At 45.1% G+C, this 72,089-nt stretch overlaps 2 protein-coding genes and 3 pseudogenes across 6 annotated transcripts; 4 read left to right on the top strand and 1 right to left on the bottom strand.

Moving 5' to 3' along the window:
- LOC136495802 (U-box domain-containing protein 8-like) overlaps nt 1-9,938 on the top strand; it is a 12,535-nt pseudogene extending 2,597 nt beyond the window's left edge.
- Nucleotides 9,939-24,012: 14,074 nt separating this feature from the next.
- LOC136495801 (uncharacterized) lies at nt 24,013-25,120 on the top strand (annotated as a pseudogene).
- Nucleotides 25,121-28,193: 3,073 nt separating this feature from the next.
- Nucleotides 28,194-39,591, top strand: LOC136498143 (uncharacterized). 5 transcript variants are annotated; one of them, XM_066494093.1, is made up of 10 exons: nt 28,194-28,418; nt 28,843-28,903; nt 29,541-32,597; nt 37,003-37,126; nt 37,437-37,519; nt 37,693-37,931; nt 38,066-38,152; nt 38,268-38,367; nt 38,885-39,080; nt 39,166-39,591. In XM_066494093.1, exons 3-10 carry the CDS (start codon nt 29,595-29,597, stop codon nt 39,435-39,437), a joined length of 4,104 nt encoding a protein of 1,367 aa, XP_066350190.1. In that variant the 5' UTR covers nt 28,194-28,418; nt 28,843-28,903; nt 29,541-29,594; the 3' UTR covers nt 39,438-39,591. The 5 variants fall into 5 exon arrangements, with proteins under 5 accessions (XP_066350190.1, XP_066350189.1, XP_066350188.1 ...); XM_066494092.1 differs by having other exon boundaries at nt 28,843-28,908; XM_066494091.1 differs by lacking the exon at nt 28,843-28,903 and having other exon boundaries at nt 28,195-28,418.
- A 1,033-nt stretch (nt 39,592-40,624) lies between these two features.
- On the bottom strand, nt 40,625-42,506 carry LOC136495800 (aspartic proteinase nepenthesin-1-like; annotated as a pseudogene).
- A 5,933-nt stretch (nt 42,507-48,439) lies between these two features.
- On the top strand, nt 48,440-53,544 carry LOC136496374 (protein PSK SIMULATOR 1-like). Its single transcript, XM_066492035.1, has 13 exons — nt 48,440-49,311; nt 49,533-49,840; nt 50,165-50,490; nt 50,582-50,674; nt 50,764-50,854; nt 50,942-51,035; nt 51,563-51,660; nt 51,746-51,815; nt 51,891-51,994; nt 52,313-52,429; nt 52,502-52,578; nt 52,675-52,716; nt 52,820-53,544. Exons 1-13 carry the CDS (start codon nt 49,290-49,292, stop codon nt 52,989-52,991), a joined length of 1,614 nt encoding a protein of 537 aa, XP_066348132.1. The 5' UTR covers nt 48,440-49,289; the 3' UTR covers nt 52,992-53,544.
- Nucleotides 53,545-72,089: the final 18,545 nt, after the last annotated feature.

Below are 72,089 nucleotides of genomic sequence, written 5' to 3'. Positions count from 1 at the left end.
GGGTTCTTTAACCCTTGTTGCAGGTGAGCCTCATGGGCAGGTCTGCCTTGGACCGTGCTACATGACGGTTGTTCAAATCGAAGATGTCGAGTAAATATGTGGCCCTTGGGCAGGGCACTTTAATTACGTGTTTTGTTTCATGTTACTTAGGCTACTCCACTACTATGGTTTGTAATAATAATCGTACTTAGTTTGTGAAACAACTATTTTATAACTAAGTTATTGTAAGACTTCCGCTATTTTACTCTAATGTATATTAATGAATAAACCGTTGTAATACTGCAATGACTCTGTGATGGATCCTGCTCGGAAGAAATCGTGGATGATTTGGGTTTCCCGAGGACACTCGACAAGCTTCTTACGTTACCGGGAACATATGCATAGCCGTCAGAAGTCATTAAACAATGACAGGTGCATGTGAGCCCTATAATTTAGGAGGTTCTGCCATAGACTGGTATCAAAGCGACCATTACCAATTTTTTATAGTATTGTTTTATAAAAACTTCAAAACGATTTGGGGCAAATAAATTTAATCTGTTAATTTGGTCCAAATTGCTTCTGACTTATCTTAATTCATTCTCGCCATTCCTTATTTGATTAAAAAGGTTTTGTATGGTGGAGTAGTAATCTTATTATGCCCTATATAATAAGAACTATTGTTTATATACTTTAGGAGCTTTGATGTTTAAGTTTCGTAAGGACGACTCATGCATCATGATTAATCCACTTGTTATTTACTTTCCCTCTCAGTTTGGGTTGAGTAGTATAAGTTCCATTCTTACTACTCTTTAGACTTTTCTCAGATTGTCTTACTGTTATTAAATCTTGCTTTCTACAGTATGGCTCATACCAAGGTAACGTCCCATAAGTCCGTTGGATCCAAAGGAGTCCCTCGTCACCAACTTGCCCCTAGAAGTGATGGTGCTAGCAGTAGCAGCTTTAGGCCTGGTCCCCAGGCTGAGGTACAGAGGCTTTTAGCAGAATTAGCATAGGCTACAAGAGATAGGGCTTTGGATGCCATCTAGGTGGGCAAGTTATAGGATCAATTGAGGTGTCTCACCACCGCTCATAAGAACTGTGAGCGTATGTTAGTTCGTATGGTGGAAGGAAGAAATGAAGTTTGGCATAGAGAAGATGTAGCTAGAGCCCGAGCTCATGAGTTAGAATTCTATGTAGAAGACTTAGAAGAATATTATACCAATCTACATGAAGAAGTCCATAGGTTGAACAACCTCCTGAATCCAAATCATGAGCCTCAAGCTGATGCAATGGACCCAGGTGTCATCATAGCAGATGATGATGAACCTGAAGAGGAAGAAGAAGAGGATCCAGAAGAAGTAGTGGTGGTCAATGAAGGTGATGATGAAGGCAGAAATGTTTCTGGAATGGATATCGATCCCGAGGTTTGATATGATCAAGGAGAAGAGTAGAGTTGTAATATAGTGAGTTCTAGTCAAGCTGGGTAGTCTTGCTTAAGTGCAGACTTGTGTATAAATAAGTAAACCCAATGTATTGTGTTTATAGTAAACTCTTTTTATATTTCAATAAATGCTTGTGAGTAAAGTTTGGTTTGTCATGAACAGATGCCTCGTACTCGGGCTTCAGATATTCCTGGTTCTTCGCAAGACGAGGGTGGTGTTCCTAATCCACCACCAGTTCCACCAACTTTGGCTGATGCTATCGCGGCACTAGTCCATGTGACCGTAGATAATGCTCGGTTGCTTCGGGAGTTAGCTCAAAGCAATTAGAATATGATGCAAGGGAATCATGGTCGTAATCATCAAAGGCAAGAAGCTACATATGTTGACTTCATGGATACACGACCACCAGTATTTTCTAAGGCTGATGAACCACTTGAAGCTGATGATTGGCTTTGTACAATAGAGCAGAAGTTCGACCTCATTCCATACACTGAGTTCCAGAAGCCTGTTTTTGCTGCCCAATAGCTTAGAGGTGCAGCAGGTGCTTGGTGGGCGAACCTTGTGGCCATGCAACCAGCCGGTACTCGGTTAACTTGGGCTAAGTTCTGCACTGCTTTCTATGCCCATTATATTCCAGATGGAGTTATGGCCATGAAGCTTGATGAGTTTCTTGCTTTGAAGCAAGGTGATCAAACAGTCATGCAGTATGTGGGCAAGTTTAATCACCTTTCACAATATGCACATGAGCATGTTAACACAGATGCCAAGAAGAAGAAGTGGTTCATGCGTGGCCTTAATACCAAACTTCAGACCATGATGACTACCTGCACAAATGTCACGTATCATGAGGCAGTTAACATCGCTATTGCTTCAGAGGAAAAATATCGGCATCATAAGGAAATTAATAAGAAAAAGAGCGTGCCATCTGGGTCTTTTGGTGGCAATCAAAAGAGACAGAAGATAATTTATCATCTGGTGAATCACTACTGTCCTCCTTATCGCCCGCCGCAGCTCCAAGCTGGGTAGCGACCAAATGTCCGTCCTACCATAACTTACCCGAACTCATAACAGACAAATGTTCCTAGTGTTCGTGCTCCAACACCCCAAGGCCACAATTACCCATGTTTCAATTATGGGAAGTTAGGTCATTTCTCTAGGGAATGTTCGTATCCTAAGCAGTACAATCCAAATTTTTAGAAAGCTCCCAGAAATCAACAATAGGGTCAAGCTCAGGATAAGAACAACAACCAAAATGCTCAGAAGGGTAGAAATGAAAAGAAGACGGGGCGGGTTTTCTATACTCAAGCTGTGGAGATTCTAGAAGGGGAACCAGTGATGCTGGGTATGTTTCCTGTCGCCGATCATCCAACAGTTATGCTTTTTGATTCTGGTGCATCTCATACATTCATCAATAGAACCTTTGTCATAAAGCATGAAATTCCAATTGGGGAATGAAGGAGAATTTTTATATACAGTCGTCCGAGGGACGTTTGTGTACTAAGGAAATGGTGAACCAAGTACCCATAAACCTAGATGGGCACATTTTTTCCACTACCATGATTATTTTAAAAGATCGGGATATAGATGTGATCCTGAGTATGAACTGGATGTATCAGCATAAGGCTGTTGTAGATACTTTGAATGGGACAATAAGGTTGAGTTTGCCAAACAGTAATTCTCAACTTCTTATCTAACTTCCAATCTTAAAGAGATTAGTGGAAACAGTTTGTGCAACTTCTGTCAAAGAGATTAGAGATATCCCTGTAGTCTGTGAATTTCCAGATGTTTTTCCTAAAGATTTACTCGGTCTACCACCTAATAGAGATGTTTAGTTTGGAATAGATCTTAAGCCTGGAACAGCTCTGATCTCTAGGAGAGCTTATAGGATGCCTCCCAAGGAATTAGCTGAGTTGAAGACTCAATTGCAAGAGTTGATTGATAAAGGTTTTATCCAACCTAGTTCATCATCTTGGGGATGTCCTATAATTTTTGTGAAAAAGAAAGATGAGACCCTGAGATTGTGTATTGACTATCGACCATTGAATGAAGTGATAATTAAAAATAAATATCCCTTACCTTGGATAGATTTACTTTTTGATCAACTGGCTAGAGCCAAGGTTTTCTCTAAGATTGATTTGAGGTTAGGTTATCATCAAATCAGAATTAAGCCTGAAGATATTCCTAAAATGTCATTTACCACCAGATATGGATTATATGAATACCTGGTAATGTCTTTTGGTTTGACGAATGCCCCAGCTCACTTCATGTATCTGAAAGGGTCAATCAAGTACTTGAAGATATATTAAGGTGTTGTGTCCTTAACTATTCCAATAAGTGGGATGAATGTTTGCCTTTGGCTGAGTTCTCATACAACAATAGTTATCAAGAGAGCATTAAGATGGCTCCGTTTAAAGCACTCTATGGTCGTAGATGCAGAACATCGCTAAATTGGTCTGAACCTGGGAAAAGATAGTTCTTTGGAGTTGACCTTGTGAAAGAAACAGAAGAGAAGGTTAGGTAGATACAAAATAATTTGAAGATAGCTCAGTCCTGACAAAAGAGTTATGCAGATAAACGACGTCGACCATTGGTGTTTAACAAGGGAGATTATGTACATCTGAAGGTATCACCAATAAAGGGAGTCAACCATTTCGGTGTTAAAGACAAGTTGGCATCTCGTTATATTGGACCATTTTAAATATTGGAGAGGTGTGGAAAGGTGACATATTGCTTGAAGTTACCAGAACATCTCTCAGCTGTACACGATGTGTTTCATGTCTCCCAGTTAAAGAAATGTCTTCAAGTGCCTGATCAAAATATTGATATTGAAGGAGTGGAACTTGAACCTGATTTGACCTATTCAGAATATCCTATCCGAGTTCTGGATTAGAAAGACCATGTCACACGAAGGAGGACAATCAAGTTCTACAAGATAGAATGGAATCAACAATTAGAAGAAGAAGCTACGTGGGAATCCGAAGATTTCTTGCTAGAACAGTTTCCAGAATTTCTTGCGTCGATATAGAATAATGTTAGTTGTGTTTTGTCTTTACGAACCATGTTTTGTGAAGGGACCTTAGCTGTTTTATGGTCAGGTTTTGAATGTATTTGCTTGACACATTTCCTTTTTCATTACTTTATCCTAGGACTTTTAAATCTTAGGACGAGATTTCTTTTAGGGGGAAAGGTTGTAACACCTCTGGTGTTTTAAACACTAAAATATGCCATGTCATCATATGCATTGCACATCATTTTTGAGTTAGTGAAAACTTTGATATGCATTCACTAAAACAAGTTTACTTTTATGATTATATGTGTTGACTTGTATGGATGAATCAAGTTCATAACTCTAGTATTAAATTTGAATTCCAAAACCCTAATTTCCAGTATTAAAATTCTACCCTGGAAAACCTAATTCAAAATCTAAGCACATTTTGGGGTTGAGCCTAAAAGGAAAAGTGTAGAGCTTGTCAATGTGTACAAAGTTGGTTTTTAGAGTTTTCAAATTTATATAAAATTTGAAGTAATTTGAAAGGGGATAAATTCTTTAAGTGTCCCCCTTTTGATTTCAAACTTGCATTTTCAAATCTAGACAGAATTTGGGTATGGTTATTAAAACAAAGTTGTAGAACTTTGAATTTGGAACAACTTTTATTTTTGAAGATTTTTGAGTTTCCATACAAATTTGAGAGTAATTTGAGAAATGAAGCGAATGGCAATTCGATAAATACCTTGAACAGTGCAAGCAGGTAGACACTCACCGTCAGCGAGTTTCCACCGGCTTCTATGCGCGCCCGCAGACGCCACCTCCGACTTTGACGTGTCCGTGCTGCCATGGCATGTCAAGCGCACCGCTCACCGCCGCTCTTCGCTCACCGGTTAAGTCTGGAGCGCCCTCCAGTCGCTCTTCCTCCTTTCCTCTGTTTTTCCCGTCAGCGCCGCCTTGCTCCGTTGAGCTCGTGCCGGAGCCGTCTCACCCTCCCAGTCTCAGCCGAGCATGTCACCATGATCGCCATCACCTAGCACCTCCAGATCACCCACTTGCCCAGCTTCTTTCCCTTTGGTTTGCTCGGCGTAACCCCGTCTTCTCCAACCCCGGTAAGGCTCCGTCGAGATCAGTTCCACCATGGACAGGGTGTTCGGGTGGGATTCTTGCTTTAGCTTTTGATGTTTCTTGATCTTCATTCTCTTATGATGCTCATGAGCTTGATCGTTGATCGTTTGGTCAGCTACTTTACTCAGAACGGAGCTTCACCGTGAGTACACGCCACCGCCATCGTCTCCAACGTCGACGACTTAGCTCCGACTCGTCGCAGCCGTCATTCTCAAGCGCATTAGCTTTGGGGTGAGCCACTGATCATGCATGTGCGGTCTTCTTAACCTCTACTATGCCGTAGCCACGGGACCACGGGATGCCAGCGGGTTTTGCTTCGCCGTACCGCTATGCGCGTCACTACCTACGTTGTGGTGTGTCGTTAGTTCAATTGAGTGCTTGGTTAAGTCCGTTAGGAGGTGCTGAGTACGTCGATGACCTTAGTTTCGCCAGTGAGGTACTAAATCGCTGGGTGCATGTCGCTGTGCTCTGCTGAGCCGCCATCGTCGCCAGCAAGGTCGCTCTAGTGACCTAGAGTTTCAACCTGTGCCACCGGTGTGTGCGCAATGTCAAGGAGATCATGTTGGTCCGAGTCCCGCTGCCGGAGACCTCGCCGCTGGCGAGAACGCGCCAGTCAGAGGCTCGCCATCGCGCTGCTCTCACTGATGGGTGGGACCTCGATGTCAGTGACCGTTTATTTGAAAATGAATTTATCTATTTTGTAGAAATGATTAAATAGTGCTGTGATTTGTTTATTTTGTGTAGAATTAAATAGAGCTCCAAAAATTATGAAAATTTTTGTGTGACCTCTCTGAGATGTAAAATTTTTAGGAAAAATATTAAATGTTACTTTTCAGTACATTTTGAATGCGATAAAAATTGCTCAAATTAATTAAGAAATGGGTTTTCATGATTTTTCTAGGCTTGTATAATTATCCAAAATTTATGAAAATTGTTTTTACACTTAGTTATCATGTGATGAGCCTTCACAAAAATTTTGAGCTCAATTGAAAAAAGTTGATTTATTTCATAATTTTGAATTAATTGTTAATTAATAAAAACAAATATTAACTCTTAATGACTTAGGTTTTGTTTGAATATGTGATTGAGTGATGACCTTGGGTCCTAAGCATAAAATGATCCTTGACATTTAAAGTAAGTGTTTGAGTTTATAAAAAGGTTTAGTTAGTTTTTGGCTTGTGACTATACCGCGAAGGAAAGTTGTATTCAAGTTATTAACTTTTGCATGCATCGTTAAGCATCATGTTTTATATTTCGCATTATTTTAAACATGGCATTATTGCTATGTTCTAGTGAACGAAAGTGAGAACGTGGTAGTCAACCAAGTTGTTGAGGAAGTTAATCCACCTGTTAAGGTCGGGTTTGATATCTGTGGAACATCTCTGGAACCTGACTTTTTCGACAATCAAGGCAAGTCCCGGATGCATTTAAACCTACCTTGTGTTTTACAAATTTATATCGTTTTTATTATTAAATGCTGCATTAAGTGATTAGGAGTTGAGTGGAAACCTAATTGGTGCATTACCAACCTTGCTTTTCCATATCAACCTTGTTACCAGTTTTAATTCGGGAATGTCAACTTATGCTTAGCCATGCTTAGACCGATAGAAGTCGGGTGATTACCTGTCACCTGTGAGATATAAATGGATTTTTGGATATGATTGGGTATTTATGTTATCATGAGATATAATCATGTAGAGTAATAATTCTAGACCGGGCGGACTCGGTGTATGAGAGCCACAAGACATGGATGTCTTGTGAGCAGGTTCTTTCCGCCTGTGTCGGTTAAGAACCGTCCGTTGTTGAATTGCATGAGGTGAGACTTTGTAGTACTGGCCACATACTCCGGTAAGCCTAGACTCGGCTATTCTATTATGAGAATGGCTACTCACGCACTGGGAGTGGAGAGATAGCGAGAGTAGCATGTACCCACGTGGCAATGGGCTAGACTGGTGGAGTACTATGCTCTTGGGTGGCGCGGACCCATTCTTGTTTTAGAGAATTTGAGGGTAGGTTGGTATATGTAGGTCAGGAACCTGCATATGTCGTGTGGTTGAGAATCCCCAGCTGGATTATAATCGGTTCGAATCGTCGTTGCTCCTCGGTTATGGAGACTCAACTCACTGTTCATCATCGTAGTTAACAAATAAAACTTGAGTAAGATTTGAGAAAGAGTCTGATATGAAGTTCATGATCTCAATATGGATCATGGTAGATTCATATATGATCTTTATGAAGGCTTGTATGTTGAAAGAAAGAATCTTGTTAGAGAGCTTTTACGCAAAAGAACTTTGATTCTTCCTAAAGCCTTACCTTGAATCTCCGAGCCTACATTCCTGAGTTTTCTCCGTTTATATGTCGGTTTAGTCTTGTTGAGTACTTTTGTACTCAGGGTTCTTTAACCCTTGTTGTAGGTGAGCCTCATGGGCAGGTCTGCCTTAGACCGTGCTGCATGACGGTTGTTCAAATCGAAGATGTCGAGTAAATGTGTGGCCTTTGGGAAGGGCACTTTAATTGCGTGTTTTGTTTCATGTTACTTAGGCTACTCCACTACTATGGTTTGTAATAATAATCGTACTTAGTTTATGAAACAACTGTTTTGTAACTAAGTTATTGTAAGACTTCCGCTATTTTACTCTGATGTATATTAGTGAATAAACCGTTGTAATACTGCAATGACTTTGTGATGGATCATGTTCGAAAGAAATCGTGGATGATTCGGGTTTTCCGAGGACACCCGACAGGCTTCTTAAGTTACCGAGAACATATGCATAGTCGTCAGAAGTCATTGAACAATGACAAATGCATGTGGGCCCTATAATTTAGGAGGTTCTGCCACACTTGGCCAGCCTCAGCAGTGGCGGGCCTTGCGGCCATCCCGGTGCTGACGGGGCTCCTCCGCCGCAGCAGCATCGGGAGTGCCGCGAGGCCGCCACGGCGCTCTTCGAGCTCTGCAAGCTGCCAGAGAACCGCCGCAGCGCGGTGCGTGAGGGCACAACGCCCGCGGAATTCGCCGCCAACGGCTCCGCGCATGCCATCGTGCGGGAGGCGGAGAGGGTGGCGAGGATAGAAAACAGAAAAAAAGAGAAAGGGAGAGAGAGGAAGAAGAAAGCGGCAGGGGTAAGAATGTCATTTCACCGTTGTTATCTCTACTCAACCAGCTGCAACCGGTCCGTGGTGTCCTATGGCCTAATTTCACCGAACCAGAGTGTCTTCTAGTAAAATGCTCCAAAGTAGCTGTCCACCAATAAAGGAACATCACTTTGGATGTCCAACAAACAATTATCTCAAACAGAAAAAGTAAACGGTACCAAGCAAATAGGCTAGAGCACAAAAGATCGAAACGGAAAAAAATTAAGCAGAACACAATCAGGCGAGCACAAAAGATCAAAAAGGAAAAAAAAATTAAGCAAAACATAAACAGGCCTGTTCGGCTTACCCAACCGGCTTGTTTTTCAGCCGAGGTATTTTTCTCTCATAACAATTCAGCCAGAACAGTGTTTTCAGCCAGCAGTCAAGTTTTATCAAGCCGAACAGGGCCACAGGCTGAAGAACAAAAAAAAAACTGATATCAGACCCAAATTAAACGCAAAAAGTGAGCATGTACCAGTAGTACAAAACAAACAGGATGAAGCACAAAAAAAACTGAAAAACAAACAGGATGAAGCAAAAGAAAAATGTCGAAGTCAGGTTTCGATCGTGGGACCTGTGCTTATGAGCACACCACGCTTCCGCTGCCCCACTCGATGTACGTTTAGAGATGCGAAAGTAATTTATAAATCATATTGAGTGTGAGAGGTACAGACAGGATTCGTAGAGCGGGTATCCTCTGCACCGGCACGGACGAGCTCTGCACTCCACAGCCTGGGCACGGTCAGTCCACCACGGACCCGAACATGAAACACGAACGAGTCGCAGTAGCCTACATGCGCTGCGCACACAGCCGCATAAGCGACCAGGAGATCCAGCCTCCAACGAACTACGGCATTGTAGGCGTCTTGCTCGGTCTCCAGGAGATGGTCACCCTCGTATCTGGAACAGGTGGCATTACCTCCCTTCTCTCCCTTGTTGGCATTCCATCGAGCGGTTGGTAGGTGGCGGCGAGGAACATGAGTACGTCGTCGGCAAGCATCCGGAGTGGGACGTGGAAGAAGCTTGGCTGCACGAGGGCGACGTCCTCCATCTCGGGTCGGCGCCTGCACGGGATCGGCGACTGGGGCTGGCTGGAGGAGATGTTGGGCTGGTACCTACGAGCCAACGACGGCGACACGCACTGCGCCATCGTGGCCGCGTTCATCAATGTCGTCGTCGCCATAGCCGACCCGGCTCGCGGCGGCAACCGGATCTGCGCGGCGGCGGCGGCGGCACGCGCGCTCGCAGTCAGCTCTGCGCGGTGGTGGTGAGAGAAGGAGCGGTCTCCTGCTCCTCGTCGGAGCTCTCGGAGTCGGGGAAGAACCACCACCGACGCCACCAGCCCCGGCGCTGGCGCGCAGGCAGGGCCTTGTACAAGGTCTTCCACAGCTCGTGGTGCGCTCGGCCACGAGCAGCCTCAGCTCGGAGCTAACGCACTCCATCCTCGCGAGGACCTTGCCGTCGGTCAGCTTGTCCAAGACGGCTCTCTTGAGGTCGTCGGGCAGGGACGCGAAGCCGCTCAACGGCAGGCCGTTCCTGTGGCATAGCTCGTCGAGGAGGCCCCAGCACACGCCCTAGGCTCCACGCCACCGAGGCTGCGGGGGAGGAGCGGCCTCACGGTGTCGAGATCCAGCCACTCCAGGTACACGTTCTCCGGCGTGTCGTCGCCGTCGGTGGTGGTGAGAGAAGGAGCGGTGGGAGACAGACGGGAGGTGAGTCCACCCCGCGCGTGAGGCTTCAGCGAGCCAGGCCGAAAAGAAACGAGCAACCCCTCCTTCGTCTTTCTAGGGCCTGGGCCAAGCTGCTTCAGATCTCGTGCGGGGCGGACTCCGAGGTTAGACCAGGGGCACCAACAAACACGAGAGTTGCAGTCCGAGAGCGCAGCCGGGCGGGCCGTTGGGCCAGTCAGCGGTGCAGGTACAGTGCGTTCATATATCATACGTGCAGTCGTGCACCGCGGACGCACAGGTTACGTTGAGAGCACGACGAGCCTACATCCTACGAGTGGTAGTGGCACGTACGTGCACCATGTCAGCTCCTGTTTGGCCGTTTGGGCAACCGCGCCCACCCAGCGTCCCCAACCACGTACTGACGGACGCGCGGCCCCGCCGTGGCGCCGTCGACACGAGGCGCGCAGGGTGGCAAGCCAGCTCAACGCGTGGCGCGCGCTTGATGTGCCGACGCGCGCGCCTGAACGGGACCGGTAGTTGCAAGGAAACGAGCGAGGTCACCCGCGCGGCCGCGCCCCACGCGAACAGCGGGCGGGCAACGCCTGCTTGCCAGCCTCATGGCTCCGGGGCCTCCGGCCGCTGTTCCCGCTCCGGCCGTGCCTGCGTGTCTCACTCTCACGTCGTGGGAGAACGAGCGTGGCATGGTCGTACCAGGGGCATCGCTCGCGGCACACAGCGACTGCTGGTCACCGCGCGCACCCCGGCGAGCGCGCGACGCCTCCGCCCTCCTGCTGTGCCGTCTCGGCGCGGGAGCTGGACGTGGACACGTCGCGCGTGTCGGCCACCCCGGGGGACACGGCTCGCACTCGGAGGCCGCTCGTTTCACCGAGAACGGAAAGGGAATCGTGGAGCCTGGTGGAGCTAGCGGGGAAGATGGCCAGATGTGGGAGCGCGCGAGAGTGCGCGGGCGCCTTTTCCGGGATACTCTTTCTACTTTCGTCAGTGGTTGGTGCGAGGCTGCGAGCAGTGCTCCGGCGTCTACGCACGCCGCTGGCAGTGCCCCAGCATTTCCATCTCCCAATGGCAGTACGAGGGGTAGGAATATCTATTGGAATATCTATTGCCCTGATTAGATCATATATATATATATATATATATATATATATATATATATATATATATATATATATATATATATATATATATAGTATTAGGGCACTCCCAATGCAGACTCTACAATGGTTTCTATGTCTATTTATTACCCTTCTATTTATTGATTTTTGCTGATGTGGCAATGTATTTATTGAAGAAAGAGAGGGGAGAAACAAGAAACGACGTCTAACATAGACGCTGAGTCTACGCTTCGACCGATGCCGAAGAAACCAGCCCCCGTGCGCATTGTGGAGTTGTCCATCGTTTCCATGGATCCGGTGCGCCTTCCCTTTCCCTCCCATCGCCGCCACCCTCGCTCCCGCGCGCGCGCTCTGAGCTCTCTCCCGCGCGCGCTCTTCCCTTTCCCGCGCGCTGCACCGCCCTCTCCCGCGCGCCGTCCCGCGAGCTCCCGCGCGCCTTCTGCTCTCTCCCGCGCCGGCTGCAGATCGAGGTCCCCAGGCCCAAATCAAGGTACGCCCCCAAGCTCCATGACCATCCCCAACTGATCTCCTCCCGACAACAATCTTTAACCCAAATCTCTGCATAGCTCCCTTCGATTCATATCGAGGTCCATCCATAGCTCCCTTTGATTCCATCTCGTCCCCCATCCACTGTGACCCAAAAATATCCCCAAATCTCACAGATGAATCGATTAACAAAGACTGATTCTCGGCAAGGCAGAGGTGTCCGTAGAACCCATTCTCCATCCGTCCGTGCTGTTGGGACCTGTGCTCCAGTCGCCGGAGCTGCTGCAACCCGTGCTCAAGCTGGAGTCACCGATGTTCCTCAAGATGATGGTGTTCCTAGAGGAGCTTGAAAGGTCCTAGTATGGCTAGAGAGGGAGTGAATAGCCTATTTAAAAATCTATAAATCAACTAGAGCAATTTGATTAGTATGACAAAAGGCGAAATGCAAACTTGCTCTAGCTCTACAAGGGTTGCAAGCCACCTATCCAACAATTCTAGTTGCAATGATTACTAGACACACAACTTGCTATGATACTACTCACTAAGAGCTCTCAATCTTGCTACACTAAAGAGCTCCACTAGATGAACTTAAATAACAAATCAAGCTCTCAATTCTAGTTACACTAAAGAGCTTGCCACAACTAGTTTGCAAGAATATAAAAGAGTGAGTAAGATGATTATACCAACGTGTAGAGGGATAAACCAATCACAAGATGAAGATTAAGCCAATCATCGGGAGAATGCAAATGACAAGAGACAACCGATTTTTCTCCCGAGGTTCACGTGCTTGCCAACACACTAGTCCCCGTTGTGTCGACCAACACTTGGTGGTTTAGCGGCTAAGAGGTGTTTCACAAACCTCGTCCACACGATTGGACACCGCAAGAACCTACCCACAAGTGAGGTAACTCAATGACACGAGCAATTTACTAGAGTTACCTTTTGGTACTCCGTCGGGTAAGGTACAACTCTCCTCACAATCACCGGAGACGGCCACGAACAATCACCAACTCATGCCGATCCTCCACCGCTGCACCAAGCCGTCTAGGTGGTGGCAACCACCAAGAGTAACAAGCGAAATCCGCAGTGCAACACGAATACCAAGTGCCTCTAGATGCAATCACTCAAGCAATGCACTTGGATTCTCTTCTAATCTCACAAAGATGATGAATCAATGATGGAGATGAGTGGGAGGGCTTTGGCTAAGCTCACAAGGTTGCTATGTCAATGAAAATGTGCAAGAGAGTGAGCTTAAGCCGACCATGGGGCTTAAATAGAAGCCCCCACGAAATAGAGTCGTTGGCTCCTCACTGCACTGAACACGGGTCGACTAGATGCTCCGGTCATATTGACCGGACGCTGGACCTCAGCGTCCGGTCATGCGATGTGCGCCACGTGTCATCGGCTTCAACCGCCGATCGCCCGATTTCAACGGTCAAGTAATGACCGGACGCGTCAGTTAGAAAGTGACCGGACGCTGGATCTCAGCGTCCGGTCATTTCCAGTAAGGTTCCAAACACGACATTTCACGACCGGACACGTCCGGTCGTGCCTGACCGGACTCACCCAGCATCCGGTCACACAACGTCTCCTCTGTGTGTCTCACGTCAGCGTACGTCAGCACTGACCGGACGCACCCTACCAGCGTCCGGTCACTAAGTGACCCAGCGTCCGGTCATAAGACCGAAACGTGCACCCTCTGCTGCCACTGACCAGACGCACCGGTCCAACCGAGGCCAGCGTTCGGTCACTTACAGTGACCTCTAACTTTTCTGTCTAGGGCACCGGTGGCACCGTCGGACTGTCCGCACTCTACGGGCGGACACTCCGCCGGTGAAGTATCTTACCCTTGCTCAAATGTGCCAACCACCAAGTGTATCACCTTGTGCACATGTGTTAGCATATTTTCACAAATATTTTCAAGGGTGTTAGCACTCCACTAGATCCTAAATGCATATGCAATGAGTTAGAGCATCTAGTGGCACTTTGATAACCGCATTTCAATACGAGTTTCACCCCTCTTAATAGTACGACTATCTAACCTAAATGTGATCACACTCGCTAAGTGTCTTGATCACCGAAACAAAATGGCTCCTACTATTTATACCTTTGCCTTGAGCCTTTTGTTTTTCTCTTTCTTCTTTTCCAAGTTCAAGCATTTGATCATCACCATGCCATCATCATCGTCATGATCTTCTCCATTGCTTCATCACTTAGAGTAGTGCTACCTATCTCATAATCACTTTGATAAACTAGGTTAGCACTTAGGGTTTCATCAATTAACCAAAACCAAACTAGAGCTTTCAATCTCCCCCTTTTTGGTAATTAATGACAACCATTTTACAAAGATATGAATTGAGATTTAATTGAATTCACGTTGCTTGCCCAAGCATATCTACCATGTGTAAAAGAATATGGACAAGTTTCATGAACTCCAAATAGTAGTAATTGCTCCCCCTACATATGTGCTAAGAGTTTGGATTATAGCTTGCACATATGCTTAGATATGAAATATAGGAGTCAATTTCTACCAAATGATGCTAAGGTATAAGAGATGGATCTTTGAAGCGTGATACCAATCGGAGTGCACCAATATACCATCCTTAGCACCATTAGTAACTAGATATACACAAAAACTAGAATACCCCATGAGATCAACATTAAAAGTAAGGGTCTAGTTTTCATAATGTGAGCATGAGTCTAGTTACTTAGCCTATGCATGCTAGTTTTTCATTTTATCACTCAAACCTATAGCTAGCATACACCATACAAGCATGGATATTGAAATTTAAAACTTGTGCTATGCAAGCAAACATATGAAATGCACATCAAAATGCAATATACAAGTTTATAAGCTTGCTGCCCCTACGTGTGTGCTCAGAATTTTAATTGATCCCTTTCCTTTATCATATCTCTCCCCCTATGTCAAATACTCCCCTATCGCTCATATCTTTGTTTCTCTCCCCCTTTGTCAACAATTAGCACAAAAGGTGAGCTCAAATTATAGATAGGTTGGGGTAAAATCATGTGAAATGAGGATCATTTCCCCAATTTGGTTCAATCTAGATTACTTGCAAAAGATATTTAACTCGGTTTGATCTAAGGATAAGCTTCTTCACACCTCCAAGTAAGGGTTATCTTGTACCATGTTGAGTTAAACACTTATAGCTCATTTTCTAAATCAAACACTAGGTTTGCAAGCCCACAAATATGTCATATGCTACCACTAGATCATTTCAATCATACAAGCAATAGTGGTACCATACAAGCATCAAATTCATTTGATTTTCATGAATGAGCCTATTCAAATGTGAAACATGTCTAGATGCACTAATCATGTCCTTAGCAAGGATGTATGCCATGCCAATCAACTTTTACCTTGGATTGCTCAAAGGAGAGGCATGTCATATAATGGGGGGTGCATCAACACATATTGGAGAAGTCAAGTATGTTCAATTCATTCCTTAGCTTGCAAAACCTCTTCTCATCAAGTGGCTTGGTGAAGATATCGGCAAGTTGATCTTCGGTGCCCACACTCTCTATGCAAATATCCCCTTTTTGTTGATCTCTTATGAAGTGATGATAGACATCTATATGCTTTGTCCTTGAGTGTTGAACCGGGTTGTTGGTGAGCTTTATGGCACTTTCATTGTCACATAGCAATGGCACTTGCTTGAACTTGATTCCAAAGTCACTTAAAGTAGCCTTCATCCAAAGTAATTGAGCACAACAACTACCGGCCGAAATGTACTCCGCTTCAGCGGTTGAAAGTGCTACACTATTTTGCTTCTTTGATGATCAAGACACAAGTGATCTTCCCAATAGTAGACATATGCCCGATGTGCTCTTTCTCTCAACTTTGCATCCCGCATAATCGGAGTCCGAATATCCAATCAACTCAAATCTTGCTCCTTTGGGATACCATAATCCAATATTTTGTGTATGCTTCAAGTACCTTAATATTCTCTTTATTGCCTTCAAATGACTTTCTCTTGGTGAGGCTTGAAATCTAGCACACATGCATACACTAAACATCACATCCGGCCTTAATGTGGTCACATAGAGTAGACTTCCAATCATAGACCGATATATCTTTTGATCCACCATGTTGCCACTAGCATCACTATCCAAGCTTCCACTTGTCCCTATTGGTGTACTAATAGCTTTACTATCATCCATTTCAAACTTCTTGAGTATGTCCTTGATATACTTGCCTTGACTCATAAATGTGCCATTCTTCATTTGCTTGATTTGAAGACCAAGGAAGTAACTAAGCTCTCCAATCATAGACATCTCAAACTCACTTGCCATCATCTTGCCAAACTCCTCACAAAATTCTTGATTTGTTTATCCAAAGATGATATCATCAACATAGATTTGCATTATAAACAAGTCATTTCCAAGCTTCTTGGTGAAGAGAGTGGTGTCAACCTTTCCTATCTTGAATCCCTTAGAGAGTAGGAAATCTCTCAATCTCTCATACCATGCTCTAGGTGCTTGTTTCAATCCATACAAAGCCTTTCTCAACTTGTAAACATGGTTGGGTTTCTTTTCATCTTCAAAATCGGGAGGTTGCTCAACATACACAAGCTCATTGATGTACCCATTGAGAAATACACTTTTCACATCCATTTGGTACAACTTGATGTTGTGGGCACAAGCATAGGCTAACAAGATCCTAATTGCTTCCAATCTTGCAACCGGGGCATATGTTTCTCTAAAATCAAGACCTTCAACTTGAGTATAACCTTGAGCCACTAATCTTGCTTTGTTCTTTATTACTATCCCATCTTGATCTTGCTTATTCCGAAAGACCCACTTGGTTCCAATCATATTATGATCCTTAGGCCTCTCAACTAACTCCCACACTTGGTTTCTTGTGAAGTTGTTTAGCTCTTCATGCATAGCATTGACCCAATCAACATCCTTCAAAGCTTCATATATCTTCTTAGATTCAATGGATGACACAAATGAGAAATGCTCACAAAATGAAGCCAATCTTGATCTTGTTTGCACACCTCTTGAAATATCACCAATGATAGTGTCCAATGGATGATCTCTTGCAACATTGGTTGGTTGAAGCACTTGCACTTGATTGCTAGCATTTGATTGATCACTTGGTTGAGATGATGAACTAGCCATTTGTTGATCTTCCACATTGTCATCACTAGTGCTTGCTTGGATTTGATCATGAGAACCACTAGCTTGCATATTTGAGTTAGAGAGCACTTGATTCTTATCATCTTCAATATCAATCACCTCTCTAGGCCTTAACTCACCAATATCCATGTTCTTCATTGCATTGACCAATTGAGTGTCTCTTACATCATCTAGATTCTCATCTTCCTCTTGGGAACCATTTGTTTCATCAAACTCCACATCATGAACCTCCTCAAGAGTACCACTAGCCAAATTCCAAACTCTATAAGCTTTGCTAGTAGCAGAGTAACCAAGCAAGAAACTTTCATCACATTTCTTTTCAAACTTGCTTAATCTAGTGCCTTTCTTCAATATGTAGCATTTACAACCAAAGACCCAAAAGTATGCTATGTTGGGCTTTCTTCTATTCAATAGCTCATAAGGTGTCTTTTCCATCATGGGGTGACAATAGAGTCGGTTGCTATAGTAGCAAGCCGTGTTGATTGCTTCGGCCTAAAATGAATGACTCACATTGTACTCACTCAACATTGATCTTGCCATATCAATCAAGGTTCTATTCTTTCTTTCAACTAGCCTATTTGATTGAGGAGTATACTTGGCTAAGAATTGATGTCTAATTCCAAATTCATCACACAACTCATCAATTCTAGTATTTTTGAACTCACTTCCATTGTTACTTCTAACTTTCTTGATTGTTGTTTCAAACTCATTGTGAATACCCTTGATAAATGATTTAAACGTTGCAAACACATCACTCTTGTCAACAAGAAAGAATATCCATGTGTATCTAGTGAAATCATCCACAATCACAAATCCATATTTATTTCCTCCAATGCTAGTGTATGTGGTTGGTCCAAACAAGTCCATATGCATCAACTCAAATGCCTTGGATGTGCTCATCATGCTTTTCTTAGGATGTGTGTTACCAACTTGCTTTCTGGCTTGACATGCACTACATAACTTATCCTTTTCAAATGTGACATTTTTCAAGCCTCTAACTAAGTCATGCTTAATCAACTTATTCAATTGTTTCATTCCAACATGACCAAGCCTTCTATGCCATAACCAACCCATGCTAGACTTAGTGATTAAACATGTGGTCAATTGAGCTTCTCTAGCATTGAAATCAACTAAGTATAGATTCTCATATCTAAATCCTTTGAATATCAAGTTAGAGCCATCTACACTTATAATCTCTATATTATCCACACCAAATATGCACTTGAAACCAAGATCACACAATTGAGCTACCAACAATAGGTTGAAGTTCAAGTTCTCTACTAGTAGCACATTGGAAATGCTCAAATCATTGGATATTGCAATCTTACCAAGCCCTTTGACCTTGCCTTTGCCATTGTCACCAAATGTGATACTATCAATCCCATTGCTCTTATTTTCATTGATTGAATTGAACATTCTTGGGTCACCGGTCATGTGTTGTGTGCACCCAGTATCAAGCACCCAATGCCTTCCTCCAGCTTTATAATTCACCTACAAAAGAAGATCAATTCCTTTTAGGTACTCAAACTTGCTTGGGTCCTTTAAGGTTAGTTACCAAGGACTTTGGTACCCAAATAGCCTTTTTCTTTGGGCCCACAATTGGTGTACCAATGAACTTAGCCTTCACACCATTGGCACCCTTATAAAGCATGTAACAAGAATCAAATTTGATTGAGGATACATTAGGTAGCTTGTTCTTATTAGTCTTGCAATTTTGCTCTATATGCCCAACTTGCTTGCATCTATTGCAAAACCAACCATTGCCCTTCACAAAGCTAGCTTTGGGAGTGACAAAGGCCGCCTTGCCTTTCTTAGGGGTATAGCCTAATCCCTCTTTGTTGAGAGAAAACCTTTGGCTACCCAAGCACTTTAGCAAGCGGGCTTCTCCACCATAGGTATTGCCTAAGGCACGAGTGAGCTCATTCACCTCCTTCTTAAGGGTCTTATTTTCCACTATTAGTGAGGTTTCACAAGTGAGACCATCACTCAAAGGTGAAGTAGAAGTGATATTGCTACAATAAGTATTAGTGGGAGCAACAAAAATAGATTCATTAATAAGATCACATGTTAGTCCCACATCACATGATATGATCATTTGCTCCTTTTTTGCTTCCTCCACTTTGACTTGCTCAATGAGAGAGGAGTGAGCCTTTTCAAGCTTAGAGTGAGCTTTGTCAAGCTTCTCATGGGCTTCCATTAGCCTCTCATGAGTAGCATTGAGCTCATCAAAGGATTGCTCAAGAAATTTTACTTTCTTGCGCAATTCTTTGCACTCCTTTCTCTTCATCTCATTGCAAGCGTGTACTTTCTCACACATGTCCAAGAGCTCCTCCTTGGTGTACTCCTCATCCTCATCCTCATCATCATTATCATTCCTATAAGAGTCACTTTCACATTCATCATCATCACTCTCATCATATTTTACCTTGGTAGGCTTTGCCATGAGAGATGTCGATGGAGTGTCGAAGATGGAGAGCTTCTTGTTGATGGCGATGCTTGCTAATGCTCTCTTAATAGATTTCTTATCATCATCACTAGAGCTATCACCATCTGAGGAACCATCACTATCCCAAGTGACTACATAGCCTCCACCCTTCTTCTTTTGGAAGGTCATTCTCTTCTCCTTCTTCTCCTTCTTTTCATTCTTATCTTTCTTATGCTTCTTCTTCTTATCTTCATCATTATCACTATTGTAGGGACAATTTGCTACAACATGATCAGGGCTCTTGCAATTGTAGCATCTTCTAACATACTCTTTGCTCTTGGTGTGATCTCTTTTCTTTCTTGCATCATAGCCCTTCTTCTTCATGAATTTTCCCATCTTGCGGACAAAGAGGGCCATAGCTTCATCATCAATATCACTAAGATCATCATCATCGCTTGATTCTTTCTTGGACTTGCCCTTGTTCTTAGATGATGATGAGCTAGCCTTGAATGCTATACTCTTCTTCTTGTCTTCTTCTTCCTTCTTGTCATCCTTATCATCCCCCTCCCTTTCCACACGATATGTCTCTTAGGTCATAACATCACCTAGTACTTGGTTGGGGGTAATCTCCTTAAATCCTCCTCTTATGATGAGCAATCTCAACATCTCAAATCTAGGAGGTAGGCACATCAAGAACCGATGAGAGACATCATCATCCTTGATCTTCTCTCCCAATGCCTTCAAATCATTGACAATCACTTGCAAACGATGGAACATCTCCGGAATGCTCTCATCTTCCTTCATCTTGAAGCTTGTCAATTTATCCTTGAGGATATATAACTTGGCACTCTTCACCGCCGGTGTGTCATCATATGTTTCCTCTAATCTCTTCCACACCTCATTTGCTCTTTCACAATCCTTGATTTGCTCAAACACCTTGGAATCAATGACATTGTATATGGTGTTGAGAGCCATTGTATTGCATTGCTTGTTGATCTTATCTTGGTTGGTTGGATCATTGGGATCAATGATAGCATAGTCATTCTCGGTCACTTCTCATACTTGATCATTGATTAAACCAAGATACATCCTCATCTTTCTCTTCCAATAATTATAGCATGTGCCATCAAAGAACGGTAGTTTACCCCCCACATGGTTGAACATAACTTGAGCCATAATTTGACACTGAGGTTGTTAAGCCTTTAATCAAACGGTGACCACGGCTCTAATACCACTTGAAAGGTCCTAGTATGGCTAGAGGGGGATGAATAGCCTATTTAAAAATCTACAAATCAACTAGAGCAATTTGATTAGTATGACAAAAGGCAAAATACAAACTTGCTCTAGCTCTACAAGGGTTACAAGCCACCTATTCAACAATTCTAGTTGCAATAATTACTAGACACACAACTTGCTATGATACTACTCACTAAGAGCTCTCAATCTTGCTACACTAAAGAGCTCCACTAGATGAACTTAAATAACAAATCAAGCTCTCAATTCTAGTTACACTAAAGAGCTTGCCACAACTAGTTTGCAAGAATATAAAAGAGTGAGTAAGATGATTATACCGACGTATAGAGGGATGAACCAATCACAAGATGAAGATTAAGCCGATCACCGGGAGAATGCAAATGACAAGAGACAACCGATTTTTCTCTTGAGATTCATGTGCTTACCAACACGCTAGTCCCCATTGTGTCGACCAACACTTGGTGGTTCGGCGGCTAAGAGGTGTTTCACAAACCTCGTTCACACGATTAGACACCGCAAGAACCTACCCACAAGTGAGGTAACTCAATGACATGAGCAATTTACTAGAGTTACCTTTTGGCACTCCACCGGGGAAGGTACAACTCCCCTCACAATCATCGGAGATGGCCACGAACAATCACCAACTCGTGCCAATCCTCCACCGCTGCACCGAGCCGTCTAGGTGGTGGCAACCACTAAGAGTAACAAGCGAAATCTGCAGCGCAACACGAATACCAAGTGCCTCTAGATGCAATCACTCAAGCAATGCACTTGGATTCTCTTCCAATCTCACAAAGATGATAAATCAATAATGGAGATGAGTGAGAGGGCTTTGGCTAAGCTCACAAGGTTGCTATATCAATGAAAATGTGCAAGAGAGTGAGCTTGAGCCGGCCATGGGGCTTAAATAGAAGCCCCCACGAAATAGAGCCGTTGGGCTCCTCACTGCAACGAACACGGGTCGACCGGACGCTCTGGTCATATTGACTGGACGTTGGACCTCAGCGTCCGGTCGTGCGATGTGCGCCACGTGTCATCGGCTTCAACCGCCGATCGCCTGATTTCAACGGTCAAGTAATGACCGGACGCGTCAGTTAGAAAGTGATCGGACGCTGGATCTCAGCGTCCGGTCGTTTCCAGTAAGGTTCCAAACATGACATTTCACGATCGGACGCGTTCGGTCATGCCTGACCGGACTCACCCAGCGTCCGGTCACACAACGTCTCCTCTGTGCGTCTCACATCAGCGTACGTCAGCACTGACCGAACGCACCCTGCCAGCGTCCGATCATAAGACCGAAACATGCACCCTCTGCTGCCACTGACCGAACGCACCGGTCCAACCGAGGTCAGCATCCGGTCACTTACAGTGACCTCCAACTTTTCTATCTAGGGCACCGGTGGCACTGTCAGACTGTCCACACTCTACGGGCGGACACTCCGCCGGTGAAGTATCTTACCCTTGCTCAAATGTGCCAACCACCAAGTGTATCACCTTGTGCACATGTGTTAGCATATTTTCACAAATATTTTCAAGGGTGTTAGCACTCCACTAGATCCTAAATGCATATGCAATGAGTTAGAGCATCTAGTGGCACTTTGATAACCGCATTTCAATACGAGATTCACCCCTCTTAATAGTACGGCTATCTAACCTAAATGTGATTACACTCGCTAAGTGTCTTGATCACCGAAACAAAATAGCTCCTACTATTTATACCTTTGCCTTGAGCATTTTGTTTTTCTCTTTCTTCTTTTCCAAGTTCAAGCATTTGATCATCACCATGCCATCATCATCGTCATGATCTTCTCCATTGCTTCATCACTTAGAGTAGTGCTACCTATCTCATAATCACTTTGATAAACTAGTTTAGCACTTAGGGTTTCATCAATTAACCAAAACCAAACTAGAGCTTTCAGAGCTGCTGCAACACGTGCTCAAGCTAGAGCCACCGGTGTTCCTCAAGATGTTGGTGTTCCTAAAAATTGTGCTCCTCAAATTGGTGCTTTTCCCGTTGGTGCATGGTGGTCAACGTCATCTACTAGTGAAGGGTAAGTCATCAGAGAAGTGTTTTGTGGATATAGATTGTTTACCTGCATATGCAGTGCAAAGTGTTTCATTTTCAGTCACTAGTGATGTATGGCATATTGTGCTATTTTGGTGAAGATATGATTAATTAGAGCATGGGAATTCATATGTTTGTAGGTTATACCCACCAGGAGGGTTCACAAATTATCTGCAGTCAAACCCATTTGCTAACCATCCTAGTGGAAATAATATTCCAGAAAATTTTCACTTTGTTGGTGCTGCAATGGGTCAGTCTTCAATGTCACCAATTGATTTGGGTGCTAGAAGAACTCCTTCTCCAGCACAAGAAACTGATGATCTAGTGGATGATGTAGATGTAGAAGAAACTGAAACAATTAACGTCGATGAGGATTTTAGAACCGACAGGCGTTTGAACTAGTCGGTTGATGAAGATAAACGATTGGTACGTTCCCTTTCTCACTTTTCAACTTGAGAGCTATGTCCATGTATGCCCATTGAGATTATTCTATAATTGTAGGCTAGTGCTTGGTTGCGTAATTCAAAGGATCCAGTCGACGAAAATAGCAAAAAGGTAGAGCGGTATTGGGCAGATGTTACTGAAGAATACAACAAGAACATAGAAAATAGCTGTAAGAGGAACCGGAACCAACTGAAAATACGTTGGGATCGTGTTAAGATACCATTAACTGAGTTCCATGGCTGTTGGGTAAATGCTGATAGAGTGTGGCAAAGTGGGATGAGCGACAACCAGTTGACTAACAAAGCATGCGAGTATTATGCCGGTTCACATGATGGTAAGGCCTTCACTCTAGTGCATATGTGGAAGGTAGTACGTGGTGAACAGAAGTGGTCAGCATATCTGAATAGGTTGAAGAAGGAAAAGGCCTTCACTCTAGTGCATATGCGGAAGGTAGTACATGGTGATCAGTGCTTTTTGCATGCAAGTGTGAAACTCCTTTCACTATTATTTTCATGCAAGTGTGCACTGTTTCCACTAGTTTTTGCGCATGCAAGTGTGGACTGTTTCCACTATCTTTGTGAATATATACAGCACACCCATGGCACTTTCAGTCACTGCTTCTATTTTTCTCGTTCCCCTTTCCTGTACTGCTGCTCTTTCTTTTCTGCTACTCTCTTTCTGCCATTGCTGCCCACTGATCTATAATCCATGGATGGAGATGGTAGCATCGACCCTAGTGATCTATACTCCATGGATGATTATCTTCAAGAGCAAGAAATTATAGATGATTTAGGTGATCATTTAGTATCTGAATTGCAGTCCATTGCTGATGTTTTACAATGTGGAAGAACTCAGCGTGGTCCTAGGTGATATGTGGACAGACCTCATGAACAAGCCAGCCAACAACTAATGGATGACTACTTCTCGCCTAATCCAGTCTACAATGAGACACATTTTTGTAGAAGATTTAGGATGAGGAGACCCCTCTTTTCTGAAGATTGTTGAGGCCTTAAGTGTGTGGTCTGAGTATTTCACCTTACGATCGGGTGCTCCGAAGATGGGAGAAAGTACTGGTGTGGAGTGCTTGAAAATGTTTATTAAGGGTGTCATTGAAGTATACGGTGAAGTATACTTGAGACGACCCACAATACAAGATGTAGAACGATTGTTGGAGATTGGTGAGCGTCGTGGTTTTCCTGGCATGATAGGGGGCATTGACTGTGTGCATTGGCATTGGGAAAAATGTCCCTATGCATGGAAGGGACAATATACTCGTGGTGATCATGGTGTACCAACAATCATTCTAGAGGCTGTTGCTTCACATGACCAATGGATATGGCATGCTTTCTTTGGAGTGGCAGGATCCAACAATGACATCAATGTGCTGAATCAATCTACTTTGTTCGTCGATCAGTTAAGAGGAGAAGCTCCCCAGGTGCAGTACTTTGTGAATGGAAGGCAATATACCAAAGCTTATTATCTTGCAGATGGCATATACCCAGAGTGGGTTGTTTTTGTTAAGTCCATACGTGCACCACAATCAGCTGAGCACAAGCTATTTTCAGAACATCAAGAGGGGGCAAGAAAAGATGTTGAATGTGCATTTGGGATTTTGCAATCTCATTTTTGTATTTTGCGTCGGCCGGCATGTCTATATGAACAAGGGGACCTTGAGGATATCATGTTAGCTTGTATAATCCTTCACAACATGATAATTGAGGATGAGAAGGATATAGAGGATGTTTCTCTTGACTTGAACGAGGAAGCAACCACATCGACTGTTCAAGCATCTACAATCTCTGACATAACCCAATGATGGAAGAAGTACTACAAAGAAATGCCGATATTTGTGATCGTGAAGCTCACAGGCAACTTCAATCTGATTTGATTGATCACATCTGGCAAAAGTTTGGGAATTGAACTAATTAGGTAGAAATGTTAATTTATATACTAGCCTGCTACATGAATACATTCCTATCACTATGTTACTATGGTTCTGTTAATGTACTGTCCATCTCTTTTTCTTACAACAAAGTTAATTTACTAGCTCATCTTATTTTACAGGTTGATGATCAGGACTTGAGAATGTTGATGGCTTCTATCTGGAGGATGCTGGACATGTTTTCTGCAGGCAGGAAGACTTCTGAAGCCACGGCTGGAGATTATCTAAATATATATTATTATCTAACTATTTTGGCTTTGCTATCTATATTTCTATTCTTATTGTAATGGACGACGGTATCTATGTCATGCCTGTTTAGGTGCATGCCACTAGTATTTATATTTCTATTCCTATTGTAATGGACGGCAATATCTATTGTTGCTGCAGTGTTGCTACTGGTCGTGCTACAGACAGGTGTTTCTAGCACTTGTGCTCCTTCAATAGTGAGTTGCAGAGCATACTATGGCTCACGTTGCCACAAATGATCTTCTTTGTTTGTGGGGGCATGTAGATGCTCATTAAATTTTTTTCTCCATGAAAACTATTTGTATAAACTTGCATTGGGAAGGATGGTTTCTAGTGATGAAGTCTTGAAGCTATGGAAACCATGATAGAGTCTAGCATTGGGAGTGCCCTTAAAGTTTAGTTGATTTAATTTAAAGACTAATTTTTAGACACTTTTGGCTCATTTGTGTAGACTAATGAACTAATGATTTTTTTTAAAAGTTGACTAAACTTTAGACAACATTTTAGACACAATGTTCAAATTTAGACCAGTATCCAAACACCAAATAGGGTTGTTTACATCTCGAGTCATGTATTGCTGCATTTTCTTAAAAAAACAGCAATATGAACTTACAACATGTGAGAAAATTAGGGGTGAAACTCATTGGGAGTAGGGGACACAGATGCACCCTCTAAAAATATAAAAATAGTGGTTTACCTAATTTTTCACCATATATATATGCATCGATAATATAAGAGCACCCTCTCTAATTTGCTCTAGTTTCGTCCGATTTTTTTTTTAGAAAAGTTTGTGGGATCGGTGCTAGTTGGATTACGGTAAGAAACTGAGATATCCTGCTAGAAGAGTTCTTAAATGTTCCTATATGAATTGATACAAGGAAAAGCAAATCCCCAACAAACTGCTTTTGACTGTTGTTGTGCTAGGCCGAAAAAGAAAAGAAAAAAGACTTGCAAAAGTTTTGAGGGGGCAACGAACTAAATAGATGTCAGTGTTTCACTAAGCTAAGAAGAATGATACATTGTCTCGAGTAGTTTTCACGGTCCAATGATGTAATAGTCTGAAAAGCTAGGGATTACTAGCTAATATAGAATAGTTTGCATAAATTTTATGTGACCCATTAGGCATCCAAGAATATATGAGCACGCATGATTCGTTCCTTCACATACAATGTCTGACGTTTATAGAATCTTTTTGCATAAATATCATGAGACCCATTAGTCATCCTAGAATATACAAGCACATGTAATTCGTTCCTTCACATGTATCAATGGCGGAGCCTCCTAGAGGCAAAAGCCGCAAAACTGGGCTCTGAAGTTCTACTACTCATAAATTGTTTTCTTCCGCGAGCAACATACCAACTTTTGTCTCTTGAAATTAGCCTCCGTCGGTCTTATTAGTCTCTTATTACCTCTAGGTGCTTGCATTAGCAGCTGCTATGTGCGAAGCTTTAGCTAGTGACCACTTTTATACGATGTTAGTGTAACACTGAATTGCCTCCCCTCTAATTTTTACCTCACCCTCCGCTGCTGCATATAATGGTCTAATGTCTAGTGTAAAGAGTCCGTGTAAGATAGACGTTTACCGTATTTTCTTAACGTTAACTACACATATTCTCAAACTACTACCCTGAAGTCAAATCCATGCACATTTAAAACAGAGTAGCCAATTTGATACATATTTTTATCAATACGTCCTTGGAACCAAGACAAGCTTGTTGTCCTTATTGGCAAATCTCGATATCAAGCTATTGGATAGCTATGTTAGTGACAGGAATCGAACTCAAATTGAGAGACACAACAAATAGTGGAGGGCAAATACACAATAAAGAGGACAAATATACAATAAAGGGTAGCATAATATATTGTTTTCAGCATTAGGCTCATAAAATTCTTGCACTATAGCTTCTTTAATGTGTGATTTGTCACATCAAAGCCTTAACTTTTAGTACTAATGTTGTAATAGATAATTTAATACCTATCTTTAATTTAAGTGTGATCTTGATTACACGTTACTCCCTCGGTCCCTGAAAGAATGAATTCCTAGTAACTTTAGGACAGATTAGCAACGAAGATAAAAGACCATGCTACCTCCTCATTAAGCTGCTGAACCTTAATAGCACTCTACTTACCAAGAAGTCTAATTAAATACTAGTGTCCTTTGGAATATTCAATAGCAGCGTAGGAGAGAGAGGTTATGTTAAATACAACGCAGACTACGAGAGAGATTAATGTGAATATGTGAACCGTTTATCTCTAGAAATCGATTTTTTTGAGACAATTTTTTAGGCTAGAAAATGATTCTTTCAAGAACATAGGAGTAAGCTTTACGGCTTTATCAGATTTTATGACAGTTTAATTAAAGTGAAATCTGGTCAACTCACACCAAAAACACCAAAAACCCACGCTCTCTAACCTTACACAAAGTCGAAGACCAAAAGGCCCCGCCCCCAAATACCCAACTGAGCAGCTGCCAGCTAGCCAGCCACACGTAAGCGTACCCCCCACGAGCGTCGTCCGCCGTCACGTCAAGCCGCCACGCCGCGCACGCCCCGGCCCCCGGGCCCCAGAGGTCAGAGAGACTCGTCCGAGAGTTGCATGGGATGACGGGTCCGACGGACACGCAGATCCGTTTGCCGCCACCAGCCTGCGCTGACTGCGCTGCCGCCTCTGTCCGCGAGGCGAGGGGCGGTAAAAGGTGGGGGTGGTGGTGTGGTGTGGGAGGCAGGCAGGCAGGCAGACATTGCTGCGCGCGCCCCGGAGCAGAGCGAGTGCTTGCCATTACTGTTCGGTGCGGGGAGGTAGAGGGATAAGGAAGAAGGGGCTGGAAAGGGATAAGGGAGGGACTGAGGGTGATGCTGGCTTCGCCTCCTATGGGGAGGGGATAAGGAAAGGCCGATGACAATGCCGCCGTTTCGCCCTCTTCGCGGTTAGTATCTCGTCGATCCCTGAACAATGCGATTCGCTCGTCGATCCCTGAACAATGCGATTCGCCGTGTCCCATTTTGTTTTTGTTTTTCTCGGTGGATGCCTGCCGGGGTGGGCTTTTTGATTGGGGAAATGCTGCTGCTGCGGTCTAATCGATCAGTTCGTCGGATGGTGGATTGATCCGTTGGCGCTGCAGACAGCGGGGTGCTCGAAGGTTGCCGTTCTCTCTCTTTCTTTTTTTAAGAGAAGGAATGCTGTATAGAGTTCTTGCTGCATGTTGAAGTGGGTCCTTAGTGGATGTTCTGGACTCCACTGAGAGTGTTTTTGCCGTTTGAAACACATTTTCAGTTTTTCACCATCCCTGTTCATTTCCCCTGTCACCCAGATGGCATTGCTTTCATTAATAGAATGCACCTCTGTTCCAGGTCATGGTGATTTCATTTCAGATAAAAATCACTGCTCCGCATTCAACGGATTTTATGTTCAGTAAGGTCATCTCAGAGTCTGCCACTTCGTTCGGTGTTTGGTAGCTTCGACGCTGTTGTATTCAGTGTTTTATTTTGATAAATATCCTTGCGAGCAGACCGATGCAGCATTGCGGCTGCTACCTGCTATCCTGTGATTTCAGTTCCTGCAGTTTAGTAGTGCTTATGCATATTTCTTTTTTCATCATGCTTCCATAAGTTGGTAGATTTGGTACTGGTTCCTATTTCCGGAACCACAGCTCTTTCGGTTGCTCAGGCTTTTGTTTCCTGCAATTATTTTAGCAAACTTATTCCCTGCATTTGTCGACTGAAAGTTGGATACCATATGCTACTCATGTTGGCACAGAGCGATGGAATGCTGCATTACACAGTGATAGTGGCTCAATATGTTTTGGAGTATACATGCTTTGATTGAGCGCATTAATGTCTGCTTTAGCCGTGTTGCAATTGTTTCGAATTGAATCTTGCAAATTTCTGTGGTATTTCCGGATATCCTGACAGCCTTGTGAACTGATGTATGCTCAAATGTGTATTCTATCCAATGCAAATCTTATTGCTTTTCTAGATTTGGTTGTACCATGCTTGGTCACATCTTGCTTCTACTGTGCTTTAATTCATGTTTTTTTACTGCCTTGCAGAATAGCTAGTACGCGTTCAAAGCAACCGGTTGGCTGTTGATCAATAAGAGCAAGATGGATGGGAAAGGCTTGTTCGTGGAGATAGGGATGAAGGAGGAGGACATTGCCACAATGCTGTTTGGGAAGAAAGTTGCCGAGCTGGCAGAAGATGCATTTGATGGTTCCAAGGAAGAAAGACAGATCTTTGAGGGTGTCTTCTGTCTAAAAAACATTGATGGATTAAATGATCATCATCATGAAGGCACTGGACATACTGTGGATGCAGGCAAAGTGGTGACAAGGTCTAGCAAACCATCGAGCTCTGCCCACAATTACAAGACAGCACACTGTCGCATAGTAGAATCCTTCACTGCTGGCAACTTATCAAGCTATCGTGTCTCCTGTCTTGGTGCCGATGAGCAGGCTCACCCAGCAATGCATTCTCCTGATGCTGTCCATTTTGAGCTTGCGGTACAGTGCACTCCTCCCCCTGATCGGGTGTACACTCGTAGGGTGGTAAATCGCAGGAGCGAGAGGGCAACAATTTGCAGTGCAATGGATTTGGAGAGCATCGACATTTCCAATTTCAGTCGTCGGAGGGATGGTCGTGGCCATGGAGAGCTTTGGAACCATCTTCGTCTGCATGCACAGCTTCTGATGGTGGATGCCGGGTGGAAGATTGAAGGCAAGGAAAGAGGCAACAAGAGTACGGTTAAGGTTGATCATGTTTATGTGGCACCAGACAATGCGATGACACGCCTGTTTTCTCTTCCCAGAGCATGGAAATACTTTGGCCAGTGGTTGCTTCTGACAACACCCTGTGTCAATGGAAATGAGTCAATTGACTACGGAAAGGAGTGGTCGAACATACATGAATTTGTGTATGATTTGAAGAACACACTGCTATGCTTACAGTATGATGTCCAACGTACGAAGCCAGCACTATCTTTCCTCTCCCAGTGGCAGCTCCTTGATCCTTTCATGGCTGTTGTTTGCATTGATAAGAAGGTTGGAGCTCTTAAACATGGAGTGGCACTGAAAGCTGTTAACAGCACTACGACTTTCCTCGATCGCAGTGAGTGTAAGCTGTTGAATGCCAAGATTTCAAGTAGGTCACTTGGGGTCAACCCCACAAGTAAATATACGAATCCACATCTCAGCTCCTGCAAAAAAAGTCTTCTGCGGCTTCTCTCTGAATCTGATTATCAGCCTGGTAAGGAAGGGAATCCTATGCCTAATGAAGAAGCTTCTCTATTTTGTACAAACAAGACTAGCGAAGATGAAGCTGATCGACGGTCATTGTGTATGTCAGAAATGAATGAAAGAGGCATAAGAAGCACAGCTCATCGCATAGTTATGGGTCTTCATGATGCAACAGCTTTTCTTGGCTCAAGTCAAACTTGTTCCGGCAGGAAAAGGAAATTTCCGTGCATCAAGTCTAAAGAGGATCATCAAGCTGAAGACAAGTCTAAAGAGGATTCATCTTCATTAAGTCATCTGGTTGAAAATGTTCAAAAAAATGATGTTAGCTCTCATGGCTATGAAACCACAGAAATTGATGAGATGTACCTAGGAGAGAATTTACTGTTTGCCCCCGAGATTGATGATATGCTACTTGGAACTACAGATGATATCAACAATGAACAGCATGATGATGCAGCTGTCTCTGAGCCCCAATCGGCAGATAATGATGGGAGTGGACCTTCTGGTGCATCATCACTACCACCAGAGAAAGATGCATACATGGGAGCTAAAAAGGATTGTATTAACAATGGCTATCATGATCCTCCAGTTGTCTCTGAGTTCCAAATGGCCAATAAGGATGCAGAATGTGAACCTTCTGGCACATTCTCGCTACTATCAGAAAAGGGTAAATATTTGGAAGCTCATAAAACGAGCTTGGAAGATCCAGCAAAAACAGGACAATTATCATCTGAAGCTAGTGGCAGCACTTTGATGATCTCAGAGCCACAAGTATTGTTTGAGTCCCCACAAGATGGGACTCTGTCTTTCGTGAACAATAATATGAACAACCAAGAGATGTTGAGCTTCCTGAATGCTTCCCCTGACACCATGGATACCGAAATGCAGCTGGACTCTAATTCATTGGTTTATGAGGCAAGCTTGATCCAGGGTTTCTTGTACCTTGACAATGAGGGTTCTCCAATTTGTTGGACAGTAATGAACCCTGAACCTCCTAGGCGCTTGATATGTGCTACTGCTCCGGAACCAAACTCGAAGCTGTCGAAACAGTATGTTGAAATGAGGTTGGAGAATGATGCATCAACGTCTGAACAGAAGAAGGGGAAAAAATGGCCCGATAAGGCTGCAGATATCCAAGACAGTGTCAGATATCCTTTGAATCTAGTGCTTGCGAACAAAAATAACAAGGACCAAGGTGAGCAAAGCAGTGAACCTTCGGAACAACTCATGTCCAAAGAACCACACAAAAGGGACATCAAAAGGCAAAAGAGAACATGGTCTCGCACATGCAAGTTTGATGATGATGACCTTCTGATGACAGCTGTAATATATAAGCTGACAGCACGTTACAGGAACTCTTTTCACCGGAAGCTCAGAAATAAACTTGGTTTCAAGCGTCTTCCAAGATATCGCTGGGAGAATGAAGATAAAGGTGACAGGAAGAAGTTTCCTGGAAGAGCAAGGACGGTGCTGAACAAGTTACTTGAAATGGGCATTGTTGCTAGAGTGAACATTCTTCAATGTCGAGGTCCAGGAGGCAAAAATGTGTTAAAGGATGGGAACATAACTACGAGTGGCATTCGATGCCGATGCTGTGGCACCACATTCACAATGTCCAAGTTTAAGTGTCATGCTGGTCTCAGGCAAGAAGTCCCATCTCTGAATCTTTTCTTGGGTACAGGCAAATCATACAGTCTTTGTCAGCTTCAAGCATGGTCTATAGAGCAGAAGGTGAGGAAAGAGCGTGCAAAAGATACAATGTCCCTTCAAGCAGATCAAAACGATGATACCTGTGGATCATGTGGCGATGGTGGTGAACTGATATGCTGTGACAATTGTCCTGCTAGTTACCATCAAGCCTGCTTGCCTTGTCAGGTTTGTTATCCTGAGGTCATTAGATTTATCTGGACATTTTGTTTGGGCAAATAAACTAATTAGCTAATGACTCTTCTCTGCCTATTCATTACTACTAATGAGTAGGCTGAAAAGAACTATGTTTATTCTTGACCATGCCTGCTGTTGAAATGATGCTTCACAAATTGCTATTCTGCTGTTGTAATTTAACAAACAAAAGGGTGTCATGTCAGTATGTCACAACTCATACTTGTTTGACCCATGTTTGCTTACCATGCTTTAAGTAAAATCATGGAAAAAATTCACTTTTGTTCTACCATGACTCTGAATTACATTTTTTTCTCAAACTACGTAGGAGAGCTACGTGTCATTTCATTAAGGTAGAAATAAAAATACACGAGTCTGATTAGACCCTATGAAAGGTTCTAATGGCTAAAGGGGGTGAATAGCCTATTAAAAATTTCTACAACAACACTTAGCAAACCGGTTAGACAAATATGAGGCGAAGCGAGTGTTGTGCTAGCCTACTAAAAATACAAGTCACCTACCACAATTCTAGTTTATATAGTCTCTATCAACACAATGGCTATGTCACTACACTAAGTTAGTGTGTTCTCAAAGGCTAACTAAAGAGCCACACTAACCAAACTAACAAGCTCTCACGACTAGCTACACTAAAGAGCTTGACAACTAGTTTGCGGTAATGTAAAGAGAGAGCAAGATGGTTATACCACCAAGTCGAGGAATGAACCAATCAATCACAAGAATTAATATCAATGAAGACCAATCACCTCGGAATCAAATGATGACACAATGATTTTTTACCGAGGTTCACTTGCTTGCCGGCAAGCTAGTCCTCGTTGTGGCGATTCACTCACTTGGAGGTTCACGCGCTAATTGGCATCACACGCCAAACCCTTAATAGGGTGTCGCACAACCAACACAAGATGAGGATCATACAAGCCACGAGCAATTTACTAGAGTACCTTTTAGCTCTCCGCCGGAGAAAGGTCAAGAACCCCTCGCAATCACCACGATCGGAGCCGGAGACAATCACCAACCTCCGCTTGACGATCCTCGCTGCTCCAAGCCGTCTAGGTGGCGGCAACCACCAAGAGTAACAAGAGAATCCCGCAGCGAAACACGAACACCAAATGCCTCTAGATGCAAACACTCAAGTAATACACTTAGATTCACTCCCAATCTCACAAAGATGATGAATCAATGATAGAAATGAGTGGAAGGGCTTTGGCTAAGCTCATAAGGTTGCTATATCAATGCAAATGGCCAAGAGAGTGAGCTAGATCCGGCAATGGGGCTTAAACAGAGAGCCCCCAAAAATCGAGATGATCGGACGCACCGGTCGGTTTGACCGGACGCAAGACCCCAGCGTCCGGTCGCGCGATGCATGCCACGTAGCCCCTGCTTCAAATGCTTATCGTCCGATCTCAACGGTCATCAGTGCACATAAGTTGTGCCCGGACGCACTACAGTGTAGGACCGGACGCACAGTTGCCTAGCGTCCGGTCACTTCCAGTAAAGTTCCAGTCGCGACTGGACGTGTTCGGTCACCCCTGACCGGACTCACTCAGCGTCCGGTCAACACACAGACCAAACCCCCGAGCACTACGTCATTAGCACCGACTCGCCAGAGTAGCGTCCGGTCGGTTTTATTAGCCAGCGTCCTATGCAACTCAGAGAGAGTCCAGAGAGCTCTTTGAGCGACCGGACGCGTCCGGTCACACATGACCGGACTCGCTCAGAGTCCGGTCAGTCTCTGCTGACTGACTGACTGACCCACGAGGACAGCGTCCGGTGCACTCTGTGAAACCCTGTCTTTTCGGTACAGGGCGCCGGTGACGTTTCGAACCCTTGCTCCCAAGTGCTAAACACAATGTGTATCACCTTTGTGCATGTATGTTAGCATATTTTCACAAAACATTTTCAAGGGTGTTAGAACTCCACTAGATCCTAAATGCATATGCAATGAGTTAAAGCATCTAGTAGCACTTTGATAACCGTATTTCGATACGAGTTTCACCCCTCTTAATAGTACGGCTATCGAACCTAAATGTGATTACACTCACTAAGTGTTTTGATCACCGAAACGAAATGGCTCCTACCACTTATACCTTTGCCTTGAGCCTTTTGTTTTTCTCTTTTTTCTTTTCAAGTCCAAGCACTTGATCATCACCATGACATCACCATCATCATGTCATAATCTTCATTTGCTCCACCACTTGAATGTGCTACCTATCTCATAATCACTTTGATAAACTAGGTTAGCACTTAGGGTTTCATCAATTCACCAAAACCAAACTAGAACTTTCACCCTACTCGAGTACAAAAACACCACCAACACACACCCACTCTTAACTAAAACAGACGCGCCACAAACTATATTGATGTCGACCAGACAAAACAGCCTGCCTTATACCCCCAAGGCCGGCTCCCTGACCAAGAGTTCATGGAGCTTTCTTGCTCCAGCACTACACCAAAGATTGCCCTCAGCGCTGACAGCCCTAAGAACCTCCTGGATGCTTGGTGTGGCATTTTCAAACACACATGAGTTACGGTGCTTCCACACCTCCCAGGCTACCAAAATTATCAGGGAGTTGAGACCCTTCCTTTCAGCCTTGGGCACTGACGATATTGCCTTCCACCACCATTTAGAGAAACGAGATGCTGTAGGTTCTGGCGATAGAGAACTGCGACCCAAGTATTGGAAGATTTGAGCCCATATTTGACAAGTGAATACACAGCCAACCAAGATATGATGAATAGTCTCTTCAGCTTGATCACACAAAGGGCAAGCCTCAGGATGGGGCAGTCTCCTCTTCGCAAGGCGATCAGCCATCCAACACCGATTGTGGAAGACCAACCAGATAAAAAATTTGCAACGAGGCGCCCAGCTTTTCCAAATTCTTTTCCAAGGACCAAACCTGATGGTTCCCACAAAGAAGGCAGCATAGGCTGATTTACTTGTGTATAAACCAGATTGGGCTAGCTTCCAAGTAAACTGATCTGGAACCTGTTGCTGCAGAACCATTCCATCCACCATGTCCCAGAGCTGCAGGTACTCGATGAGGACTGGTACTGTGCGAGCTCCCCTGATGTCATCTACCCACTTTCTATTCTGGAGTGCCTGAGCAACAGTACGTCTCTTGGCTATACATTTGGGGACAGCATTAAACAGGTTGGGGGCCAACTCAGCCAAGGTGTGATCCTCTGACCATCTATCTGTCCAGAATTGAATTTTCTCACCATTCCCTACTATGGCATCTACTGCAATATTGAAGAGGGCCTGAGCCTTGCGGGGGACTTGTACTGGAAGACCAGCCCATGGTCTTGATGAATCGGTTTTCTCAGCCCACAGCCAACGAATCCTTAAAGCGCAGCCAAGGAGTTCTAAGTTATGGATCCCAAGGCCACCATATTCAAGAGGCCGCTGCACCCTCTCCCAAGCCACCAAACAATTACCACCATTAGCTTGCTCCTGGCCTTTCCAAAGGAAGCCTCTCCTTTTCTTATCAATAGCCTTCAGAAACCATTTTGGCAAGTCCATAGCAATCAAAAGGTAAATGGGAACAGCTGTTAAAACTACTCGAACCATTACCAATCTTCCTGCCCGATTCATTAATGAGGCTTTCCAGCCCAGCAAGTAATCTGCCACCTTGTCAATTATTGGTAGCAAATCCTCCTTGGTGGGTTTCCCAATTGTGAGAGGGAGCCCAAGATAGGTGCATGGAAATTCCTTGATGGTACAGGATAAGATATCAGCTGTAGCGGCCACTTCATCAATAGAGCAATGAATGGGAGAAATCGAGCTTTTGGACAGGTTGGTTCGGAGTCCGGAAGCATGTCCAAAAAGGTCCAGCAGCTCTTTCATCAAATACAGGTCATCTCTTGCCGGCCTTAAGAAAACAACTGCATCATCAGCATAAAAAGAAACCCGATGCTGAACCTGCTGCATAGACAATGGCTGCAACAATTGCTTCTGAGTAGCATACTCAATCAAGGAATTTAGGACATTCATGACAATAATGAGAAGCATGGGAGAGAGAGGTTCTCCCTGCCTGAGTCCTCGCCTATGAAGACTTGTCTCACCTGGCAGTGGGCACAGAGCGAACTACTCTGAATTACATTGATTGGATCAATAATGTACTCCAGTTATATCCTAAAAACAACAGTGTCACTGTAGCATTCTGGTGTTCATCGTCCTCAGCAGCATCACAGAACGCCTGATTTAGCACTTACATATTAGAGTTCATTTTACTGATATAATTTTCTATTTAACTTCCCATAATTCTACCCTAACAACCTTACTTCAGATTGTCTACCTTAGAGTCTTTAACAGCAGTAAGATGCAAGGTTCCCATAATTATTACTACTGAATTGTTTCACTGTATTGTAATTTCTCCTTCAGGATATTCCAGATGGCAACTGGTACTGCTCTAGCTGCCTTTGCGACATTTGTGGGGAAGTAATCAATTCAAAGGAGCTCAGAACTTCCCTTCCTGCTTTAGAATGCTCACAGTGCGAACGCCAATGTAATGTCACTTGTCATACTATGCATTTTTGTTGCCATATAAAATATCTCTCTTGTCAGTATGATTGTTTATATGATTTATCATTATGCGATACCCATTTATGATTATTTATTATATAATAGCACATTGTTCATGGAATGTTAAGCCAGAACATCAACACACACACACACGGGCAGGGCAGACTGCTTTTTAACCAAGCCTAGAGCAAGATTTTAATGACTTAAAGTTGTTGGTTAATTAATTACTGTATGAAACTAAATACATACTATGATTTTGGTTACTTATTCAATAACCAATTTATTTCCTCCAGACCATGTAAAATGCGTATCTGCCAAAGTTCCGTGCAATGAGGATGGACCTGGTACCTGGTTTTGTGGAAGAAAATGCCAGCAGGTATGTTTCAGAAGAACTTGGCCTGTCCTTTAACTATCACGAGTTTTTTTCTTGAATACACAGGAGAGATGCACATCATTGCATTAAGGAGAGTTTTTTTTTTCTTAATTATCATGTAAATGCATGGCAGAATGTCTATTCGAGTGAGACTGATCTTGTTCTGCTACTGTCAGATTTATACAATCTTTCGTTCTCGTGTTGGAGTGCCTGATCACGTGGATGATGGTCTGTCTTGCACCATTCTTCGTAACAATGGTGATAAAAAGGTTCGTACAGCAGAGGAGATTGCTCTCATGGCTGAATGCAACATGAAACTTATGATTGCCTTGAGTATTATGGAAGAATGTTTCCTGCCTATTCTAGATCCCAGGACAGGGATAGACATTATTCCCTCTATATTATATAACTGGAGGTGAGATGGCCTTTCTTTCTTCCTCTTGTGAATCAATATGTACTTGTGACATGCATTGTTGCTTACTGCAAGTTGCTTGTTTTTTTGTTACTTTGGCCATTCAAAACCTAACACCTGTTATATTCCTTTGCTAGGTCTGATTTCATACATTTCAATCACAAGGGGTTCTATACTGTAGTTTTGGAAAATGATGACAGCATGGTATCTGTTGCCTCCATAAGGTACCATGTGAAAAAAGAAGTCTGACATTTTTTCTAACTTGTTCATGAGTACACAGTCGGAGTAATATATACTACAGGAAGTAAACAACTGGGCTTAACGTAGATGTCGCTGCAGGTTGCATGGTGCAATTGTAGCAGAGATGCCTCTAGTAGCAACTTCTACAGAGAACCGTCAGCAGGGGATGTGCAGGCGCCTCATGGATTACATTGAGGAGGTATGGACATAAGTACAGTAGGAGAAACTAATATCTTACTTTGTCTATATATGTGGAATCCCTTCATAATTGTTGTGCAAAATTATCTATCAAATTGGCATACTTCCAACATGTGTCCTTAATTACCCTAGTGTTTGCCTATATGTTCATGTGTCTAGCATCTACCTCTTCCATCCATCGATGTAAGGTGTATTTTAGACCGAGAAAATCTTCAAAAGTAGATTTTAACCATTTATTTTTCTTATATTATATTGTCAACCGCAATAAAATCAACATCATCTTACAAATATTTTGAACATTAATCTATTGATGCAACTTTTGTACACTGAGCATGCATGTAAGTTAACTAATTGTTGGTAAAAAATTGTAAAGATTGACTCTTTTTTTCCAAAACAAAATATGCCTTATGTGATTGACAAAGGGAGTACCGATTCTTGTGCTCGTCTTCAATGTGTATGGCGCAGGAGTTACATTGGTACTCTAAAACTTACGCCTGGACAATTATCTTTTCGTACAGATGCTGAAATTTCTGAAGGTGGAGATGCTACTCCTATCAGCAATTCCGCACCTAGTGGAGACATGGACATCAACATTTGGGTTCAGAGAGATAGACGATTCAGACAAGAAGAGGCTAAGTAAGGTGAGGCTGGCCGCAGTTCCGGGAAGTGTCCTACTGAAGAAGAAGCTGTGTGAATGTTCAGACGTGGACACCGGTGAGCCGCCGAACCCTAAACCCTTCAAAGTTTACTCTCGTGCGCCGAGAAACCACACCGGTTTGAATATAGTGTGCCAATAAAGATGACGCAGTGGGTTGCATGTGCTGCCGTGGTCAGTCGTCGTCGCCGGTGACAACAGCAGATCGTCGTCACTGGGCGCCGTCTCCTGTTGCTGTTGCTGAAGACGGGGCCGGGGCCGAGGCCGAGCATCAGCACGGGCCGTCTGAGGTTTCCGCGGTGGAAATGGAAAGCCTCGTTGCTCTAGTAGGAGCTCTGAAGATCGCTTCACCCTGTGCCTGTGCAGCTGTGAACCGGTCTGCTTGTAGTCTTCTTGGCGAATGTAAGTGTGACTGAGTAGCAGTCTGTAAATAGCTTCTCCGTCGGCGAGAAGCCCACGGTCCATGGATGCCGCTGAACACGGCCATTGTGGAACAACCGAACCTGTATGAGAAAACTAGACCGTGTTGGCACCAGCTGTGCCCAGTGTTTCTGTTGCCCACTGAACTGAAGTTTCAGGCTAGTCCGTTGTGTTCGTTTCAGAAGCCTACAATTTTCAGGGGAAGGGGAGGACGGTACGTGCTGACCGGGCGCAGTATGTACTGCTGTTGTGTCCGGCACTCCAGTTGTCAATGCCAAAAGCCCAAAAGTCAACTGTTGCGCGTATGGACCTGCAGGTTCAGCGGTGCAGCATCGGATCGGGCCGCACCACGGACCGCCGAGCGAGACGCCTCTTGCTGCGTCGTTCACGGCTTCACGCGTGATAGAAATGATAGGGAATATAAACGACGAAGAACAGTACATTAAATACAGGGGACAAACTCTTTCAAAAAAGAAGGGAAAAAACCACGGACATCTGCCTGCAAATCTTTACTATATCGGATGAGGTTACGTCGGGGATTTACAACTTTTCTCTTATCCCAAGACGACGGTTTACAGAAAATATATATAGATGAAAAACCCTAATAGGCGACGATCCATACTGCGGGGGGGCCAAGCCTCCGCTTCGCTTCGGCCCAAGCCTTCCATCGACGGGCCTCGCTTCGCTCCGGGAGAAGTTAGCATTTATCTTGTACATAACTGAATTTGGATCACAACTCAACAAACTCCGCCTTGAGACAAATTCCTTCTTGTAGCATAAAACGAACCTTTACCTTGGAACAACAAAGAAATACTTCCGGTGTCAAATAGCCTCTTGGGCTAAACAGTTATACCGACTAATCTTGAGCAAAGCTCAAACTTAGCAACAGGAACTGGCTTTGTCAATATATCAGCAGGATTATCATGTGTGCTTATCTTGCATACCTTTAGCTTACCTTGCGCGACAACATCGCAAACATAATGGTATTTGACATATGCTTCGTTCTCTCATGAAACATCTGATCTTTAGTGAGACATATAGCACTTTGACTGTCACAAAATAAATTAATACAAGAATCATCTCCACAAAGCTCAGCAAACAAACCTTTCAACCAAACCGATTCTTTACATGCTTCAGCAACAGCCACGTATTCTGCTTCAGTGGTAGACAGGGCAACAACGGGCTACAATGTTGCCCTCCAACTCATAGCACAACCTCCAATAGTGAACACATAACCTGTGAGAGATCTCCTCTTATCCAAATCGACAGCAAAATCTGAATCCACGTAGCCAGTGGGTCCCTTATCAGTCTTGCCAAACTTCAAACAAGCATTTGTTGTGCCACGAAGGTACCTGAAAATCCACTGAGCAACCTTCCAATGTTCTTTACCAGAATTAGCCATGTATCTACTAACCAAACTCATAGCATATGATAAATCAGGACGAGAGCAAACCATGGCATACATCAAAGAACCAACAGCACTAATATGGAACTCTTGGCATGTACTCAAAATCCTCATCCGTACTAGCACATTGTAAAGCTGATAATTTAAAATAGTAAAATGCACTGGAGGTCCATTAACTTTCACTGTGGTGTCATCTAGGTCCATCAACTTTGAAACTGCATTTTTTGGTCCATTAACTTTCGTTTGGTGTCATCTAGGTCCATCAACTTTAAAACTACATTTTTGGTCCATGAACTTTTAAAATGGTTCACTGCAGGTCCACGCATGCATGTATGCACGTCGGCTTTGGCCTCCGGTCTTTGCGCTTGTACACTAGCCACTGCATGGACCTCCGGCGGCGGCGCCACGCATGGACCTCACACGTAGCACGCCACGCGGCGGCGCCGACGTAGGCCGGCCCTCGCAGAGGGAGACCAGCCAGGGCCAGCGTCCGTCGTTGTGGGGCAGTGGCTGGTTGTGGCTGCCCTGTGCTGTGCCCGCTCGCCCACGTGAGCCCAAGCCGCAAGGCTCCAGTGTCGCGCCCTCAAAGTGGAACAGTAGCTTGGGCAACTCCGACTTGTCCCTAGACGACCACAGTACGAAGCAGATGGGATCGGCGTCCGTCGTCGCGTTGCTGGCCTCCGTAGGGGGCAACTTTACCTGGGAGACAAATGCGGCCCAGAGGCGCCGGTAAACCTGGAGCAGCAGCATCGTGAAGGAGGTGCCGGAGTCGATGATCGTCCCGCTGGTTCCGTTGTTCGTCAACGCGAAAGCGGACTCCGGCACCTACAGCCTCGTGGACTCGACGGTGATGCCCTTCAGTGACAAGTAGTAGAAAGATGGAATTTTGGGGCTCTGGATTAGCAGGGTGGTCTACACGGCGCCACCTGCGCTGCTGTAGAGGTTCGCCGACTGGCCTAGTAGGACGGGGCTGGGCGCCGATCCCATGATGTCGGTGAAGCAGTAGGAGAAGTTGTCGACCTTGAGTTGCGACGGCAGGGACAGGGAGCCGCGGCCGAACCCAGCGATGCCGGTCTCATTGGACGTAAAGATCCCACTGTTGTTGTGGCCACAGCCGAAGGACAGGCCGGGCACGACCTTGGCCGTGTGCCCATCAACGGCCACGAATGTGAACGTGTCCGCGTCGAGCTGTCCGTTGGTCGTCAAGTTGTCACCGTAGGAGTATGTGTACAAGCACGTCTCGTTGCTGCAGGAGAGCTCCTAGAACGTGGAGGAGAGGGAGGGGTCGAAGTACGGGAGGGCCTGGTGGAAGCAGGAGATGCAGGGTCGGCACTGCGTCCACGTGAGGTAGTTGCCCATGTCCAGCGTCAGCTGCACGGGCTGCGGCGGCGTGCCGATGCCCAAGTGCATCAGATACTCCGTGCTGGGACTGGGACTGGGGTCATTGCCGCTGCGCTGCCCTAGGGTGCGTCACTGGGGCACTTGCTGAGGAGCTGGCGAGGAACCGCACGGCGCGTGCCTTGCTGCGCCGCGTCATGCGCTGCAGCAGCTCGCGGCGGGTTAGTCCGCGCCCGGCAGCAGCACAAGCACCATGGGATAGGCAGCTGCCTCCTCGTCCTTGTCTGGCCACGCGATGGGGTCGCACCTGTACACCCACCATGCCCGCTGGCGCCGTAGCTTCATCATGGAGCTGGCCGTTCCCAGGAACACCTTCTCGGCCAGCACGATCACCGACATGGCCGTGCACAGCAGCACCGTGGCCCGGAGCAGCGGCACGAGCAGCCCGGCCCTAACCTCCGCCCACGCCTAGAGCAGCGCCTCCATGAAGGCGGCGATCGTCACGGGAACGAGAGCCGGCCGTACGCGCCCAAGAAGACCACGTCATCGACGACGCGCACTTGAGTTCAGGCACTGCTGGTTTGAGGAGGCAACAACGGTGTTGGTTGTGGCATGGAGATAGAGAGAGACCATAGAGTGGGAGAATTGCCGATCGAGTTACTGCAAGATCGGATTGACGTCTGAGTCAGATCTAGGGTACACGCGACTCTGGTCTGTCTCGCATTCGGCCGGCTCACTGCAGTGGTTGGTTGTTAGCTAGTTTTGTGCAGCGGAGCAGAGCCAAAATGACCACATCCAATGGACAGTGCGGTTGGTTGGCTCTCAGGATGCAAGCGGGGCGGGCTGCGGACAAGCGTACCCATCGGGAGCATGCCTACGGGGCCAATGGACATGGCCTGGCGAAGCCTGCTGAACACGTGCCGGATCCACGGGGATTTGGATCTCACCGAGCGCGCACTTGAGGAGCTGAGGCGCCTCGACGCCGCCAACACCGACGACTACGTCATCGTCGCGGACATGCACGCCAGGGCCAAAAATTGGGCCGCTGCCTATTCATCCACCTGCAGCATTGAGAGCTCCACGGCCGGCCTCTAGGGTGGCTGCGCCGACGCTGAGGAGACCCGAGCTGGAGGCAGCCATGATCTGTGTGACCAGCCACGACGAGCGGTCCGTGGACGAGCGACGGTGGCGAGTGCAGGCATGGCTCCACCGACGCAAAGACCGGAGGCCGAAGCCGACGTGCATGCATGCATGCGTGGACCTGCAGTGAACCATTTTAAAAGTTCATGGACCAAAAATGTAGTTTCAAAGTTGATGGACCTAGATGACACCAAACGAAAGTTAATGGACCCAAAAATGTAGTTTCAAAGTTGATGGACCTAGATGACACCACAACGAAAGTTAATGGACCTCTAGTGCATTTTACTCTAATTTAAAATGAGGAGCAATAGGAGTACTAACAGACTTTTGCATCATGTATGTTGAAACGATGAAGAACTTTCTTAATGCATCATGCAATAGGAGTACTAACAGACTTCGCTTCGGCCCAAGCCTCCCGGCGACGGGCCTTACTTCGCTCCGACAGAAGTTAGCCTTTATCTTGTACATAACTGAATTTGGATCATAACTCAACACACGCGTACCGAGGCGCATGGCCCCGTCCGTCCATACCGTGCAGCGCCAACGCGCGCGACACCAACTCCCTGCGGCGGCAAGCTCGATGTACTTAGCTCTGCCTCTGGGCTCGGGTGTGCGGCCGACGCGCGTCCGCCACATGTTGCTAGTAGTAACGCTGAGCTGAGTAGGCGCTGGCGCGCACGACACGGTCTGCAATGGCAATGGCCGTGGCCCCAATGCAGTAGATTTTTTAAGGGAACAGGAGTAGACGTTTGGGTGGACGCTCGTGGCTGCTCTGTTTCCTGTGCATTGGAGCGGAGGGTGCAGACCTCAACTTGCTGCGGGGCCACCACGCGGGAATCACGCCGCCGTTGGTCCACCCGAGGCCACCACCTCCACGTGCGCCCATGCGCTACTTGGGTATGGTTTCCCTGCCGAGCTTGAAATGTCGCGACGAGGAGATAGAGGGGAGGAAAGGGAAGGGAAGGGAGGGGAGGGAGAGGAGAGGACGAGGCATGTCGCACGAGGAAGGCCGTTGTACCACAGCAGAGCAAAAAAAAGGTGCAACACCAGATCTACTTTTGAAGCATTCAGATGAAACATTTGCAACATAGTACGAAACAGACGAGACACTTGAAGCATGCGCTCGAAACATGCATGTATAGCCATTGCAACACCAAGATCTACTTTTAAAACATCCAGATAAAACATTCGTAATATACATATGAAATACCTGAAACATAGACTTACAACAAAGCGTATATTGTCATTGCAACCTATGCAAAATTTGAGATCTATTTTTGCAACATCCAGATAAAACACTTAAAACATAAGCCTGAAACATCTGAAACATTTGAAACGCAGCGTTCGCCGCGTGGCCACGACCTACCTGGTGGGGACTGGAGTGGCAACGATGGAGAAGGAGGAGGCTGAGGAGGGCCGTCGCCCAAAAGGGCCGACGAGGAGCGCCATCTCCCAGGCCGCGCCCTAGCCCCACGCGTGTGCGTTGCTCCAACACATACCCCATTGGAGCCGACCAGCCGAGCAGCGACGGCGTTGGGATAGACGCGGCGGTGCCTGTGTGTGGGGGGTGGGGTGAGGGAGGAGATGGGGCACATGACATGGGATAAGGGAGCCGAGCGTCATAGGCTGGAGCGAGCGACGGGTGAAGGCAGCAGCAGCGAGCGCATTAGCGTTCATGGAACTATTGGTGCTCAGATGTCCGATCGGATACCAATCCGTCGGACGGTACCATGGCCTGGGGCGATTCGTTTCTCGCGCTCTCGCCTACACTCTGCGCCCGTGCTAGCACACCCTGCCTGCTCCTGCTTTTCACGCACCCACACGGGGCCCGTGACGCGGGGCCGCTTGTACCCCCGCTTCTCACGCGTATTTCGTGTGCAACATCCGATCTACTTTTGAAACATCCAAATACAATACTTGAAACATACGTCTGAAGACAGATGAAACACTTGAAACATGCGTCTGAAACACTTGAAAAAAAACTTAAAAACAATTGCAAACATACGCAACATACAAGTAAAACACATGCAACATTCAGATAAACACACTTGCAACACACATCTGAAAAAACAGATGAAACATTAGGGACAGACTCTTGCAACATACATGTACAACCATTGCAACATATGCAACATCCTGATCTACTTTTGCAACATCCGAATGAAATATTTGCAACATACCACTAAAACATTTGAAATATACACTTGCAACACCTGAAACATTATTTCCATTTTTAATACCCCTATAGACATTGCAATTTATAGCATATTAAGGCATTAATTCACCTATTTTGTATCATAATATTGTGTTTTTTTAAATATTAATTATATATGTAAAAACATACACTTATGTGCATATTTATTAGAGGTGTCATGATTTGTTTGGCTCCTCTTGTTCAAAGCTGCTCGTTTCGCCGCTGGCGGCATGCGGTTGTTGCAGGCTGCACGCTGGCACCGGGGCGGGCGATGGAGTTTACGGCTGCGCTGCTTTGTCACGTGAATGCGCCAGAGGTCCAAATCGAAAGCCGCGTGAATGCGTCAGTGAGGTCCAAATCGTACTACTGCGTAGAGTGAACGACTATGACAAGCCAGCCATATATTTCAAGGGCTAGGATAGGATATGGACGTGACGGGCAGGACACGGATGATCCTGAACTGTTGGAGAAAGACTACTAGCCACACTGTACTAAATCAAATTCGATGATGCCCCAACTCTATTTTCATCTCAGGACTTGTTTACCTGCGCCATCCGTTCCACTTGGGAGAGAACGGATTGGAGTGCAGTGAAAAAGTCCTTCGCTGCAACCGTGAACTTCATCTATGGCTCTATAGTAGATAACTAGAAAAAAACTTATGTTTAAACTTTATATTATATTATATTATATTATATTATATTATATTAAAATATTACATAATTCTTTGCTTTCATAGATGCCAGAGTTTTCGATGCTCGTACAACTACACACTCCCTCCTGCAGTGAGGAGGCGTTGAGACTTAGATGAAAAAGGGTTTCAAACATCGGTGTCTTAATTCTTACCATACCGTGGCTTGTGGAAGGACCAACAAAGTGCACATTTAGGCCCGTTTGGTATGTGACTCTAGCGAGCTAAGCCAAAATTTGTTCCAAGCAAAATATAGGAAGCGACTAATGCCAAACTAGACATAAAAAGTTTGTATTTGGTTTAGTTTGGTCGATGACAACTATAAGGGACATGTGGATTCCTTATGTCATTATTTTAAGTGCTAAAATAGAGCCAATATTAGGTCATGAAATACTGGATTAATTGCAAGAAATATGGTCATTCATCTGTTTGTAGATTGGATTGCACATTAAAAGTGCGTTTGGCAAGGGTTTGGTTTCTCGAACAAACGATTCTAATCATTCTGATTCACATATGAAACATGATTTTGCCTTATCGACTTTAATAAAATTCACTTCAACTATTTATATGAAAATACATCGAAGCTGAAGAGATGCATCTAATAAATGACATGTTTTACTTTACAATAACCCAAGTTTGTGCAACTACCTCTCTGATTCTCATATGTGAGTCCAAGAAACGTTCCTAGTTCTGATTACGAATCTTTTTAATCATTCAGCAAGGATTTTTTTCTAAGAGCATTTGGTAGAGATTCTACTATTTCGTAAGAGAAACGGTTTAAGGAATAGAATATCGACCAAACTTTATTAAGCCAAGGAGATACGTCAACTGGAAATGAGGATGTGTCTAATCCCGATTGGGCGTGTGAGTCAGCGATTGCAAGGTCTGACAATGGTGGAAGAGGCTCTGCGAAGGGGCGGATCGTGTCCTTCCATGGGCTGGTCAGAAGGGAAGGGCGCAAGTCGGAGGCATCCTTAGGTCATCCATGCTGTTGATGTATGGTGTGGTGTCATTGCAATGCTAGGGACAATGTTGTTCATGTTGGTGCGAGGACGAGGCGATGACCACTGTTGACGACTATCGTGTGCTAGGATCGTCCAAGGCCTACAAAGATTGCGGAGACTAAGGCTATGAAAGACGTTGCAGCTATGATAGCCGCACCGCCCTCGGAGGTGTGGTGATAATGGTGCAGCGCATGCTTATGTCCGTGGAAGCAGATTAGACCACACCCTAGTACAAACACCATAGGACAAGGTCCCAAACGAGTGTAGGGCATGATGAAAACCACACGACAAAGACCCCTAACGTGCTAAAGGATTTCGGCGTTGTTGGAAAGGATGGGAAGCTAATACAAGACATTATAGTTTACCTAGAGAAATTGTTGCCATCAGACCTCCTCAAAGCCACTGATGACTTTGTGGCGGAGGCCTCTCTACCTCTTCGTTATGGGTCTCGGGAGTTTGTCATTGTTTATATTGTTATTTGCTCCTGTTGTCAGTGATTAGTTGTTGTTTGAGTCGTCTTAGTCATGGTAGTGTGCTGTCGTTTTCTGCTATTGTTTGCCTAATCTAGATCTTCTTTATTAATATATAATAGGTAGCTCTCATGATTGGTTCGTTTTTTAAGTGAAAAATGAACTAGAGAAGGTGAGATTCGTGCCGTTGCTTACCATCGACGGAGACTTGGGTGCCTCTGTCGCTCTCCCTGTCTTGTTCTCTCGTGCTCAATAGAGTTATGTGCATGATAACGTGTACAAACAAATACTAAAATGGATGGCAAGCTACCATCGAACTATGAAAACAAACAGACGATTCTATTAACATCTGAACGAGCAGTGTTATTACAAAATCATACATGACGAAGAGATTGTTCCACACCGGCGCGGGAAGAGAAATGTGGCATCCCTATATACTAAAAAAAAAGATAAACCAGTCGCCACTTTCGTCATTAACAACCGCTAATCACGTCATTGATCACCGATTAATTGTATCTCTCACACACAACGGGTAGATATACTCCATACCATTGCTTGATCGGGTATGGTGATTATTATAATATATAGCAAGTACAACTATACTATTCCTAACACGACATGACGCGAAGAAAATTGAAACGATCAATAATGCGATATTAAATGCTCACGAGCTTTTTCAACGAAAAATTTTAAACCAACCGGTGCAGGAACAGGAACAGGAACGTGACCTCCACCACCCCGTAGCTGTCAGCAGCAGCAGCCAGCAGCGGCCAGCGGGTGAGCTGAAAAGCGAGCCAGCCAGATTCGTCAGCAACCTGCAGGCCCGGGCCGGCCAACCCCCATCCTCCTCACCTCACGCCGGCCGAGTCCGGCGGCGACCCAGCTGCGCGGGTGGCGTTTCCAAGCGAGCGAGCGACCGCACAGGCGCACACGCCGACACGCGCGCGCGCGCCCGTAAAAAAATCGGGGTCAGCGCGTGGACTCGGCCGCTGGGATGGATCGAAATCGAATCGGCGGCACCGGCACCCTGCCTGGCTGTCGACACTGTCGTGTCCGGTTGGTGGCGCCCCAGCGAAAAGCAAAAGAAATACGGGAAGAAACTGCCTCGTGCCTGTGCCTCTTTCCTTTCCTCGCTTCTTCTCCCTGTGGTGTGGAGGCCAGGCGGCGAGTGGTCCCGTCCACCTCCAGCTACAGATCCCAGCTCGCGCGGTCCAGCTCTGAGTTTCCTCCTCTCCACGCCCGATCGTGAATCGTCGCTTGCTCTGGAGAAAGCTTGTAAATTTTTTGTTCTTTTGGATTTTTTTGCTCCCCAACCTTTTCCTCGCGCGATTTCCTGCGTACGGAAAGTTTTCGGTTGGTGCGGTTGGTTGGTCATTTTCCCGCAACTTCTCTTTGGTTCTTGCGCGACAGCGCCATCTTCTTTCCTGCTGCTACCCGTTGACTCGGCGGGCATTCCGTCGAGCACCTTCCGTGCGGCGCCGGGTGGCGGCGTGGGGGGCGGGGTCCTGCGGGGTTGCATGGTCCGTTGCCTGGACGGGCGGCGGTTCCTGGTTTCCCGGGGGGGGCGTTCCTTGATGCCGCTGTTGTGGCTGGCGCAGGGTTCTAGCGGATGGAATGCAACGGCTGCAATGGTATGTGATGCTTTTGCTGTCCTCACGAAGTGCCTTTCCTTTTTTTTTTTGGGAAAATTCGGCTGATTGTTTCTGCGGCCGACTGATGCTGATTCGTTGCTAGAGAAAATACTTTACCATGGCTGATGAGCCAGGCCGATAAGAAGTTCAAGCGAACAGGCTGTAGGCTGGATTGAATTTGTTGGGGAATTTCGCTCATGGTGATTTCTGTTATTCTGCAGTGCTGAAGTCAAGAAGGTTCGTTGCGATCGCTGATGCGGGGTTTGAGGATGCTGTAGACGGCGCCAGCGATTTTGGTGACACGACGAGTCTTGTGCACAAGCAGAAGGTTGTCGAGGAAACCGTGGAGATGGAGGAGGAGCAGGGGTTTCTTTGGAAATCTAGCCTGCTCCCTTACAAGGACGTAGATGATTTCGTTCTTCCTGGGAGTAGTAAGCGGCATGCATCAACATCAGGAGAGAGAGAGACAACTCTGTCTGGCAAAATGGACCCGAGGATAGACAGGTCTGGAAGCAATGGAACAAGCAAGGCAAGTGGTGGACAGAAAGTCAATTCATTTTCATTTCGCATATATATATTTAGCTAATTAGTGACAAACGAACATTTAAAAAAAATTATTAGCTTTTGAGGTTGCCAACTCGCGCGGTCCAGCTCACAAATTAGCTCTGAGATCCCAGCTCGCGCGGTCCAGCTCAAATATATTATTTAGATTAGATTTGTGTGCGAAATGCTTTCAAAAGATTTTGTGTGCGAATGCACGTGAATTACTTAACCTATTATGCATCATTTTAGCTTAGCCACGTGACTGAAATCAAATGTGTGGTGTCCTGAAAGTCCTTACCTTTCATAGCAGGTCCCTAGACTGGGTTCCATGCTTGAGACAGCCAGCATGGCTGGATTTGGCAAGGCAGTGGAGATTCTAGACACACTAGGCTGCTTGATGACGACCTTGAGCTCAGATGGTGGCTTTGTTTCCAGGTCCAAGACCAAAGGGTGCAAGATATCAATTCTTGCTTTTGAGGTTGCCAACACAATACTTAAAGGTGCTAGTATTATGCAATCTCTCTCGGAAGACACTGTCACATACTTCAAACAAGTTGTGCTTCCTTCCGAAGGTGTACAGAATTTGGTGTCCAGTGAGATGAGTGAATTGATGCGAATTGCAGCTAATGACAAAAGGTACCCTGCAAGATTGTTGTCAGTTACCACAGTGGCTTTCTTATCGTCTTTGTCTAGTGAGTGTTTTGTGAACTCTGGTTAATATTTGCAGAGAGGAGCTGAGAATATTTTCTCAAGAGATTGTTAGGTTCGGGAACCGCTGTAAAAATCCCCAGTGGCATAACCTGGATCACTACTTTGTGAAGTAAGCTGATTTCATGATTTCTCACAGCAGCAAAGAATTAGACAAATATGCTTGAGTTTTTATATCTCTCTTGTTAATTTGATATCTAGGTTAGAATCAGAAAGTGCACCCCAGAAGCAGCTGAAAGAAACAGCAATAGCAGAGATGCAGGAGTTGATGAGCCTTGTTCAACGTACAACTGTGAGCACTGTGTTGTTCTCTAAAGATATCTTCTAAGCGACAAATGTCCATCATTTCATTTTATTTATATTTTGCTTTCTTTTTCAGGATTTGTATCATGAGCTGCATGCATTAGACAGATTTGAGCACGAGTACCGCTCTAGGCTAAACGGAAAGGGTAATACAGATAGATTTGAAAAAGGTATGGCTCCTATCTATAACATTGTATTTCATTTTAGGGGGAAAACTGCGGATGCTTTTTGTCATTTGTTATGTGTCCATTACCTAAACAAAATGGCATTGTGGACTGTGCCCATTATCTGAACTACTACCTCTGTTCCAAATTATAAGTCGTTTTGACTTTTTTTGGTACATCCATTTTGCTATGCATCTAGATATAATAATATGTCTAGATACGTAGCAAAATAGATGAACCAAAAAAGTCAAAACGACTTATAATTTGGAACGGAGGGAGTAAAAAGGATTGTGGAAGTTTAAGCAAAGAAAATTTCTCCTATCACTAATGTTTCTCTAAATCTAAAATTCACCTCATTATGTTTTTTTTTGGGTTTGCGATGCCTGAGCACGTATTTCATTAAGAGGAAGAGAGCAAACGTGGCCACACGCATGACGGGGCTTGGCACCATTTAGAAGTCTAAAATTCACCTCATTATGGCAATGAAGCTGTAGTCCTTGAACTTTTGACACTATATTTAGGTTACTTTGCAGGAGACAATATTCAAATTGTGAGATTGGAGTTGAAGACCCAAAGTAGTTATGTGAAGAGCTTGAAGAAAAGATCTCTCTGGTCCAAGACGTTGGAAGAAGTAACTTTTTCTGTAGAATTTCTTTTGTATGCTAACATCAGCCTGCCTCTTTTTTGGTTGTAATAATATGCATTTCTGATGATAGGTAGTCGAGAAGCTTGTAGACATTGTGCACTACTTACATGTTGAGATCAACAATGCTTTCGGATCTTCTGGTACTTCCACAGCCCAATTTCTCATGTTGAATCAGTCAAGCTTATTTCCAGCTGATCCTCTTAATGCATTTGTAGATGGAGGTGTGGTGAATGCCGAATCAACTGTGAGCAGTCAAAGGCTAGGACCTGCTGGACTTGCATTACATTATGCAAACATTATCATTCAGATATATAGTATTGTAAGTTTCTCGTTTTTTCTAAGCCAGATCAAGATTTTGAGTTATTTACTTTCTTTTACCATCATAAATCACGTATCATCTTAAAGCAGAAAGCTACTGTGCTGTTAGCATCGCCTTCCTCTTTATTTTGGGCATTATTTTCTGAACTTCTAGTTCACTAATGTAGATGCAGCTTCAATGATTGGATGTTATCCAAAAACGAAGATAATTAACCAAACATAAGAACGGCTGACTAGAATTGTGTAAATGGCTTCCAGCAGTGTTCACAACTCAGATACTATTTTAAGGCATAAGAAATAACAAAACTTGCTTTTATAGGTTTCTCGATCAGGGTATGTGCCAGCAAATTCAAGAGATGCCCTCTACCAGGGATTGCCACCAAGGATCAAGTCAGCGCTACCAAATAAATTGAGAACGACCTCAGTGCCTCAGGAGGTAATACAAGTAGAAAATAAGTGAACCATCGGCAAATTTTTCGCACATTCTAATCCATGAATTCTGATGCAGCTCACTATTGATCAAGTAAGGGTTAGGATGGAGAAAACTCTGAAATGGCTTGTGCCCATGGCCATCAATACCACCTGGTACTGTATCCTGCTTTACACCAAACATATGGTTTAAGGTTGATTCAGTTGTGCTGCTATTTGTAACGCCTGTACTGTCTTTCATGCTTACTTCAGTGCTCGAGGTTTCTTGAGGTTTAGCGAATGGGTGAAATCAGGGTGAGAATGACCATTTCTAATGCTTTGATCCATGTTTTTCATGAAATAGTTTCCTTTCTAAGATTTGACCTTTGTGTTGTGGTTTGTTTACTGTTTCATTCAGGACTGAGAGGGTTGGTAAGCGACCAGGTCAAGCAGATCCGATTGAGACACTATACCATGCTGACAAGGCAAGGACTGAGGACTGCATTCTGGAGTTGGTTGTCTGGCTTCATCACCTCGTCAGCCAGAGTAACCGTATGGCAATGCAAAAACCCACTGACCAATGTATCTAACCAAAGGCCAGGAATGGTCATGGACCATGACATGCTAAGCATCGCACGCCGCCTTTTATCCAGAATGTCCATGACGTCTAAGGGCCTGTTCGGTTCCAGGGATTCACGTCCCGGAACCATTCCGGCTAGGATCGCTTATTTCATTTGTATACACCGGACTTCACCGAGAATCATTCCGGACAGGAATAACTGCAGACGAACGGGCCCTAAGGTGTCAGAATTATCTGAAAAGAGGGGACATCAAACTCTTCTGATCCAGCTTGCTGGTTGTTTTCGTCTTTGTTATTAGGTGGTAGATGGAAACTAGAGTTGTTCTTGCCATGGAGGACGTGCGTTTTTGTTTTTGCCATGGAGGACGTACGTTTTTCTTCATGTCCGGATATAGTCGGCCATGCGTATATGTGCTCTGTACATCAGCTGAGTAGGTGTAGCATAAGAAGAACTTTCTCACTTTGATCTGTTTGTTGTTTGTAAGTGTAGTTGTGACAATCACATTATACAAAGAAAATGCACATCATGTCAGGGCAGGGAAAAACAAACAAACATGGATCTCTTTCCATACATATTATATGCAGTTGTGAAAATCACAACTGGTGACCATATGGATGAGCTATTTGCTAGGACATAAGGTGTCAAATCAAATTATATATAAACTGAACGCTCGATTCCAACCATCACTGGTATTCCAACTTGACTAAGCTGACATTGGAGCCACAAAAGTGCCGACCTTCGCTACTGAGGCCTTGTTTGGTTTGGCTCCTAGGGCTCTACCTCTTCCATGCGGTTAATGTGCAACACTGTTGATCACTGTAGTAACTAAAAAACGGCTCCGGCTCTGTGAGTGGCACAAAACGGCTCTGGCTCTGACTCCGGCACAAACCAGGCACAAACCAAAGGAGAATGAGAAGAAGATGCCGGAGTCACGTTTTTTGTGCTCCGAAGGCTCCGCCATAGTACCTCTACAGTTGCGGAGCTAGAGCCAACGCGAGCTCATCCAAATGCGCTCTTAGACATGGACCCATAGCCTGTTCGCTTGCTCGTAAACGATCGTAAATTTTCAGCCGGGAACAGTGTTTTTCTCTCACACCAAACCAGCCAGCAGTAAATAATCCACGATACGATACGGCCTCCCAAACCAATCTTTGCTGCAAAACCGGCCCCACGGATAGCACTGCATGTCACGGTACCGAGCTAGCAAGTATTATAAGGCCTTGGAGGTAGGGGTGACCCTGGAAGCACCTCTCAGAGTCTTAGGTCCTGAAATTGAAGTGTCTCACTATCCTCCTGCCAGTGACATGCATCGTGCTGTCGACAGCAAAGGAACTGATTCCTCATCGCCCTTGTTCATGGCCAACATTATCACACTTAGTAGCCACATATTAGTTGCGTTCAGGGGCTTACTTAAGATTAATAAAGAGGGATTTTATTAATATCATGGAATAAGGTTTGATTCTATTTATGGGAATTTCATAAATGTCTCATTCTAAAAACGAAACGATCGAGATTTTTTGGTGATTGCTTGTAGTTACTAATTCATGATCTGACATGTATAGAATGAAAACTTCAATCTTGATTCTACGAGGATCTTTTTATAAAAGCATTTCAATTCGTTCTTGTCCATAGAAGTTTCATTTTCCTTTGATGGTGGTGAGTATGGGTGCATGTTAGCCACTGGGGTGGAGCCCTGTGGAGGCAAGACTAGGCTCCCGCCCCCCTTGGCCTAGATAATTTTTTTTTTTGGCTCAGGCCCAGTTTAGATGGCAAAAATTTTGGCAAAATGACACTGTAGCATTTTCGTTGTTATTTGGCAATTAGTGTCCAATCATAGTCTAATTAGGCTTAAAAGATTCGTCTCGTGGATTTCGTCTAAACTGTGTAATTAGTTTTATTTTTTATTTATATTTAATGCTTCATGCATGCGTCCAAATATTCGATGTGACGGAGAATCTTAAAAATTTTGGCATTTTGGAGGGGAACTAAACATGCCCTCAATGAGTTTCTCAGTCTTCATCAAGTCCACTCACACACACTATTTGCTCCACCCGCGCATGCACCGACCTAGTACATTGATGATGACCATTTGCTCCACGCTCCGCGCTAGTTAGCCACATCCTTGGTGACTAGACACAATGCACTATCTAGGTGAGCTACGAACTCATGGATCTGAGGTGGGCAAGTGTGACAGTTGCCAAGGTGGAGGAGAAAGGAAAATAGAGTTTTCTCTCACGGGGTGGTGGTGGGGCTATTATATGTGGTGTCAGGTGATGTGTGGACGGGCTGTTATACGGGTTTTGCGTCTATGCCTACCTCTGACCAAGTTGTGTCATGCCTAGAGGCGATGCCAATTTTTTTTCTTTCATAACTGAGCCAGTAGTATAAATTGTCAGAAATTAATAAAAAACAGTGCAAATGGTACCAACTTAATGGGGTCTTATCCCCCCTCGCCCCTACCTCCATGCTTGGCCGCGCCTCACGAACAGGTAGGCATGGCATAACGGGTCATGTGCTTGACATATGCCAAAAGGACTAATCTTGTGTTAGCCCATTTGGCCATCTGTATTCTCAACTCATGTTTGAGAGTTCATATTGATCATAACCACATACAAATCTAGTTGTTATATTAATGAGTATATGAAAGCCATATTTATCTATATGTCTTTCTTCTTTCTAATATTAAAGAGCCAAAATTTCTTCCTCATTTTTTTTTGTATGGTCTCCTCTAACTAACTTCATAAATGTGAAACTATCTCTGTTTATCTAGCTCAAGCCCTCTTATTTTATACATGGCATATGCAGGATTTATTAAGGTAACCTAGATAGCTAAGAATCATAATTTGAATAAACCTTTGTAATCCTGAATAAGAATTAGAGTAAAAGTTTGTACCGCGTATTTTTTTGTCGGTTGTCAGAGTAGAAATTTATACCGCATATTTTTCACTCGGTTGTCTGTCTCTTTGTTCCCAATTCGTTTTTGGGTTTCTCTTTGTCCCAAATTCATTTGCGTTTCCTGTTTTTCTATTTCCGGTTCCATTCCGCTCAGCATTCCTTTGCTGTTTTGCGTTTTCCATCTTTTTGTCTTCCTTTGCATTTCTGATTTTCTTTTTCTTTTCATTTTTTTCGCTGTTTGTGTTTGTGTTTTTCTTTTGTTTTCTGTTCCCCTCGAGTTCCTTTGGGTTTTTGATCTTTTTGTTCAGCTCAGTTTGAGTTTCCTAATTTATTTTTGTTTGACTCAGTTTTTCTATTTTTTTATGTTCTACTCGGTTTATGGATCCGATTTTTGTTCACCTGTTGCTTGGCTCTGGTTGTTCTTTTCCTTAGCCTTTGAACCATTGACCTCTCTCTAAGAACAAAAAAAATTAGCAATTTATTAATTTTGTCTAATATATTTTTTCTTTGACTCAGTTTTCTATTTTTATTTTTTTTGTTCTGCTCGATTTATGGGTTTGGTTTTTGTTCACCTGTGCCTTCGATCTGGTTGTTCTTTTTCTCATAAACATAAAAAACATATTATAAGCGTTTGAACCATTGACATCCCTCGAAGAAACAAAAATTTTCACCAGTTTATTAAGTTGGTGATGTAGTTTTGATAAGAAACAAAACTTATTTTCATTAAAATCTAGATTAATCGATGGTTCAACTAATCAGACCTTGAACTAAAATCTTAAGCATTTTGTTATCGAATTCAGACTAAATAAATGTATTTATGTGATCCCTGAGAGCTACCATGTGAAAAATTGAGAGAGGTCTTCCGTCATGGTCATCGGCGGACAGCCAATTCTTGATATGTCGACGGCTAACTCATTACCGACTTTAATAAGAGATAGAATTACATATTTTGGGGGGTGCCCAAAGAAAATCACTCAACTTGATATTTAATTATAGCAACATATGGATAATATGAAGTTATGATATATCTACGGCTAAATATTTATATGCTCTGCGGTAGGAAAAAACTATGAAGTTTATATATTAATTCGATACATGTAACTTATATTATTTTTTTCTCCAATACGCAAAAGGTTTGCGCACCATTGTATTAAGATCGAGAATTTGGTTTTTTACATCGACGCGCCACGAAGTGGCGCACTCGGAGGGGCAAAAGATTTTACACTGAGCTTATCCCCTCCTAGCGGACTATGTTACAACTCGATTACTCGTTCAACAGACAACGTAGCTTCACCGCCCTGGCGCCAATCCACTGGTCCGCGATGTGCCTGATGTGCGTGAGTGAAAGGTCCTAAATGGGTAGAGTGGGGTGAATAGCCTAATAAAAAAATCTTCAAAACAACTAGAGCAACTTGTTAGACAATAAGATGGTGATAAAAGCGTTTTGCTCTAGCTCTACAAAAGACTATGCAAGCCACCTACCCAATACTAGTCGCTATGATTTCTAGATGGTATATCACACACCCAAGCAACCTTTTGCACTACAACTACAACTAGTTACAACTAATTACAACTATGCTAAACAACCAACAAGAAAACTGGTTACAACTAGGTACAACTAGGCTAGGCAAAGAAACTAGTAGCTACCATAAGACAAGTATATCAATGAATTGTAATACAAGTGAAGTAGAGATGTATACCAAGTCTGGCAAGAGATATATCAATCACAATGAATACCAAGGGAACCAATGAATCAATTGACATGCGATTTTTCTCCCTAGGTTCATTTGCTTGCCGGCAAGCTAGTCCCCGTTGTGTCGGCCGTTTACTTGGTAGTTCACGCGCTTATAGGCACCACGCCTAGCCCAACACTTGGGTACCGTAAGAACCTCTACAAATGAGGGCACTCAACGACACGAGCAATTTACTAGAGTTGCATTTGGCCTTCCGCCGGGGAAGGCACAAGAACCCCTCACAAACCCTTGATTGGGGGTGGATACAATCGCCAAATCCCCTCACCAATCACCAAGTCACCAACCATCTAGGTGACGGCAATCACCAAGAGTAATAAGAAATCCACAATCACAATCATCACCTAGTGTCACCAAAAGTAATCTCAAATGCACACACTAGGGTCTCATGAATGAGCACCAAGCATGGAGAAGGAGAGGAGATGCTCTTGAAGCTCTCAAGATTAACACTAGAACTCGATCTCTCAATTGAATGGAGCACAAATCCTTGGGAGTGAGAGAGTCGAGAGAGGAGAGAGCTTGTTCTTCCTTTAGGAAACTCAAATGACAAATGGGGAAGAAGAATGAGCAAGAGAGAGTGAGAAAGGGGGCAGTAGCACCCCTAAAAACACTCAGCTCGCGCTACTGATCGTTGGGGCGTGCAGATCTTAGCTGAACTGGATATTCTGGGTAGGGCCTAAAAATATCCGGACACTCCTGACCGTTGGGGCGCATAGATCTGAGCTGAACCAGATATTCTAGGCAGGGCCTAAAAAATATCCAGGAAAGGGTTCTCTGTCCTGAGACGGGTCACAGAGAGATGGAAAAAATTCTGGTTAGGACCTAGAAAATATTTGGGCGGACCTTCTCTGTTTGGCGCAATTGCTTCTCCTTTTTCCCTTCTTTTTAGCCCTTTACAAGGTGCTAACTCTCCCACAAAGTACCAGAGTATTCTAGCACTTAAGTTAGCATTTTTACAAAGAATTTTTCAGGGCTTTCTCATGCATCTCACCACATCACTAAACGCAATAAGAATATGCAAATGAGATTCACACTTAGTGGCACTAGATAACCATTGCAATTAAAGATTTCCTCTCTTTATAGTACAATTATTTATCCTAAATCCAATCATGCACTCTATTGCATCTTGACCGGCAAAACAAACACCTTATTTTATACCTTTGCCTTGAGACCATAGGGTTTTGTTTTTCTCTTTCTTCATTTCCAAGATACGAGCATTTGATCATAATTTGTGGCCATTACCATCACCATGTGTGCCAACCTTGCTTAACCTTGGATGTGGACATAACCTTTTTCATTCACAACACTAGAGTAGAGTTAGTCCACTTAGTTGTCTCAATTATCCAAAACCAAACATAAGGCTTTCAGTGAATATTTGTGACACCATGGATGAGACTTGGTGAAATCATCTCCTGTTCCTCTCCTTCCACAGCTCCCAGGTCACTAGCGTGAAGAGGGAGTCTTCTCCGTTCTGCTTGTCGCCTGTCCAGCGCACTCGCCATGCGCTCCACCAAGAGAGGAGGCTGTCCCATCCCACCAGGAAAGCATCTATGCCGAGTGCCGTCAGGATGTGCCACCAGACCTGTCTAGAATAGGAGCATGAAAATGTGATATGATCAATGGTCTCCATCTCTTGATCGCACAGGAAGCAGTGTTCTAGGGCGTCAAGGCCATGGCGCTTTTGTTTGTCAGCTGTCCAATGCCTTTGGCACACTGTGAGCCAAGGAATAATTTGATACGTAGTGGCACCCAGGTTGTCTAGATTCTCTTGTAACCGGGTATTGGGTGTGATCCCTTCTAGAGCGCTCGGTAGGCGGAGTGAGAAGAGTACTTGCCATCCGTGGACCATCTCCATGTCATGGCATAGTCTGCATCGCTGAGTTGGATGTCCCGCACCCAGTCTCAGATGTCTAGGTATTCTTTTATCGCTGGTGCAGTGAGGCCACCGGTGATGTGCCTTACCCAGTTCTGGTTTGGCAGTGACGCTGCGACCATTGCCATGTGAAAGGATCAGCTATCGATGGCGCTAGAAAGGGTGGGCGCTAGGTCCTGGACAGACTACCCTTACAGCCATCTTCCTGTCTAGAAACAGGTGCTCCTTCCATTTCCAAGTGTAACTTATATTATGGATGTAGAAAGGATAAGACATAAATAGATATGTACCATTTTATTCCCATTTCCTATATTTAGTTCTTTTTATCCCATTATAATGCGAGGGCATGTTTACTACTCTCTATGTTCCAAATTATAAGTCGATTTGACTTTTTTGGTACATGAATGGATGATGCATAGCAAAGTGGATGTACCGAAAAAAGTCAAAGCGGCTTATAATTTAGAACAGAGGGAGTATGAAGGACCAGAAACGGTGACCAGAGGGGGGGGGGGGGGGGTGAATGGGAGCCTCAAATTTCTTTTGAAATATTCAGCCGATGTCCCAACTTCATCGCCAAATGCGCAATTAAAGCACCGTGATGTCCACGACCCAACTAGTAGGTGGATGTTCCCTAGGAACATAGTCGGGCACCACAAATGAGCAAGAGACGCTTCCCGAACTGAAGGTTGAAAATGAGATACCCAACTCCTATTGAGAAGAATTGAGTTCCCAAATCTAAAATACCCAAGCCAACTGGTGACAAGAGTACCTAGATAGGTTCCTTGGATCGAGAGAAAATCGACTCAAAAAGCGAAACTCAAATCGGATCACGAACGCGCACGAAATGGAACAAACAACGCTAAAACTGGTGATACCGGATTTGTCCAGCAGCTGTACCGGACATGTCTAGTAGCACCGTAGAGGACTAGCTCAAAACTCAAAATCGCAGATCCTACGGGACATGTCCTGTGTGCCTACAGGACATGTCTGATATGACTAGACAACATAGAGCGATCTTGGGAGCAAAATCGAAAAGCCTACCAAACATTGTCCAAATAATGTGAACTTTTAACCACAGCCTTTAGACACCTTGAGGTAGGTCTCTACCAAATTTCATCTCCAAACTCGAAAGTTTGTCTACCGGACATGTCCTATATGCGCACCAGACATGTCTGGTATGCACGAGCAGACTTTGGGGAAATTTGATTTCAAAACCAAAAGTCAACCAAACCAACTCGGATCGACTTGCAACGTTGCACAAAGATTCACTAGTGAGTATAAAGGCTACCTCCAAAGGATCATGGCCTAATACAAACCAAAGCTCTGTGAATCGAAGAAAAACGGCGCAAGAGTAAGTTTTCTCCCCAAAACAGAATCAGCCCCAATCTATGAGCTCGTGTGGAATTTGAGGATTTTCTTTGGTGAAACACTTCAACACACGTCCTTGCCCATCTAGAAACAACCGGGACAACTCGAAATCCACCAAAATCGATGAATCAAAGCAAAATGGTGGAGGGGAGAAATAAGAACATGAAGAACACAAAAAGAAAATCAGAAGACACGACTCATGATCTGAATCCCGGAGGACAAGGTGAGGTAAAGGCCTCACTTCCCACTTAGGTTTGGAGTACACAGATTCGATCAGTTCATATGTGGATCACATCAGTCTAGAGGGAGAAACCCTAGCAAGGAAGAAAGAAACTGCTGACTGAAGTGATGGGGCCCCATCTTATTTATAGGCCTATTACACAATTCCACTAATGTCCTTTGATATTTTGAGCAAAACCACTTGATCCGAGGGCGTAATGGTCCAACTCTTTTTCTGTCGATCGGACGGCCACGCTTCCTGCATAGATTTGCTTTGCCTCGACGTAACCTCTGTGATTCCGCCACGTGCTGCCCCATTCCTCCTCGGAACCTATGCTTGGGTTTTGAGGCCCAAACCCGGAAACCATCCACCGATGGTTTTGAGGCCCAAACCATCAAACCGCCCACGAGTAGCATACTCCATACACGTCCCCTGCAACTCGACACGTGTCACGTCCATTCTTGACCGCCCGGCCACCAAGTCTTCTAGAGCCTCCGCTTGACTTGCATGTCCACCGTCTTGACTCGGTCAACATGGTCACTCCTCCATGTATACTTGTGCTTGTCAATGTCTCCAAGTGTCAGCCACCGCGGCTAGTCACCTAGCCTCCTGGTCCCTCAGTCCAAGCCTCACGTCCATCCTTCACCACTATCGGTCCATCGGCATAGCACATCCCTACTTGACCTTTACCTCGCCGTCGACCACTGCCTCCGAGCTCCACACCTATGCACCACAAGCCAAGAGACATGTTGCACAACCCAACTCACGCCATGATTAGTTCCTAAACTCAACCCAAGACACAATTCACATTGACAATCACTCATCACAAATCTAAACCACAAGGGCACATATCAACCTTGTGTTTGTAATCTCCCCCTTGATGAGTGCATTGCCAACACCAACAAATGACAACACAGAAAAAGCACAAAAGAAGAAGAGAAAACAAAGAACTCACCCAAATGACCAAAAGTTAAAGAAAAACCAAAAATCGGGTCATTTGAAATGAGCGAAACTTGGTCCCCAAAGACATGGGCAACGGCTCGACGCAACCAAGTGAATCACAGCTAGCCCTCAAGAAGAGGCAATGGGCTCAACACCACTAGCAAGGCTCAAAACACCTAAAAACTACTAGACCCTCCAGAAGAGGCAAAGGCTCAACACATCTAGCAACAACAACTCAATGTGCAACTCCCCCTTAACAAATGCAATCTCCTAAATGAATGCATGCAACTTAACAAGACAAGATCTCCATGGATATTTCTCAAAACTCTCCCCCTTGTTGAAACATGCACTTATCAAGCCCTGAAAAGCTATCACTCCCCCTCAAAATATGCTATGAATGCAAGGGATGTAGAAATACAGAAGCTTCAGGATTATAGCAATCAGATTGAAAAAATGCTCTAACCGGTGTTGTTATGTGTGTGTAGCAACAAATACAAGTGCTAGCAAATGCTCAAACTGATCAAGTGAGATGAAATATGACACTTCAACAATTTTGATCAAGTTTAAGCAATTCAAGAAGGGGTTCACTACTGAAAGTAGCACATAGCAGGTGTAAGTAGGAAATCAACCTAGTGCTAACAAGTGTATACAAGGTGAACTACCCCAAGCAGTGGTCACACATCATGTTAAAGACGAACGACTTGTGTTTTGATCAAATTTTAAATTTTATCGGAGTTTGTAGCTTAACACAAGACTTAGTCAAAACATGTGTGTGCGGGTGGTTATCTGTACCGTTAGGCCTAACTTAGCAACCATGCCAAGCCTATGTCATAGACAATCAGAAGCTTAAGACAATGGTTTCAGCATCCACTACAAGGCTCAAGTTCATCCAAATGTGCAATTGGAAGCCATCTTGATACCTTGACGTAGGACAGTACAGACCCATCTCGAACTTTTCTCATCACTTAGCTTGTTTTTTAAATTTTAGCACAAGAATCTCCAAGTTGTCCAAGCAAGTGAGTAACTCAAAGCATGAGATGTAGCAACCTAGCATATAAGTGATAACAATAGGGATCTCAACAAGTCCTACACATGCTAGTAACCATCTTAGTGGTGAACTAATTTCAAGTTTCAAAAGTTGTTAATCATGTTCATAATTTAAAAATAGCTTAGCTCATAACATGCATCAATTGATCAAAAAGAGCCTAAGCCACAAGCACCATAAGTACATACAAAACATCCCAAATATAGCATAGTTTCAATCTAACAGTTATAGCCATTAAGCTCAAAATGCTCTAATATAGATGATGTAATGCAACGCAATATGATACAAAAAACCAGAAAATAGAAACTAAGCTACAAAGAAAACAAAACTACTATACAACACAAACATTCCCTGCTCCAAAAAGGGAAACAAACCCCAAGCTCCCCTCACAAGCGTGCAAACTAGGCTTGGTCAAGGGGTTTGGTAAAGATATCCGTAAGCTAGTTTTGGGTGTCAATATGGCATAGGTCAATATCACCCTTCTCATAGTGGTTGCGCAAGAAATGAAAGCGCACCTCTATATGTTTGGTTTTTGAGTGGAGAACTAGATTCTTAGCTACACTTATGGCACTAGTGCTATCACAAAGCAAAGGCACTCGCCTAAACTCTAAGCCATAATCTCTCAGGGTAGTTATCATCCAAAGCAGCTAGGTGCAGTATGCAACAACAGCGACATATTTAGCTTCTATGGTGGATTTGGGCAACGCTGGACTGCTTGCGAGAAGACCAAGACACAAGATAAGACCCAATAAATTGACAAGTCCCTAACATGGACTTTCTCTCAATACGACAACTAGCATATATAATCTGCATCAGAATACCCACAAAGAGAAAGACAGGAGGAGACCGAAAACCAAAGACCAAACTCAGGTGTGAAACGAAGGTACCTCATGATCCGCTTGATGGCTTGACGATGAGACATATGCGGCGAAGACTGAAAGTGCGCACATAGATTGCCCATGAACTGGATGTTCGGTCTCGTCGCCGTTAAGTACAGCATTGATTCAATCATGCTACGGTACTCCTTCTGGTCCATGGCTTCTCCTTCCTCATCAGCGTTTAGGGATGTCGTGGTTGACATGGGCGTCAAAAGAGGCTTGGCCTCGCCCATATCAAACTTCTTCAGCAGGTCCTTGGTGTACTTGCCTTGGTGCATGAATGTTCCTTCTCGGGTTTGCTTGATTTTTAACCCGAGGAAGAAAGTCAATTCTCCCATCATGCTCATCTCAAATTCCCTGCTCATCATACCTAAAAACTTGGCAACAAGAGCATGAGAAGAGCCACCAAAGATTATATCATGCACATATATCTGAACCAAAAGGGTGTCAGTGCCTTGCTTGAGGAGGAACAAAGTGTTATCAACTGAACCCATTTTAAAACCCTTCTCAAGCAAGAAAGCTTTCAAGCGCTCATACCAGGCTCTCAGGGCTTGTTTCAAACCATACAAGGCTTTGTGAAGTTTAAAAACATGGTTACGAAACTTAGGATTTTCAAAGCCAGGGGGTTGCCTAACATAAACCTCTTCCTCTATGTACCCGTTCAAGAAAGCACTCTTCACGTCCATCTGATATAGCTTGAACCCTTTTGAAGCTACAAAGGCTAAAAGGATCCTAATGGCTTCTAAATGAGCAATAGGCGCAAAGGTTTCTTCGTAGTCTATCCCCTCTTTCTGACAAAACCCCTGAGCTACTAATCTAGCCTTGTTTCTCACTATCACCCTATCCTCACTCTGTTTGTTCTTGAAAACCCACTTTGTACCTATGGGGTGGCAATCTGGTGGAGGTGGTACTAAAACCCACACTTGATTTCGCTCAAAGTTCTCTAACTCCTCGTGCATAGAATTGACCCAATCAAAATTAGATAGTGCATGTCCAACATCTTGAGGCTCAAAAGAAGCAACGAAAGCAGAGTGAGCGAAGTGTGAGATGTGATATGACCTGGACCATGTGACTCACTGGTCGATGTCGCCGATCAAGGTCTGAGGTGGGTGGCGACGCTGAATGTGTCGTGGTGCCTCCCTTGAAGAAGTCACCTCCCCCTCAACAATAGCTGGGTCCTCCTCAGGTGTAGTTGGCGTAGGCTAAGGAAGCTGCTCGAATGGACCCCAAGTTGTGGAAGAAGGATCGGGGTTGTGAGCTAAAGTAGACGCCGCAGGCTTGAGAGGGGCAGTCGGTGGAGTTAGCTTGGGATCACCCCAATCGACATCTTCCTACTCCTCCACAAAGATGCTCTCACCAATCTCCTGATGACCTACATAATCAAAGACAGGAGTGGAACAAGGCATGGTTTCATCAAATGTGACCTCATAGGTCTCCACAACTCGGTCAGTTTCAAGGTTAAGAACATGATATGCATAAGAGTGAGAAGCATAACCAAGAAAAATACCATCGGAAGACCTAGACTCGAACTTGTCCAAATTACCTTATTTCAAGATGAAGCATTTGCACCCAAACACCCTAAAGTGACTTACCTTGGGTGGTCATCCGAATTGCAACTCATAAGAAGACTTCATGAAAGCTCGAAGGAAAATGCGATTGAAGACATGGCAAGCTGTGTTGATCGCCTTAGCCCAATATCTCCTTGGAGTCCTATGCTCATCGAGCATCGTCCAAGCCATCTCAACAAGGGTCCGATTCTTGCGCTCAACAACACCATTTTGCTGAGGGACATAAGGAGAGGAAAACTGATGCTCGAGACCCAAAGAAGCACAAAAGGTTTCAAAATGAGTATTCTTGAATTCTATGCCATTGCACTACGAATCGCTCTCATGGCATTCTTAGAGAACTCATTTTGCAACCGAAGAATCAAATCCCGAGTATGTGAAAAAGCCTTATCCTTACTCACCACAAAAAACACCCAAGAGTAGCGAGAAAAATCATCCACGATCACTAGAACATACCACTTCCTACCTTCTGACCGAACCTGAGCTGGACCAACTGTGTCCTTATGAAGTAGCTCACCGAGTTCCTTGGTTGTGACTTGATTCATAGGTGGGTGAGAAGCGGCAACCATCTTTCCATGATGACAAGGGTGGCAAACTAAACCCTTCTCAAATTTTAACTTGGGTAATCCTCGAATTAGATCAAGTGAGCTCAACCTAGCTATTAAGTCAAAGCTAAAGTGACCCAATCTCATATGCAACTTCCAAAGCTCAGAGGAGGATCCAGCCACCAAACATCGAGAAGAGCCAAAGGAGTGAGAAAAATTAGCTTGAAAGACATGGCCAAAAGGAACAATCTGGCAAACAAGATTTCCCTAAGAATCAAGAACTCGAGACAAGTCGGTCTTAAAGCGCACTTCAAAGCCATCCTGAAGGAGTTGCGAAACTAAAAGCAAATTGAAATGCAAATTCAAAACCAAAGCAACATCCTTCAAGACAAAGCTCTCGTTGACCCGAATGGTCCCATGAGAAAGCACCTTACCTTTACTATTGTCTTCGAATGTGATGTACTCCTTACATTGCATGGGGTCGAGGCTAGAGAACCATTTTGAATTTTTGGTCATGTGGCGCGAACAGCCAGAATCAATGAGCCACGTGTTCTCTAGGCCTCCAACCTGCATCAATAGAAAGACATGGGATGAGCAAATGGCACAACACTAGGGTTAGTAAATTATAAAGGATATCAGTGTTGGATCATTTGCCCTAGAAAAGTGTTAGGGAAAGCACCAAACAAACCATGTCCCATTTGAGGAAAGCAATCACCACGTGGGGGAAAACATGGTCCGCTAGAGCTATAGGATGAAAAGCCATTGACACGAGGTCCATAGTCATATTGATCATGACCTGAACCACACCGGGCATGACCATCGCGTGGTCTCACAACCTGAGGCCTAGCACCTTGAGGCATTGCACCTCTAGACCTAGCACTGTGCCTCTGAACAGGTGGCACATGTACGCCATGGGGCGGGCGGTACATGTTCCGGTTGTTTAACTCGTACTCTTGTCGCTCATCTCTCTTCCTCCTAATGCAAAACTCAGCAAGGTGACCATCCCTATGGCAGTAGTCACAGTGATACCTCACCTCACTCTTAGGTGGTTGTTGGCTCACTCTCTTGTGGGTATGGTTCACTCTTGGTGGCTTTTTGGCTTTAGGAAGGGGATCCTCATAGATGTTTGATAGAGTATTGTTGATAGAATATCGTCGGTAGTCCACCGAGGGATATCCTGCGATGGTAGATTTGTCGGTGGGGGTGCGCGTAATCAGGAATCGGATGGTGACACAAAGCGCAGAGACAGCGATTTAGACAGGTTCGGGCCGTCTGATCGATGTAATACCCTACGTCCTGTGTCTTTAGTGTATTGTATTGAGATGTAGTAGATAGATCTAGATGGATCGTGTCCGCTAGGGGACCCCTATCTCTCCTTATATAGTCTGGAGGGATAGGGTTATAAGTAAAGTAGCCTATTTGGTACTATACATTGTCTTGCGGTGCACGCCGAGCAGCGTCGTGTACGCCTTGATCTTGTGGGCTGGGCCACCTCTGATGGTGCGGCCCATGTCTTGGGGGCCATACCCCCATAGTTAGTCCCCGAGCCTAACAGTAGGTGACATAGTCACGTGGTGCTAGGGTCATAAAGTAGAAAACCAGCCGAGCAGACAGCCAATCCCCGGGCATAGCCTCGAGATGAAAAGTGCACATTCACCTCAAGGTGAAGTGTACCCACTTAGTCCCCGAGCCTGCTGGAAGATGAAGAATGAATCTTGTAGCAGGGTCAGAGAAAAAGAAGTCTAAAAGCTTGCTGACATTGTCTGACATGCGTGTATCAAGACTCCAGACATGCTGCCTAAGATCAGCACCCTGATCCGAACAGCATGGATCAGCTTGATAGCACACCGACAAGACATAGCAAGATCTAACCACCAAGGGAGCACTGAGGAGTCCCCGGTGTCGCTAGTGATGACCGAGCACCAAGGAGCGAGGAGTCCCCGGCATCACTGGTGATGTCCGAGCACCGAGGAGCAGGAGTCCCTGGTGTCGCTGGCGATGACCGAGCACCAAGGAGCGAGGAGTCCCCGGCATCGCTGGCGATGTCCGAGCACCGAGGAGCGAGGAGTCCCCAGTGTCGCTGGTGATGACCGAGCACCGAGGAGCATGGAGTCCCCGGCGTCGTTGGCGATGACCGAGCACCAAGGAGCGAGGAGTCCCTAGCGTAGGCGGCGATGACCGAGCACCGAGGAGCGAGGAGCAAGGAGTCCCCGGTGTAGGCGGCGATGTTCGAGCACCAAGGAGTGAAGAGCAAGGAGTCCCCAGCATAGGCGGCGATGTCCGAGCACCGAGGAGTCTCCGGCATCGTTGGCGATGACCGAGCACCGAGGAGCGAGGAGTCCCCGGCGTCGCTGGCGATGACTAAGCACCGAGGAGCGAGGAGTCCCCGATGTCGCTGGCGATGACCGAGCATCAAGGAGTGAGGAGTCCTCGGCGTTACTAGCGATGACCGAGCACTAAGGAGCGAGGAGCGAGGAGTCCCTGACGTAGGCGGCGATGTCCGAGCACTGAGGAACGAGGAGTCCCTAGCATCACTGACGATGATCGAGCACCGAGGAGCGAGGAGTCCCCGACGTCGCTGGCAATGACCGAGCACCGAGGAGCGAGGAGTCAATAGCATCGCTGGCGATGACCGAGCACCGAGGAGCAAGGAGTTCCCGACGTAGGCGGCAAGGTTCAAGCACCGACATAGCTGACAACGTCCGTGTGGTGAAGTGTGCCCACTTATTCCTCGAGCATAAAGAATCCGAGTGCTAAGGAGTAACCAGCGTAGCTGGCGATGAAGCACGAGTGGCGAACAGTCTAGTCACCTAGTCGGTGGTGAAGTGAGCATTGAGTAGAAGTGACTGGTGAACAGTCCGATCAACTGGTTGGCGATGGAGTCCATGAACCAAGCGGTCCAACTAGTTGATCGGTGGAGAAGCCCAATCACCAGGTGATCCGATCACCTGGACGATGATCCTACAATACAAACATGTAGAACGGGTAGTACATGATGTAAAAATAGATGAACTCTGGAGAAAAATTAGCAATGGTGATGAAATGGCGTATGCAGTTCGGTGATCAGTTGGCGTGAAAATATATTTATGTTTAATATAAACCGCCTAAACAGTTAGTGTGTAGCTGAGTCTCCAGCCCTAGCTAGCCCATAGTCCATAACGTCGAGCACGGAGCCCATGCACGTGTAGGAGGAATAGGCGTGACCAAGGAGCCGCTGCCGACCACCCATAACGTAGAGCGCGGAGCCCATAGCACGTGTAGGGAGGAGCCAGAGATAGGGCCATCTCTGGAGGCGTCCGAGCACCAACGTGACTGTTCGGGGTTCAGAAAATTGTTTGGAGAGAAAACATGGAGAAAACAGCTCGGAGATACATTATAGCGATATACGGAGATTGGCGAATATTTAGAAGAATATTAAAACATGACTTAGCTTTAGATAGAAAGTCTGGTCGGTGACGTATGGCGTTATCAGGTCGGCATTGACGGTGAGCACCTGGCGGGTGGCGAGTTGTTGGTAAAGACAACCTCGGAGGTGGTTCTGAGATCAGATCTGCTATCGTGGGGGCTGATGTAGTCAATGATGAATCATCATCATGGACCGGCATGGATCTCCATGAGACTGATGATGAGAACGCGCTGTTGATTTGAGGTCCATCGGGCTCGCCATGGATCAAGCGGACACCCCCTACCTAGCGCACCAACTGTCGATAGAATACCATCCACCGAGGGGTATCCCGCGATGGTAGATTTGTCGATGGGGGTGCGCGTAATCAGGAACTAGATGGTGACACAAGGTGCAGAGACAACGATTTAGATAAGTTTAGGCCGTCTGATCGATGTAATACCCTACGTCCTTTGTCTTTGGTGTATTGTATTGAGATGTAGTAGATAGATCTAGATGGATCGCGTCTGCTAGGGGACCCCTGCCTCTCCTTATATAGTCTAGAGGGACAGGGTTACAAGTAAAGTAGCCTATTTGGTACTATACAATGTCTTGCGGTGCACACCGGGCAACACCGTGCACACCTTGATCTTGTGGACTGGGCCACCTCTAATGGTGCGGCCCATGTCTTGGGGGCCATACCCCCATAGCTAGTCCTCGAGCCTGACAGTAGGTGATGCAGTCACGTGGTGCTAGGGTCATAAAGTAGAAAACCAGCCGAGCAGGCAGCCAGTCCCCGGGCGTAGCCCCGAGATGAAAAGCGCACATTCACCGCAAGGTGAAGTGTGCCCACTTAGTCCCCGAGCATGCTAGAAGATGAATAATGAATCTTGTAGTAGGGTCAGAGAAAAATAAGTCTAAAAGCATGCTGACATCGTCTGACATGCGCGTATTAAGACGCCAGATATGCTGCCCAAGATTAGCACCCTGATCTGAACAGCATGGATCAGCTTGATAGCACACCGACAAGACATAGCAAGATCCGACCACCAAGGGAGCACCGAGGAGTCCTCGGTGTTGCTGGTGATGACCGAGCACCAAGGAGCAAGGAGTCCCCGGTGTCGCTAGCAATGTCCGAGCACCGAGGAGCGAGGAGTCCCCGGTGTTGCTAGCGATGACCGAGCACTGAGGAGCGTGGAGTCCCCGGTGTCGCTGGCGATGACCGAGCACTAAGGAGCGAGGAGTCCCCGGCGTAGGCGACGATGACCGAGCACCGAGGAGTGAGGAGTCCCCGACGTAGGCGGCGATGTCTGAGCACCGAGGAGCAAAGAGCGAGGAGTCCCCGGCATAGGCGGCGATGTCCGAGCACTGAGGAGCGAGGAGTCCCCGACATCGCTGGTGATGACCGAGCACCGAGGAGCGAGGAGTCCATGGCGTCGCTGGTGATGACTAAGCACCGAGGAGCGACGAGTCCCCGACGTCGCTGGCGATGACCGAGCACCGAGGAGCGAGGAGTCCCCGGCATCGCTGGCGATGACCGAGCACCGAGGAGTCCCCGATGTAGGTGGCGATGTCCGAGCACCAAGGAGCGAGGAGTCCCCAACATCGCTAGCGATGACCGAGCATCGAGGAGCGAGGAGTCCTCGGTGTCGCTGGCGATGACCGAGCACCGAGGACCGAGGAGTCAACAGCGTCACTGGCGATGACCGAGCACCGAGGAGCGAGGAGTTCCCAATGTAGGCAGCAAGGTTCAAGCACCGACATAGCTGACAACGTTCGTGCGGTGAAGTGTGCCCATTTATTCCTCAAGCACAAAGAATCCGAGTGCTGAGGAGTAACCAGCGTAGCTGGCGATGAAGCACGAGCGGCGAACAGTCTAGTCAACTGGTCGGCGACGAAGTGAGCATTGAGTAGAAGCGATGGTCGAATAGTCCGATCAACTGGTCGACGATGGAGTCCATGAACGAAGCGGTCCGACCAGTTGATCGATGGAGAAGCCCGAGCACCAGGTGATCTGATCACCTGGACAATGATCCTGCAATACAAACATGTAGACCAGGTAGTACATGATGTAAAAATAGATGAACTTTGGAGAAAAATCAGCAATGGTGATGAAACGGCGTATGCAGTTCGGCGATCAGTTGGCGTGAAAATATATTTATGTTTAATATAAACCGCCTGCACAGTTAGTGTGTAGCTGAGTCTTCAGCCCTAGCTAGCCCATAGTCCATAACGTCGAGCACGGAGCCCGTGCATGTGTAGGAGGAACATGCGTGACCAAGGAGCCGCTGCCGACCACCCATAACGTAGAGCGCGGAGCCCGTAGCATGTGTAGGGAGGAGCCAGAGATAGGGCCATCTCTGGAGGCGTCCGAGCATCAACGCTACTGTTCGGGGGTTCAGAAAATCGTTTGGAGAGAAAACATGGAGAAAACAACTCGGAGATACATTATGGCGATATACGGAGATTGGCGAATATTTAGAAGAATATTAAAACATGACTTAGCTTTAGATAGAAAGTCTAGTCGGCGACGTATGGCGTTATCAGGTCGGCGTTGACAGTGAGCACCTGGCGGGTGGTGAGTTGTTGGTGAAGACAACCTCGGAGGTGGTTCTAAGATCGAATCTGCTATCGCAGGGGCTA

Source organism: Miscanthus floridulus, chromosome 12, assembly GCF_019320115.1.
Source record: "Miscanthus floridulus cultivar M001 chromosome 12, ASM1932011v1, whole genome shotgun sequence".
NCBI lineage: Eukaryota > Viridiplantae > Streptophyta > Magnoliopsida > Poales > Poaceae > Miscanthus > Miscanthus floridulus.
The sequence above is the reverse complement of the archived record's forward strand: the minus strand, read 5'-3'. Positions and strand labels throughout refer to the sequence as shown.

Excerpts from the sequence above, each read along its gene's own strand:
- LOC136498143 (XM_066494093.1), top strand. The coding sequence starts at position 29,595 with ATGGATGGGAAAGGCTTGTTCGTGGAGATAGGGATGAAGGAGGAGGAC. Across the intron at positions 32,598-37,002 it reads AAGCCTGCTTGCCTTGTCAG|GATATTCCAGATGGCAACTG; the intron begins GTTTGTTATCCT and ends TTTCTCCTTCAG. Across the intron at positions 38,368-38,884 it reads TCATGGATTACATTGAGGAG|ATGCTGAAATTTCTGAAGGT; the intron begins GTATGGACATAA and ends CTTTTCGTACAG.
- LOC136496374 (XM_066492035.1), top strand. The coding sequence starts at position 49,290 with ATGGAATGCAACGGCTGCAATG. Across the intron at positions 51,995-52,312 it reads TCATTCAGATATATAGTATT|GTTTCTCGATCAGGGTATGT; the intron begins GTAAGTTTCTCG and ends TTGCTTTTATAG. Across the intron at positions 52,430-52,501 it reads CGACCTCAGTGCCTCAGGAG|CTCACTATTGATCAAGTAAG; the intron begins GTAATACAAGTA and ends ATTCTGATGCAG.